Source organism: Hyla sarda, chromosome 8 (assembly GCF_029499605.1).
Source record: "Hyla sarda isolate aHylSar1 chromosome 8, aHylSar1.hap1, whole genome shotgun sequence".
NCBI classification, from domain to species: domain Eukaryota; kingdom Metazoa; phylum Chordata; class Amphibia; order Anura; family Hylidae; genus Hyla; species Hyla sarda.
Genome location: NC_079196.1, coordinates 228,870,729 through 228,942,817, shown reverse-complemented (window position 1 = coordinate 228,942,817; position 72,089 = coordinate 228,870,729). Strand labels below are relative to the sequence as shown.

The window sequence follows — 72,089 nt, the reverse complement described above, 5'->3', positions numbered from 1 at the left end:
GAGATCCGTCAGATGTCACAAGGTGGTCCGGAAGTCTAGCGGCCATCTTGATGAAGATCAGGCTGTCGCTTGGCTCCATGTTGACTCCATGTTATCTCCTCATCAGGTCGCGGTCTACATTTTGGACACAGAGGGGTCACTGGACATCGAGGGCGACCGGGAAAGCTGCATTAAGCTGTCGGCGTTGTCCATGCTCCTCAGCTCACATCTGGTGAGGAATCTCCCAAATTACAAAGATAAGGCAGGAGACTTATCAAGCTCTGTAGTAGATTCTTTTTGCGTAAATAAGTTGTAGGTAATTGCGCACGTGCGACTTTTCTCTACATGCTGCAACTTTTAGATTTTGGCTTATTACAAAGCCCATTTCTGAAATCTGCTCACAAAGTCATTTTATTTATTTTTTATTTTGCATAGGTCGTGTATTTGTGATAGCTTGGGGGTGTAGGGTAGGTAGGGTGTAGCTGTGCAGTGGTGAAAGGGTGTTGGATTAACCCTTAACTGTCATGATGCCAGGGTGCGGGTTCCTTTCTGTATATGTATCCTACCACCACCCGTTCCTGGAACGATAGAGAGGAATAAAGGATTGTCCACAACCGGAATTTTAGTAAACTGAAGATAACTTTACTGCAGATTTTATGCAGATTAACCCCTTAAGGACCAAGGACGTACCGGTACGTCTTTGGTCCTGCTCTCCTGATATAACGCGGAGTTACACAGTCATAGCACGGCGGTCCCGACGTTATAGTGAAGCCGGGACCCGCCTCTAATATTAACCCTTTAGCCGCGCGCTCAGAGCTGAGCCGCGCGGCTAAAAGCAAAAGCGAAAGTTGCCGGCTAGCTCAGTGGGCTGTTCGGGATAGCCGCGGTGAAATCGCGGCATCCCCAACAGCTTACAGAACAGCGGGAGGGCCCCTACCTGCCTCCTCGCTGTCCGATCGCCGAATGACTGCTCTGTGCATGAGATCCAGGCAGGAGCAGTCAAGCGGCAGAATCATCGATCACTGGTTTCCTATGAGAAACCAGTGATCAATGATAAAGATCAGTGTGTGCAGTGTTATAGTCTCCTATGGGATAACAATGATCAGTATAAGAGATCAGTGTGTGCAGTGTTATAGTCTCCTATGGGATAACAATGATCAGTATAAGAGATCAGTGTGTGCAGTGTTATAGGTCCCTATGGGATAACAATGATCAGTATAAGAGATCAGTGTGTGCAGTGTTATAGGTCCCTATGGGATAACAATGATCAGTATAAGAGATCAGTGTGTGCGGTGTTATAGGTCCCTATGGGATAACCATGATCAGTATAAGAGATCAGTGTGTGCAGTGTTATAGGTCCCTATGGGATAACAATGATCAGTGTAAGAGATCAGTGTGTGCAGTGTTATAGGTCCCTATGGGATAACAATGATCAGTGTGTGCAGTGTTATAGGTCCCTATGGGATAACAATGATCAGTATAAGAGATCAGTGTGTGCAGTGTTATAGGTCCCTATGGGATAACAATGATCAGTATAAGAGATCAGTGTGTGCAGTGTTATAGGTCCCTATGGGACCTATAACACTGCAAAAAAAAAGTGCAAAAAAAAAGTGAATAAAGATCATTTAACTCCTCCCCTATTAAAAGTTTGAATCACCCCCCTTTTCCAATAAAAAAAAAAAACACAGTGTAAATAAAAATAAACATATATGGTATCACCGCGTGCGGAAATGTCCAAATTATAAAAATATATCATTAATTAAACCGCTCGGTCAATGGCGTGCGCGCAAAAAAATTCCAAAGTCCAAAATAGTGCATTTTTGGTCACTTTTTATATAATTTCAAAATGAATAAAAATGATCAATAAGTCCTATCAATGCATAAATGGTACCGTTAAAAACTTCAGATCACGGCGCAAAAAATGAGCCCTCATACCGCCCCATACACGTAAAAATAAAAAAGTTATAGGGGTCAGAAGATGACAATTTTAAACGTATACATTTTCCTGCATGTAGTTATGATTTTTTCCAGAAGTCCGACAATATCCAACCTATATAAGTAGGTTATCATTTTAATCGTATGGACCTACAGAATAATGATTTTTGTCATTTTCTTTTTAAACGAAAAATGTACTACGTAGAAACGGAAGCCCCCAAAAGTTACAAAACTGCGTTTTTTTTTTTTTTTTCAATTTTGTCGCACAGTGATTTTTTTTCTGTTTCACCGTAGATTTTTGGGCAAAATGACTGACGTCATTACAAAGTAGAATTTGTGGCGCAAAAAATAAGCCATCATATGGATTTTTAGGTGCAAAATTGACAGTTATGATGTTTTAAAGGCAAGGAGCAAAAAACGAAAATGCAAAAACGGAGGGGGTCCTTAAGGGGTTAAACAGTCTTTACAGAGGACCGGACTTTAGGCTCCTCACAGGTTTGGTTGGGACCTTGTAGGGAATAAGCTTGAAGGATTTGCTTTATGCTGTTCCACTGGATTTAGGAGAATTGTTTAGGTCCAGTAGTCACGTAGATTTAGGATTGAGTTTAGTTGAACTCACGGTTTTGTATTGGGCTGAAGTCAGCGGCTCCAGACCTAGATGTGTCTTGAAGGTTTACATGGAGCTTCTCTCTCTCTGCTAGTCTGGAACCCAAGAGAGCAATGATTGGATAACAGCGCCCTTATATCTCAAGCTTATTGGTTCCCCAGACCTGTAAGTCCTAATACAAAGCATTGTGGTACATCACGTGACATGAGCACATGACCTGGAAGGTCCTTAACCTTAGCAGAATAATATAATTATTAATCATGTGACCTAAGGTCCTGGAAACAACAGTTACACTATACAATATATAAAATATATACATACAATTAAAGAAGGAAGAGGTGACAAGGGGTTATCCCACTAAGAGCATCCTATGCGTACGGAGGAACTCTGATTTTGGGGACTTATTACACAATGTACAGTACACGTACAGTACCGGGACACCACACATTTATCAAATGCGATAGTCGCTATTATGAAGAATAAGTCTCCTCTCCATTTAAAAGTTGCATATGTATTCCAGGTCCAACCTGGCTTACAGAAAGTGCATACGTCTGCAGAAAATGAAATTAAAGGGGTACTCCGGTGGAAAACTTATTATTTATTTATTTATTTTAATCAACTGGAACCAGAAAGTTAAACAGATTTGTAAATTACTTCTATTAAAAAATCTTAATCCTTCCAGTACTTATTAGCTGCTGAATACTACAGGGGAAATTATTTTCTTTTTGGAACACAGTGCTCTCTGCTGACATCACGAGCACAGTGCTCTCTGCTGTCCAGAGTAGGAGAAAATCCCAATAGAAAACATATGCTGCTCTGGACAGTACCTAAAATGGACAGAGATGTCAGCAGAGAGCACTGTGTTCCAAAAAGAAAAGAATTACCTCTGTTGTATTCAGCAGCTAATAAGTACTGGAAGGATTAAGATTGTTTTAATAGAAGTAATTTACAAATCTGAAAAAATAGAGTATTAGTCCTCAGCTCAATATCAGGAAAATGATTGATGGGGGATGTCTGGTATCAATAATAGAGAAAAGACACAATTAATGTATAAATGGTATTTAATAAATATTAAATAGTGCGTTCCCGCAGGGCCCTACGGTAGCGCACAATTGGTTAAAAAAGAGATATAAAATACAATGAGTTGTTATACTACAGAGCGAGTGTATCTATTATGGCTATCAGCCGTATAATGATACACTGGGTGATGATATGTTAAAGTGTTACTCTAATCAGAATGATAATGAATTCAGTGTGCACAAAAATGAGAATAAAAATAAAACGTTCCTCCTGGAAAGAAAATGGTTGGATAGAAAAAATGGATGATACAAGAAAAAGAAGTCCTGTAAATGAAAAGTGACAGTCCTGTAAATGATGGAATTATGACGTGTAGGATGGGTCCTGCAGAGCCCTCCACCATTGGATCAACATCTCTATCTGCATGCAGTATTACTACACAACATCATTTAGCACCAACTAACCTCCCGCACAAGCTCAGCTGACCTGCTACGTCAGACGCCAAGAGCCAACTCGCCGGTGAGAGCGGCTGGATATTCTGCGACCAACACTCCGCCCCGGCTAGAGTACATCTGACGCCAAGGGACAGCTCGCCGGTGAGAACGGCTGTATATACTGCGACCATCACGCCGCCCCGGCTAGAGCTTATGCGTTCATCATCCATCTGTCCACCAGCGGTGCGGTGAGTGGCACAATCGTGCCAGTGACTTTATTTCCATTTGTAGGCTGTGGAGTGGAGAAACCGGCAACAGCGATTCAATTGCAACATTCACTATTCAAACAATTCATATGGTATCACCATATACAGTATACGATTTTTTGCAGGACATTATTTTTTGCAGGACATTGTTTTAGGCCAATTATAGGACCCATCCTACACGTCATAATTCGATCATTTACAGGACTGTCACTTTTCATTTACAGAACTTATTTTTCTTGTATCATCCATTTTTTCTATCCAACCATTTTCTTTCCAGGAGGAACGTTTTATTTTTATTCTCATTTTTGTGCACACTGAATTCATTATCATTCTGATTAGAGTAACACTTTAACATATCATCACCCAGTGTATCATTATACGGCTGATAGCCATAATAGATACACTCGCTCTGTAGTATAACAACTCATTGTATTTTATATCTCTTTTTTAACCAATTGTGCGCTACCGTAGGGCCCTGCGGGAACGCACTATTTAATATTTATTAAATACCATTTATACATTAATTGTGTCTTTTCTCTATTATTGATACCAGACATCCCCCATCAATCATTTTCCTGATATTGAGCTGAGGACTAATACTCTATTTTTTTCACTTTTCTGTATCTCTCTGTGGGGGAGAGCTTTTAGTTAACCTCGCTCATTTTTTCTGTGGTTGAGCTACACATATCTACATTTCCCAATTTACAAATCTGTTTAACTTTCTGGCACCAGTTGATTTATTAAAAAAATTAAAATTAAAAAAATTAAAAAATTAAAAAAGGTTTACACCCCTTTTAACAACTGTTCTTGTTCTGCATCATGAAACAAAGCTGCAACATTAATGTTAATAATAGAAAAAATTAATTATATAACTAATAACTATTAATTTTAAGGTTGAGAATACACACTGCGCACCTTGTTAATTTTAGGACACGTACGTGCTGGCGGACCCACTGAATTTTAAAATTAATGTTGTGTTAAAATAGATTAAGGCACAAAATAATTGTGTAAGAATTTTTACACTACGTAAATAACCCAAATGTGGCACTAAGATTTTTCCTTAATAAAAAGAAACCTCCATAGTAATACGGCTTCATGCACATTTTGGGGTGGGTAACACACCGAGCCGTTGTTTTTTTTTTTGTTTTTGTTTTTGTGGCTTCACTATTGTTTGTGCCTGTTGGTGCTGTGCTGTCTTCCCTCCTGATGTAAACTCCGCCCTCAGCGCAGCGACGCAAGACTCCGCCCACAAACATCACAAAATGCGGGCTCAAAATTAAACAAAAAAGCCTCCAGAGTCCGGATATTCATGGTGCGGCATAGTATGTTTTTAATTTCTGAGGAGGGTGGATGGGTTGTTGCGGGATAGTTGGAGCGCAGCTATTTAGTGCCAGGCAGCCCGTCAGGGTGTCACTGATGCGGTGCACCCCTCCCCGTCACTCTCTAGCAACACTGCTGGTAATAAAGGGCAGATAATAGCCGAAGTTCTTTAACATAAGGGAAAACTTTTCTGCTTTAATAAATTCTTTTGTAAGTGGGTTTCCTGGGTTTTGCTTACGTGCGATTTATTTATCAAGGTCGTGCGACTATTTGACATATAAATCGCATCTAAGCAAAAGTAAGTAAAAAAAAAATTGTTATATAAAAGCCAAACGTCTGAAAAGAAAGATAAATCTCCTGTTTGTTGTATCTTTTAGGTTTTCAATGTGGCAGGAAGCTTAAAGGAGACAGAACTGGACTACATGGAGGTGAGTCCCGTACGGACCGACAGCTGGTCCCTGTAGGACTAACTCAGTGGAGAAGATGGGATCACGAATGGTTCCTACAGGGATTTAGTCCTGTCTGAGTCCTCTATAGCAGTGTTCCCCAACCAGGGTGCCTCCAGCTGTTGCAAAACTACAACTCCCAGCATGTTGGACTCTATAGTAGTATATAGTCTAGGTCAGTGTTTCCCAACCAGAGCGCCTCCAGCTGTTGCAAAACTACAACTCCCAGCATGTTGGACTCTATAGTAGTATATAGTCTAGGTCAGTGTTTCCCAACCAGAGCGCCTCCAGCTGTTGCACAACTACAACTCCCAGCATATTGGACTCTATAGTAGTATATAGTCTAGGTCAGTGTTTCCCAACCAGAGCGCCTCCAGCTGTTGCAAAACTACAAATCCCAGCATGCCCGGACAGCCGTTGGCTGTCCGGGCATGCTGGGATTTGTAGTTTTGCAACAGCTGGAGTTACCCCTGGTGGGGAAACACTGACCTAGACTATATACTACTATAGAGTCCAACATGCTGGGAGTTGTACTTTTGGCACAGCTGGAGGCGCTCTGGTTGGGAAACACTGACCTAGACTATATACTACTATAGAGTCCAAAATTCTGGGAGTTCTAGTTTTTGTTTGGGGCAGCTGCTGAGCCACAGGCTGTATAAGGGCATGCTGGGAGTTGTAGTTTTGCAACAGCTGGAGGCGCTCTGCTTGGGGAAACACTGACTTATACTATATACTACTATTATAGTCCAACATGTTTGGAGTTGTAGTTTTTGTTTGGGGCAGCTGCTGACTCACAGGCTGTATCAGGGCATGCTGGGAGTTGTAGTTTTGCAACAGCTGGAGGAACCCAGGTTGGGAAACACTGCTCTATAGGTTCTCCGAATACACAGAGAGGACTGACCAACCCTTCTGACGATGTCCGGATTCCAATGGATGCGTTCAGGTCGATGTCTGGAGAACATATTCTGGATTCTTTAAAGGGGTACTCCGCTACTATTTATTAAATTTTTTTTAAATCAACTGTTTCACGCCCCCTCCCATAGACTTGCATTGAGGGGGCGGGATGTGACATCATGGGGCGGGGCTATGACATCACGAGCTGCCGGCTCCAGTGTTCACAACAGTCTGCTCCAACCGCTGAGCAGCGGAGTACCCCTTTAATGCTTATGCAGAAATATAATCCCACCACACCCCTGCCCTTCAATTCCTTGGTTGAACTTGATGGACGTCTGTCTCTTTTTTTCGATCACACTATGTAACCAACACAACCCATGTCCTTCCAGATGTATCTCCACATGGGAGAAGAGTTCGGCCCCCAGCGACTACAGGTAGGTGACCCTGTCTGGTCTGGGCCAAGCGCATAATCTCCAGGGGCCACAGGGTTTGTGTACTTACTGTATATTTTCTATAATTTTATGTTTCAGTATCTCGATATTTTAATCAGAGACTGGCATGACTCCAGCAATTGTGGCAGGGACGCCGCTCGATTTTATATCAGTAGAGAAATTGAGGTAAGAACATTCAGGATCGTCTCCTGACCACCTCGATCATTCTGGTTTCCTTGGGGTGTAGCTGATGAGAATAGGTGGCCCCCCCTGAGCGGATTGGAACCCAATACTTCCCAATGGTCAAAGCTTCCACATGGCTCCTATCCCAATGCACCGTTAGGAAATCGGGTGTGGGGTGTGTGTGTGTGTGGGGGGGGGGTCAGAAGGTCCAGAAAACCTTCCACAAAACATAGACCATAAGCTCCAGGTCCTATCCCATGATAGTAGAGTAACACCAAATAGAAACCGTTCCGGTACTACATGGCTAGTATTCCTCCTTAACCCGTTCCTGACCGGTCTCACTCGGTGGTGCTGCACCTTCAGTAGACTATAGATCCTTCACATAACTCACAGGAGGTAGAAAAGAACAATGGAGGGAGCACTCACCACGTATAAGTCTTCAATGTTCGTTTATTCACGGTTCATAAGGCATACAAAGAAGGGAAGGGTTAATGCAGGGGAGCTGGTTGGAGTTCAGGCCGTGGGAGAACAAGACATACACAGGGGTAACAACTGTTTCACACCCAAACTGGTGCTTCCTCAGGCCCATGCACGGGCCTGAGGAAGCGTCAGTTTGGGTGTGAAACAGTTGTACAGGCCTAGGGAAGCGCCAGTTTGAGCGTGATACAGCTGTTCCCCCCCCCTGCACTTGCCTAAGGAAGTGCCAGTTTGGGCGTGAAACAGTTGTTGCATGGGTCTGAGGAAGAGTCAGTTCGGGCGCGATACTTTTGTTGTATGGATCTGAGGAAGCACCAGTTTGGGCATGAAACTGTTGTTGCACAGGCCTGAGAAAGGGCCCGTTTGGGCGTGAAACAGTTGTTGCAAGGGTCTGAGGAAGAGCCAGTTCGGGCGGGATACTGTTGTTGCATGGGTCTGAGGAAGCGCCAGGTTCGGCATGAAACAGTTGTTGCATGGGTCTGAGGAAGCACCAGTTTGGGCGTGAAACTGTTGTTGCACAGGCCTGAGAAAGGGCCAGTTTGGGTGTGAAACAATTGTTGCCCCTGTATATGTCTTGTTCTCCCACCGCCTGAATTCCAACCAGCTCTTTGAAGAAGGAACATTGAAGATTTATATGCGGTGAGTGCTCCATTGTTCTTTTCTGCCTCCTGTGAGAGTCCTGTCCCATGATAGAAGAATGTGACTCCCCTTATAGAAATCTATGATGTTGGGATTTGGCTTTTCATGTTCTTAATTTTTTTTATCTGTGCCAGAAACTCCAGAAGGGCCGAAGTTATCCCAAAGTTTTATGGGGTCTGAAGAGCAGTCACACTCGCTGCTTCCTTCTCCCCCACCCAGGCAAAGGCATCACAAGAGAGAGCTTGGGAAGACTCCAAGGTAAGACGTTGTGTGTGCACGGGGCCGGTTCTGCCTATAGGCAAAATAGGCAGCCGCCTAGAGCACCATCTTGATGGGGGTGCCGCTCTGCCCGCTGAAAGAAAATTAGTAGCCAGCCAACATCCAAAGCACTCGCCGCTCATCTGAAGCACCCACCCAGCCAGCACCTCCGTCACATCCCCCCCCCTCCCCAGTACGATGATAATCAGCATTCTTCAGTCTGATGGAGGAGCGAAGAGCCACCTCCGAGCCCCGACAGGCAGGTCCTGACACTGCATGCGCCTCCAAACATCCACCACATGAGGAGGAGGTCTGCTGCAGTGCATCACTCCAGTAGTAAGATGGGGCGTGTCAAAGGGTGGAGCCAATGGGCGGGGTCTAGGGGCAACAAAATTAACTTTGGCCTAGGGTGGCAAAAATCCTTGCACCAGCCCTGTGTGTGCAGCATGAGATGAGGAGGATGGCGTAGACTGTGTTAGGTTGGTATGATGGATGGAGGTCGGTGTTGGAGGAACGTAACGTTGGTGTTTATGATAATCTCTCCAGAATGTTGGACCATGATCATCCGGGCGAGGGGGAGGGGGTCTCCATTCTGTATGGGGGATGGGAGATGATGAGCGGCATGCTACTCTTCCCCCGAATAACTCCACATGTCACAATCTATGCTAAAGCCTATGTGAAGCTTTGGATATTGCCATAAGCCTCCAAGTGTCATGTCCTCCTGACAGATATGGACCAGGATTTCCAGGACAATCTGAGGTCGTACGTGGAGGATATAATGCGTGGAGTCTGGCACCGGACAAAGACCGACATAGCTGGACAAATGCTGACCTCCAGCCAAATCCCCACCATGTTACAGGTGAACTTGGGGAGGGGTGGTACTGTGATAAGAGGTGTCAGAAGGGTGGAGCTATGATGTCAGAAGGGTGGAGCTGTGATAAGAGGTGTCAGAAGGGTGGAGCTGAGATGAGGTGTCAGAAGGGTGGAGCTATGATGTCAGAAGGGTGGAGCTGTGATAAGAGGTGTCAGAAGGGTGGAGCTAAGATGAGGTGTCAGAAGGGTGGAGCTGTGATGTCAGAAGGGTGGAGCTGTGATGACAGAGGTGTCAGGGAGGGGTGGAGCTTTGACAGAGGTGTCAGGGGAGAAGCTGTATTGATATAGATTTCAAAGAGCGGTGGGTTTGTGATGTCAGAGGTGGAGCTGTGATGACAAACGTGTCACAGGGGTGGAGCTGTGATGTCAGAGGGGTGGAGCTGTGACATCAGAGGGGTGACCAGCAATGTTAAACAGTAGCCTCTACACCACTGGTGATGTGGCTGGTGCCATGAATCATGTGGTGAAGGCTATAATTTAGTGTTTTATAATCAAATCTTAAAGGGGTACTCCAGTGGAAAACATTTTTTTTTTCATATCAACTGGTTTCAGAAAGTTATACGGATTTGTAAATTACTCCTATATAACAATATTAACCCTTCCAGTACTTATCTGCTGCTGTATGCTCCAGAGGAAGTTGTGTAGTTCTTTCTGTCTGACCACAGAGCTCTCTGCTGACACCTCTGTCCGTGTCAGGAACTGTCCAGAGCAGGAACAAATCCCCATAGCAAACCTCTCCTGCTCTGGACAGTTCCTGACACGGACAAAGGTGTCAGCAGAGAGCACTGTGGTCAGACTGGAAAGAACTGCACAACTTCCTCTGTATTATACAGCAGCTGATAAGTACAGGAAGGATTTATATTTTCCAATAGAAGTAATTTACAAATCTGTATAACTTTCTGGAACCAGTTGATTTAATTTTTTTTTACCCCTTTAATGTCCTAATATAAGGGGGCACTGCAGACGATTGATTTGGTGTTTTAGAAAAGAACAAGTATTGGGAATTAGTGCACCACGACCTGAGTGTTTTAATCATTTATTTTGAGGAACTTTGTATTTTAAATAAGACAAGGTCCTCGTGGATCTACAGGAATTAATACAAACGTTTTTGGTTTATCCATATTTCCATTCTTTTAGACATTTTTTGAATAGATGGAGGGGTGGAGCCATGACAACAGACGTCATTGAGTTGTTGGGTGTAGGGGTGGAGCTAATACAGAGACGACCGAGGGGTGGAGCTAATAAAGAGGCAACCAAGTGGTGGAGCTAATACAGAGGTTACCAAGGGGTGGAGTTAATATAGAGATGACCGAGGGGTGGAGCTAATGTAGAAGTGACCGAAGGGTGGAGCTAATATAGAGGTGACTGTGGGGTGGAGCTAATATCTAGGTGACTGAGGGGTGGAGCTACTATGTAAGTGACTGAGGGGTGGAGCTCATACAGAGGTGACCGGGTGATAGAGCTAATCTAGAGGTGACAGAGGGGTGGAGCTAATCTAGAGGTGACCGTGGGGTGTAGCTAATGTAGAAGTGACCGAGGGGTGGAGCTAATATATAAGTGACTGAATGGGGGAGCTAATATATAGGTGACTGAGGGGTGGAGCTAATATATAGGTGACCGAGGGGTGGAGCTAATATATAGGTGACCCCGGGGAGATGGAGCCAATATATAGGTGACCAAGGGGTGGAGCTAATATATGTGACCAGGGGGTGGAGCTAATATATAGGTGACCAAGGGGTGGAGCTAATATCTAGGTGACCGGGGGGTGGAGCTAATATATAAGTGACCGGGGGTGGAGCTGTGATGTCACAGAGTGGTGGGGTCCTGATGACAGATGATGTAATGGAGCGGTGTGACAACTCGTCAGTTATATCTAATATTACTGTAGATGACAAAGTTTTCGGGAGGTTTCGTCTATAACTAACGATACAACGATCTCCTCCTCATCTAGGTTTTTGTTGGGGATCTGGAGCGGCAAAAATATGGTTTCTCAACCCCAATGGAGGTGAGTGATGTCGGGTTAGTAGTCCTGCACTATAAGGGACCGAAAATAACACAATAACACATATAATAGCACAGGACCCCGTCCTATAGAGAAGCTTCAGTCCAGACCTAAGGCCCTGACTGATGACTATTGGGGCCCCCGGGGGTCACTATTCAGACAGATCAGATTTACCTTACACTTCTTCACGCCCCTGGCTCGGGAATTTTCATGGTTACAGTTCCTACATGAGCCACAAAGCATTAATACAGTAGTTACACTCACACTAGGTGGCGCTGTTGTTTGAATACTTCTGGTATACTACCGGAGGTTACAGGGGCATTCCCATCCTATGTTTTGGGCTTCAGAAGGTTCTACAAACAGTAGATCGAGGGGCTCCGCCATTTTAACTAATCCCTTAAAGGGGTACTCCACCCCTAAACATCAATATCCCTTATCCAAAGGATAGGAGATGTCTGATGGCAGGGGTCCTGCCGCTGTGACCCCCGTGATCTCTGGCTTGGCACTAGAACACTCAGTGCAGGTGGCCGGGGTTGTGACGTCAAGGCCATGCCCCCTGGTGATGTCATGCCACACCCCCTCAATGCAAGTTTATGGGAGGGGGCGTGGTGGATGCCACGCCCCCTCCCATAGACTTGCATTGAGGGGGTGTGATGTGATGTCACGAGGGCACTTGTAAATAGTTTTATTCCTTATGCGCCCCAGTGCGCATTGGAGGCAGGGAGTCGGCTGGCCGAGCTCCCCTGTCTCTTCCATATTCCACCTTTGCCCTGCCCTCTTCATAATTTATGTTGTGCAGTCACCTGCAGCCTTCTTTACCATAATAATGAAGGGGCCTACAGGGAATAATGGGGAGACAGGACTTGGGCCAGCCAGCTCCCCACCTCCTGTGCGCCCTAGAGACTTTGTCCGTGGTCACCTAGACTAAGTCCATGTCAGATCTCCTCCTTTGTCACCGCTGTCTTGTCTTCTCACCCCTGCAGATGTTTTACGCCATCAAAAACCAAAAGATCCTTGAAGGCGCCAAAGAGGAGCTCCAGGATTTCCTGAAGAATCAGGTATGGGAAATTGTTTCAGTCTTCTGGATTTAAAGGGGTACTCCAGGGAACTAAACCCATAGCCCATCATTCTCCTCTGCTCAGCCTATTTGTGGGAATATCATTCATTAGCTATATAGAGCAGTTTCCTCTCTTTGGTTGTCATTTATGTGCATAAGATGAGGGGATTATATCATCCAGCCATTAACTCGCTCTCTGAAAGCAGCCCCCACCCTCCTGAGAGACACAGACCATGTGGTTTCTGCCCTGCTCTGATGAGTCATTCTCTCTTTAGTGCTTAGAGCTGGGTGGTGTGTGCAGCCTTAGCCAATCAGACACTGAATCTCTCTCTTGCTGCTCAGAGCAGAAGGGTGGGGTCTGGTAGAGCAGAGCTGCAATGATTGCTGAGAGATATAGGCAATGGAGGGAAGGATGTCAAAAAATATCAAGCAGCCAGAGAAGACAACAGGGGCCACAGGAGCCATGCATATCAGGTGGGATGGTATACAGTGAACATATCCAGGAAGCTTTGGAGCTTTTGTGTTATATACATATATACTTCCCTATAGTACCCCTGTTGTTTCACCATTTCCTTATCTCTCGTCTGTAGCCGTACCACCTCCTCCCGTCCACAATGAGGACCCTGGTCTCCGATAAGACAGCGGAACTCTCTGCAAAGTTCAAAGACTCTCTCCTGGGTCCGAACCTTTCTCACCACTCGGAGATGCAGAAAGAGCTGGAGTCTCATCTACTGGAGGAGCAGGAGAAGTTCTGCTCTGGTTACACCACACGTTTCACGTGCAACGCGGTCACAATAGGAGTCACCGCGGGTCTGGGGATCTATGGAGTGGTCGGGGCTGCTGCGGCTCGAGGGACCGTAGTTTTGGCAACACAGCCGGTGGTGGCGGTTGCTGAGAAGACAGCTGTGGAGACGGGTTTAGCGGTAGCAACGAGCACGATTGGATTGCTGAAAACGGGGGCGTCTGCCATTATGGGGCGATTCTTCCGCCTTTAATTCACCACCCTGGCAATGACTCTCTACAATACATCTTCATGGGTGAATCCCACAATGCACCTTGCTTTGTATGTGCTCATAAAACAGCATTGACCAGATGTCTTAAACTGTGGTCCTCCCAGCATACCCGGACAGCCATTGAGGGGGGGGGGGGGGGGCCTCTTTGAACCCTTTTTAGCTTCCACACATAATTTAGGTGGGGGGCATGTCAAAGGGCGGGCCAATGGGTGGAGTCAAGGGGGCGGTAACATTAGCTTGCAAAGCTACAGAGCTACAGATCACATGTAGGCTTCAGGCCTTAAAGGGGTACTCCTCCCCTAGACATCTGATCCTCTATCAAAAGAATGGGTGATAAGATGTTTTGGGGCGGAGTACCCCTTTAAGATATCGGGGGCTTACATTAGAGGCTGACGAAGCAGGGAGCCAATGGCTGTCTTCTCCATCCCATGAAAGCTGCTGTCACCAGGGGGATTATGGGTATGTCCCCTGGATCTCTGGGCTAACAACACCATTGGGGGCCTCTAAGCCTGTGGTCACGTGGTCTACGACAGAGAATGGGCAGATCAGATGGTGATTGGCCCCGAATGTCCACACAAACCTCCCATATCATAATCTACCCCTGCCTAGCTGTATATAAAAGAAAACGGTGGAGCCCCTCATAGGGAGACTCTATGGTAAGGATATGGGTGGGATAAGGGAGGTGCTCACCTTGTTGCGATGGGTGGAGACAACACCTGCATAAGCCGTATAGACCCACTAGGCCACTGTGGTTCCAAAAGAGGGAGCAGCAGTTTCAACAGCTCCAGCTGCCAACCCCAATAGGTGTAGGTACAGGTAAAGTCCTGCAGTTCTATATTTTGTCTTTACAACGTGTTTCCAGGACATAATTCCCCTTCCTCAGGTAACTGACAAGACTTTCTTGTCTGTCACCTGAGGAAGGGGAATTATGTCCTAGAAACACGTTGTAATGGCAAATAAATAAATAAATAAAGAGTCCATGAGAACTTAACATTGACATTTGCGGAACTTTATGCTTTGAGGGTCCCAGCAGAGAATCGGGGGGGAATTGTTTTTTTCTTCCTTTTACGAATGCAGCTCTGGCTGTGAGTGGAGTAAAAGTCCCAAATAAAACTCCAGAAAAGGGTTTACAGAATTTTCCTGTGTATATAAAGGGGGAAGGGTGGAGTTTTATTAGCTTTGGGGTAAATTCTGTTGTTATAGATTATAAAATACATAGGAGGTCTGAAATACAAGGAACGTCCCCTGATGATTCTTACTGAGAACATTTTGATTTGGTGCCCCCCCCCCCCCCCCCCATGACTTAATGTACAAGATCAGCAATGACCTAAGTGAGGATTAGTGATATATCAGCCATGACCGCCCCCCACCCACGACATTCCCCACCCGCAGAGAAAATATTCCTGAAAAGGAACCTTCTGTAGCCAAATCTCCTGGAATGGAATCAGGACTGAGAAACCTCCGTGTTTCCCAACCAGTGTGGCTCCAGCTGATGCAAAACTACAACTCCCAGCATGCCCGGACAGCCAAAGGCTGTCCGGGCATGCTGGGAGTTGAAGTTTTGCAACATCGGGAGCCACAAAGCTTTTATTTGACACTATTAAAAGGCATCGACAATACAAAAACGAAAATAAATAAAAAAATGTATTAATAATTAATAAAAAAAAGTTTTTTTTAAATAAAATCCTATCCAATGAGAAAAAGATAACTTGTAGAGCCACAATTATATGTAATAGACACTATCAAGTAAAGACAGATATTGTTGGTTATACAAAACTTTCTATAAGGTAAAACAAAAACAAAAAAACGAATTCCGACGTGTTTCACCCTACATTAACAAGGTTCATCAGGGGACAAGGCCGAAAGACATCATGAATCCTAAAACGTATCGTGCTGTAAGATAGGGAACCATGTGCAAAAAGGAAATGGGACCACAGGTCATAGAAGGGACTATGAAGAACAGCAATGATGGCCCATGCACACTGGAATTTCTATAAGATTCTGGTGCAGCAGCCTCCCATTGTATCCTCCTGTGCACACTGCAGAATTTCAATATTCCGGATTCCGTTTTGGCATCAATGGGAATGGCGCTGGTCCGAGTGGTCTCAGCACCGATTCATTACATCAGCATATGGAGTGCAGAACCAGCACAAGAGATGACTACGTTTAACCCCTTAAAGGGGTACTCCACTGCCCAGGTGCATACAGCGGGGGTTGTGATATCATGACCACGCCCCCTCCCATAGACTTGCATTGAGGGGGCGTGGTGTGATGTCATGAGGGGGCATGGCCATGACATCACAACCCCCTCAGCCCGCACCCAGGGTTCGGAACAAAATGTTACAAACGCTGGGGCAGTGGAGTACCCCTTTAATGGCATTGGACGTAAGTGTATGTCCTGGTGTTATGGTACTTTTACAGACCAGGTTGTACATTTACGTCCTGTACATGAAGTGACCACAGGAGCGGCGCTATCAGAAGCCGGGGACCCGCCAGTAGTTATCCTGCTGATGTCCGCTATTAACCCTTCAGATGCCGTGATCAATACCGATTACAATATATATTGATTACAATCAATACAGGGGACGTAGAGTTGTGTCAGTGTCGGTGCAGAGCTGTGTCAGTGCAGAGCTGTGTCAGTGTGGGTGCAGAGCTGTGTCAGTGTGGGTGCAGAGCTGTGTCGGTGCAGAGCTGTGTCAATGTGGGTGCAGAGCTGTGTCAGTGCAGAGCTGTGTCAGTGTCAGTGCAGAGCTGTGTCAGTGTCAGTGCAGAGCTGTGTCAGTGTCAGTGCAGAGCTGTGTCAGTGTCAGTGCAGAGCTGTGTCAGTGTCAGTGCAGAGCTGTGTCAGTGTCAGTGCAGAGCTGTGTCAGTGTGGGTGCAGAGCTGTGTCAGTGTGGGTGCAGAGCTGTGTCAGTGCAGAGCTGTGTCAGTGCAGAGTTGTGTCAGTGTCGGTGCAGAGCTGTGTCAGTGTGGGTGCAGAGCTGTGTCGGTTTCGGTGCAGAGCTGTGTCGGTATCAGTGCAGAGCTGTGTCGGTGTCGGTGCAGACATGTGTCAGTGTCGGTGCAGAGCTGTGTCGGTGTGGGTGCAGAGCTGTGTCAGTGTCGGTGCAGAGCTGTGTCGGTGTGGGTGCAGAGCTGTGTCGGTGTGGGTGCAGAGCTGTGTCGGTGTGGGTGCAGAGCTGTGTCAGTGTGGGTGCAGAGCTGTGTCAGTGCAGAGCTGTGTCAGTGTGGGTGCAGAGCTGTGTCAGTGTGGGTGCAGAGCTGTGTCAGTGTGGGTGAAGAGCTGTGTCAGTGCAGAGCTGTGTCAGTGTCGGTGCAGAGCTGTGTCGGTGTGGGTGCAGAGCTGTGTCAGTGCAGAGCTGTGTCGGTGTGGGTGCAGAGCTGTGTCGGTGTGGGTGCAGAGCTGTGTCGGTGTGGGTGCAGAGCTGTGTCAGTGTCAGTGTAGAGCTGTGTCAGTGTCAGTGCAGAGCTGTGTCAGTGTCGGTGCAGAGCTGTGTCAGTGTCGGTGCAGAGCTGTGTCAGTGTGGGTGCAGAGCTGTGTCAGTGTGGGTGCAGAGCTGTGTCAGTGTGGGTGCAGAGCTGTGTCAGTGTGGGTGCAGAGCTGTGTCAGTGTGGGTGCAGAGCTGTGTCAGTGCAGAGCTGTGTCAGTGCAGAGCTGTGTCAGTGTCGGTGCAGAGCTGTGTCTGTGTGGGTGCAGAGCTGTGTCGGTTTCGGTGCAGAGCTGTGTCGGTGTGGGTGCAGAGCTGTGTCGGTGTCGGTGCAGAGCTGTGTCGGTGTCGGTGCAGAGCTGTGTCGGTGTGGGTGCAGAGCTGTGTCAGTGTGGGTGCAGAGCTGTGTCAGTGTGGGTGCAGAGCTGTGTCAGTGTCGGTGCAGAGCTGTGTCGGTGTGGGTGCAGAGCTGTGTGGGTGCAGAGCTGTGTCGGTGTGGGTGCAGAGCTGTGTCGGTGTCGGTGTGGGTGCAGATCTGTGTCGGTGTGGGTGCAGAGCTGTGTCGGTGTCGGTGTGGGTGCAGAGCTGTGTCGGTGTGGGTGCAGAGCTGTGTCGGTGTGGGTGCAGAGCTGTGTCGGTGTGGGTGCAGAGCTGTGTTGGTATCGGTGCAGAGCTGTGTCGGTGTGGGTGCAGAGCTGTGTCAGTGTCGGTGCAGAGCTGTGTCAGTGTGGGTGCAGAGCTGTGTCGGTATCGGTGCAGAGCTGTGTCAGTGTCGGTGCAGAGCTGTGTCAGTGCAGAGCTGTGTCGGTGTGGGTGCAGAGCTGTGTCGGTGTGGGTGCAGAGCTGTGTCGGTGTGGGTGCAGAGCTGTGTCAGTGTGGGTGCAGAGCTGTGTCGGTATCAGTGCAGAGCTGTGTCGGTATCAGTGCAGAGCTGTGTCAGTGTGGGTGCAGAGCTGTGTCAGTGTCGGTGCAGAGCTGTGTCAGTGTCGGTGCAGAGCTGTGTCGGTATCGGTGCAGAGCAGTGTCGGTGTGGGTGCAGAGCTGTGTCAGTGTGGGTGCAGAGCTGTGTCAGTGTGGGTGCAGAGCTGTGTCAGTGTGGGTGCAGAGCTGTGTCAGTGTCGGTGCAGAGCTGTGTTGGTATCGGTGCAGAGCTGTGTCGGTGTGGGTGCAGAGCTGTGTCAGTGTCGGTGCAGAGCTGTGTCAGTGTGGGTGCAGAGCTGTGTCGGTATCGGTGCAGAGCTGTGTCAGTGTCGGTGCAGAGCTGTGTCAGTGCAGAGCTGTGTCGGTGTGGGTGCAGAGCTGTGTCGGTGTGGGTGCAGAGCTGTGTCGGTGTGGGTGCAGAGCTGTGTCAGTGTGGGTGCAGAGCTGTGTCAGTGTCGGTGCAGAGCTGTGTCGGTGTGGGTGCAGAGCTGTGTCGGTATCAGTGCAGAGCTGTGTCGGTGTGGGTGCAGAGCTGTGTCGGTATCAGTGCAGAGCTGTGTCAGTGTGGGTGCAGAGCTGTGTCAGTGTCGGTGCAGAGCTGTGTCGGTGTGGGTGCAGAGCTGTGTCAGTGTCGGTGCAGAGCTGTGTCGGTGTGGGTGCAGAGCTGTGTCGGTGTGGGTGCAGAGCTGTGTCGGTGTGGGTGCAGAGCTGTGTCGGTGTGGGTGCAGAGCTGTGTCGGTGTGGGTGCAGAGCTGTGTCGGTGTGGGTGCAGAGCTGTGTCGGTGTGGGTGCAGAGCTGTGTCGGTGTGGGTGCAGAGCTGTGTCGGTATCGGTGCAGAGCTGTGTCGGTGTGGGTGCAGAGCTGTGTCGGTGTCGGTGCAGAGCTGTGTCAGTGCAGAGCTGTGTCGGTGTGGGTGCAGAGCTGTGTCGGTGTGGGTGCAGAGCTGTGTCGGTGTGGGTGCAGAGCTGTGTCAGTGTGGGTGCAGAGCTGTGTCGGTATCAGTGCAGAGCTGTGTCAGTGTGGGTGCAGAGCTGTGTCGGTGTGGGTGCAGAGCTGTGTCGGTGTCGGTGCAGAGCTGTGTCAGTGCAGAGCTGTGTCGGTGTGGGTGCAGAGCTGTGTCGGTGTGGGTGCAGAGCTGTGTCGGTGTGGGTGCAGAGCTGTGTCGGTGTGGGTGCAGAGCTGTGTCAGTGTGGGTGCAGAGCTGTGTCGGTATCAGTGCAGAGCTGTGTCAGTGTGGGTGCAGAGCTGTGTCAGTGTGGGTGCAGAGCTGTGTCAGTGTCGGTGCAGAGCTGTGTCGGTGTGGGTGCAGAGCTGTGTCGGTGTGGGTGCAGAGCTGTGTCGGTATCGGTGCAGAGCTGTGTCAGTGTCGGTGCAGTCACTTAGTTCTCTCACACTTGGCCCCGATGTTTAGTCTGTGGATTTCGGGCCGAGTTCCCAGACACTTGGACACCAAACTCTGATGACATCATATTCTGCAGAACATTGTCCCCGCACCCCCGGCCTGCAGCACATTATCCGCTTAACTGTGTGTGTGCCAGAGCACCCCCACCCTGAGCAAGCGTGAGACCGGCAGCACTGTATATCTAAGCCTATTATGTGTGATACCGAGCTGAGAGCCGGTGGATTCACTCCTATTATGTTTAATACTACATACAGAACTGTTGTATCTAAGCCTATTGTGTGATACTGTATTCGCTTTTTATCTAAGCTTATGATTGTGTGTAGTGTTGTGAGCATCTACATCTAATCCTATCAACGTGATACTGTCTGCTGAGCCACTGTATCTAATCTTATCTTGTATGATGTGAGCTGCTGTATCTAATCCTATCCTGTGTGATACTGTCTGCTGAGCTGCTGTATCTAATCCTATCCTGTGTGATACTGTCTGCTGAGCTGCTGTATCTAATCTTATCTTGTGTGATGTGATTTGCTGTATCTAATCCTTTCTTGTGTGACACAGTTTGATGTGAAATACAGTGTATTATGCCTCTGTATCTTATCCTATCATGTGCGGTACAGTCTGCTGAGCCACTATATCTAATCCTGATATTTGTAACACTGTCCGATGAGTTGTGTATCTAAGCCTATCATGTGTGATACTGTATGTTGAGCTGCTGTATCTAATCCTATCATGTGTGATACTGTATGTTGAGCTGCTGTATCTAATCCTATCATGGGGGATACTGTCTGCTGTGTTGCTGTATCTTGTCAACTTTCCAATCCCCTCTTGTGTGATACTCTCTGTTGTATCTAACCCCCCCCCCCTGTGTGATACTCTTTGTTGTATCTAATCCCCTCCTGTGTGATACTCTCTGTTGTATCTAATCCCCTCCTGTGTGATACTCTCTGTTGTATCTAATCCCCTCCTGTGTGATACCCTCTGTTGTATCTACCCCCCTCCTCTGTGATACTCTGTTGTATCTAATCCCCTCCTCTGTGATACTCTCTGCTGTATCTAACCCCCTCCTGTGTGATACTCTCTGTTGTATCTAACCCACTCCTGTGTGATACTCTATGTTGTATCTAATCCTCTTCTGTGTGATACTCTCTGTTGTACCTAATCCCCACTAGTGTGATATCCTCTGTTGTATCTAATCCCCTCCTGTGTGATACCCTCTGTTGTAGCTAATCCTCTCTAGTGTGATACTCTCTATTGTATCTAATCCCCTCCTGTGTGATACCCTCTGTTGTATCTAATCCCCTCTAGTGTTATACCCTCTGTTGTATTTTATCCCCTGCTGTGTGATACCCTCTGTTGTATCTAATCCCCTCTGTTGTATCTAATCCCCTCCTGTGTGATAACCTCTGTTGTATCTAATCCCCTCTAGTGTTATACCCTCTATTGTATCTTATCCCCTGCTGTGTGTTACTCTCTGTTGTATCTAATCCCCTCCTGTGTGATACCCTCTGTTGTATCTAATCCCCTCCTGTGTGATACCCTCTGTTGTATCTAATCCCCTGCTGTGTGATACCCTCTGTTGTATCTAATCCCCTGCTGTGTGATACCCTCTGTTGTATCCCCTCCTCTGAGCTCTCATCGCTGTGTCCAGACTTGGCGGTCACATTCAGCAGGTGTCTTTGTGCTGAGGATGAGATGGGTCCGGACCCCGGGGCCCCTCATCTGAGCAGGAAACAGGTGAGGAAGGAAAGACAGGAAATCCAGAGCAGAGACCAGAACCGACCAGAATCCTCCACAGTCCTGTGTAACAGATAACACAAGGTAACATCACTAAACCAGGGCAGGAGCTCCCATAAGGCTATTGAGGCGGTCGCCTATGGCGTGCTGCTGTAAGGGGGCACATCAGCTAAGGATGTCCGGCACAGGGAGTCCAGCGCACTTTACACTTGGCAGTGATTCCCAACCAGGGTGACAGGACACTCCAGTGGGAAAGATGACACAAAAATGTTGAATTTTCCATCCCGGCCTGCAGCACGGTGAGCGAGTCAAAGGCGCGCAGGCCGGGTGGAAGAGACGTCTGTGCGCACTGTCGGGACGGGATGCTGCAGCTCTGATCCCCGTGTATCCTCCCTCTCCTGGGAAGCAGCTGTGGACTCTGGATTCTCCCTGGTCCCTCAGCAGAATGATGGGGATGGAGGGAAGGAGCAGGGGCGGCACTGCCAGAGGCCTACTCAGCTTCAGGTAGTGCACTCCTACCCTTCACTCACTCCTCTACACCTCTCTGTCCCCCTCCACACCCTTCTGTCACCCCCGTACACCCCCCTGTCACCCCTGTATGCCCCTCTCTCACCCATGTACACCCCTCTGTCACTGTGTGGGTGAGGCTGGAGGTATTGTGTGTCGGGTGAGGCTGGAGGCATTGTGTGTGGGTGAGGCTGGAGGCATTGTGTGTGGGTGAGGCTGGAGGCATTGTGTGTGGGTGAGGCTGGAGGCATTGTGTGTCGGGAAGGCTGGAGGCATTGTGTGTGGGTGAGGCTGGAGGCATTGTGTGTCGGGTGAGGCTGGAGGCATTGTGTGTGGGTGAGGCTGGAGGCATTGTGTGTGGGTGAGGCTGGAGGCATTGTGTGTGGGTGAGGCTGGAGGCATTGTGTGTGGGTGAGGCTGGAGGAATACGAGTAAGGCAGGAGGCATTGTGTGTGGGTGAGGCTGGAGGCATTGTGTGTGGGTGAGGCTGAAGGCATTGTGTGTCGCGAAGGCTGGAGGCATTGTGTGTGGGTGAGGCTGGAGGCATTGTGTGTGGGTGAGGCTGGAGGCATTGTGTGTCGCGAAGGCTGGAGGCATTGTGTGTGGGTGAGGCTGGAGGCATTGTGTGTGGGTGAGGCTGGAGGCATTGTGTGTGGGTGAGGCTGGAGGAATACGAGTAAGGCAGGAGGCATTGTGTGTGCTTGGGGGGGTCTGCAGGCATTTGAGCGAGGCTAAAAACAATGTGCGTTGTAGGAAGGCCGGTGGCATTGTGTTTGGGGGAGGCTGGAGGCATTTGTGGGGAAAAGGGGAGGATAATGCTGGTAAAGGGCAGAGCCTAATATGTTTGTATTGCAGTTTCTGTCCTAAGGAGTTTAGTCTGGACGAGATCGTCATGATGTCCTGGGCGAGGTAGGAAAGAAAAGAAAAGAGAATGACCCTGATCAGTGAATATGTCATTTGTGAGTCGCTGCGTATAGCAGTACTGTAATCTACATAAGAAACAGATGGTAGGGGTGGCCCGCAAAGAAAAAAAGATTCTGAGGGGTACCCTGAGCCCAAAAGGAGGAGGGGACGCAATCTTCTGTTCTTGCCTCAGGCGCAAAAGAAATAAACAACACACTCCACTCTGCTACATCTCACAATGACTATCCTATATGTATGTATAGAGGTCAGTGATCAGAATCATCCACAGTCCTATGTAACAACACACTCAGCTCTGCTACATCTCACAATGACTATCCTATATGTATGTATAGAGGTCAGGGATCAGAATCATCCACAGTCCTATGTAACAACACACTCAGCTCTGCTACATCTCACAATGACTATCCTATATGTATGTATAGAGGTCAGGGATCAGAATCATCCACAGTCCTATGTAACAACACACTCAGCTCTGCTACATCTCACAATGACTGTCCTATATGTATGTATATAGGTCAGGGATCAGAATCATCCACAGTCCTATGTAACAACACACTCAGCTCTGCTACATCTCACAATGACTATCCTATATGTATGTATATAGGTCAGGGATCAGAATCATCCACAGTCCTATGTAACAACACACTCAGCTCTGCTACATCTCACAATGACTATCCTATATGTATGTATAGAGGTCAGTGATCAGAATCCTCCACAGTCCTATGTAACAACACACTCAGCTCTCCTACATCTCACAATGACTGTCCTATATGTATGTATATAGGTCAGGGATCAGAATCATCCACAGTCCTATGTAACAACACACTCAGCTCTGCTACATCTCACAATGACTATCCTATATGTATGTATATAGGTCAGGGATCAGAATCATCCACAGTCCTATGTAACAACACACTCAGCTCTGCTACATCTCACAATGACTGTCCTATATGTATGTATATAGGTCAGGGATCAGAATCATCCACAGTCCTATGTAACAACACACTCAGCTCTGCTACATCTCACAATGACTATCCTATATGTATGTATAGAGGTCAGGGATCAGAATCCTCCACAGTCCTATGTAACAACACACTCAGCTCTGCTACATCTCACAATGACTGTCCTATATGTATATATAGAGGTCAGGGATCAGAATCATCCACAGTCCTATGTAACAACACACTCAGCTCTGCTACATCTCACAATGACTGTCCTATATGTATGTATATAGGTCAGGGATCAGAATCATCCACAGTCCTATGTAACAACACACTCAGCTCTGCTACATCTCACAATGACTATCCTATATGTATGTATAGAGGTCAGGGATCAGAATCCTCCACAGTCCTATGTAACAACACACTCAGCTCTGCTACATCTCACAATGACTGTCCTATATGTATGTATAGAGGTCAGGGATCAGAATCATCCACAGTCCTATGTAACAACACACTCAGCTCTGCTACATCTCACAATGACTATCCTATACGTTGTATAGAGGTCAGGGATCAGAATCCTCCACAGTCCTATGTAACAACACACTCAGCTCTGCTACATCTCACAATGACTGTCCTATATGTATGTATAGAGGTCAGGGATCAGAATCCTCCACAGTCCTATGTAACAACACACTCCACTCTGCTACATCTCACAATGACTGTCCTATACGTTGTATAGAGGTCAGGGATCAGAATCATCCACAGTCCTATGTAACATCACACTCGGCTCTGCTACATCTCACAATGACTGTCCTATACGTTGTATAGAGGTCAGGGATCAGATCAGACTGCTGATACAAGTTGTGCAGACAGAATCCCCTGCAGCAGATTATCCTTCAGCCCCATGAGGAGATCCCGACACGCTCTGTGCACCATACAGGGTGTGAACACGGCTCCATGAGGAGATGACGAGTCCACCACATGAAAACCTGGCTCATTGACACCAGTCACAAAGAAGCTTCTAAGAGGGACCCCGGGGCCCTGTATGGAGGGAGGCGTCTCCCAAATTACACATTTCCCCAGTTTGTCTTACTTGTAATCCTTCCTAAGGACCCATAAAAACTTATTCATTTGTACTTTTTGAGGAGGAGGTTCAGGTAAGACGCATACATGAGGAGGAGGATCGGGTAAGACACATACATGAGGAGGAGGATCGGGTAAGACACATACATGAGGAGGAGGATCGGGTAAGACACATACATGAGGAGGAGGAGGATCGGGTAAGACACATACATGAGGAGGAGGATCTGGTAAGACACATACATGAGGAGGAGGATCAGGTAAGACACATGCATGAGGAGGAGGATCTGGTAAGACACACACATGAGGAGGAGGATCTGGTAAGACACATACATGAGGAGGAGGATCAGGTAAGACACATACATGAGGAGGGGAATCAGGTAAGACGCATACATGAGGAGGAGGATCAGGTAAGACACACACATGAGGAGGAGAATCAGGTAAGACGCATACATGAGGTGGAGGATCGGGTAAGACACATACATGAGGAGGAGGATCGGGTAAGACACATGCATGAGGAGGAGGATCGGGTAAGACACATACATGAGGAGGAGGATCGGGTAAGACACATACATGAGGAGGAGGAGGATCGGGTAAGACACATACATGAGGAGGAGGATCTGGTAAGACACATACATGAGGAGGAGGATCAGGTAAGACACATGCATGAGGAGGAGGATCTGGTAAGACACACACATGAGGAGGAGGATCTGGTAAGACACATACATGAGGAGGAGGATCAGGTAAGACACATACATGAGGAGGGGAATCAGGTAAGACGCATACATGAGGAGGAGGATCAGGTAAGACACATACATGAGGAGGAGAATCAGGTAAGACGCATACATGAGGTGGAGGATCGGGTAAGACACATACATGAGGAGGAGGATCGGGTAAGACGCATACATGAGGAGGAGGATCGGGTAAGACACATACATGAGGAGGAGGATCTGGTAAGACACATACATGAGGAGGAGGATCGGGTAAGACACATACATGAGGAGGAGGATCGGGTAAGACACATACATGAGGAGGAGGATCGGGTAAGACACATACATGAGGAGGAGGATCGGGTAAGACACATACATGAGGAGGAGGATCTGGTAAGACACATACATGAGGAGGAGGATCGGGTAAGACACATACATGAGGAGGAGGATCTGGTAAGACACATACATGAGGAGGAGGATCGGGTAATACACATACATGAGGAGGAGGATCGGGTAAGACACATACATGAGGAGGAGGATCGGGTAAGACACATACATGAGGAGGAGGATCGGGTAAGACACATACATGAGGAGGAGGATCGGGTAAGACACATACATGAGGAGGAGGATCGGGTAAGACACATACATGAGGAGGAGGATCGGGTAAGACACATACATGAGGAGGAGGATCGGGTAAGACACATACATGAGGAGGAGGATCTGGTAAGACACATACATGAGGAGGAGGATCGGGTAAGACACATACATGAGGAGGAGGATCGGGTAAGACACATACATGAGGAGGAGGATCGGGTAAGACACATACATGAGGAGGAGGATCTGGTAAGACACATACATGAGGAGGTGGATCTGGTAAGACACATACATGAGGAGGAGGATCGGGTAAGACACATACATGAGGAGGAGGATCGGGTAAGACACATACATGAGGAGGAGGATCTGGTAAGACACATACATGAGGAGGAGGATCTGGTAAGACACATACATGAGGAGGAGGATCTGGTAAGACACACACATGAGGAGGAGGATCTGGTAAGACACATATATGAGGAGGAGGAACAGGTAAGACACATACATGAGGAGGGGAATCAGGTAAGACGCATACATGAGGAGGAGGATCAGGTAAGACGCATACATGAGGAGGAGAATCGGGTAAGACGCATACATGAGGTGGAGGATCGGGTAAGACACATACATGAGGAGGAGGATCGGGTAAGACACATACGTGAGGAGGAGGATCGGGTAAGACACATACGTGAGGAGGAGGATCGGGTAAGACACATACATGAGGAGGAGGATCGGGTAAGACACATACATGAGGAGGAGGATCGGCTAAGACACATACATGAGGAGGAGAATCGGGTAAGACACATACATGAGGAGGAGGATCGGGTAAGACACATACATGAGGAGGAGGATCGGGTAAGACACATACATGAGGAGGAGGATCTGGTAAGACACATACATGAGGAGGAGGATCGGGTAAGACACATACATGAGGAGGAGGATCGGGTAAGACACATACATGAGGAGGAGGATCGGGTAAGACACATACATGAGGAGGAGGATCTGGTAAGACACATACATGAGGAGGAGGATCTGGTAAGACACACACATGAGGAGGAGGATCGAGTAAGACACATACATGAGGAGGAGGATCTGGTAAGACACATACATGAGGAGGAGGATCAGGTAAGACGCATACATGAGGAGGGGAATCAGGTAAGACGCATACATGAGGAGGAGGATCAGGTAAGACACATACATGAGGAGGGGAATCAGGTAAGACGCATACATGAGGAGGAGGATCAGGTAAGACACATACATGAGGAGGAGAATCAGGTAAGACGCATACATGAGGTGGAGGATCGGCTAAGACACATACATGAGGAAGAGAATCAGGTAAGACACATACATGAGGAGGAGGATCGGGTAAGACACATACATGAGGAGGAGGATCAGGTAAGACACATACATGAGGAGGAGGATCGGGTAAGACACATACATGAGGAGGAGGATCGGCTAAGACACATACGTGAGGAGGAGGATCGGGTAAGACACATACGTGAGGAGGAGGATCGGGTAAGACACATACGTGAGGAGGAGGATCGGGTAAGACACATACGTGAGGAGGAGGATCGGGTAAGACACATACATGAGGAGGAGGATCTGGTAAGACACATACATGAGGAGGGGAATCAGTTAAGACACATACATGAGGTGAAGGATCGGGTAAGACACATACATGAGGAGGAGGATCGGCTAAGACACATACGTGAGGAGGAGGATCGGGTAAGAAACATACGTGAGGAGGAGGATCGGGTAAGACACATACGTGAGGAGGAGGATCAGGTAAGACACATACGTGAGGAGGAGGATCGGGTAAGACACATACATGAGGAGGAGGATCGGGTAAGACACATACATGAGGAGGAGGATCAGGTAAGACGCATACATGAGGAGAAGGATCGGGTAAGACGCATACATGAGGAGGAGGATCGGGTTAGACACGTACATGAGGAGGAAGATCAGGTAAGACACATACATGAGGAGGAAGATCAGGTAAGACACATACATGAGGAGGAGGATCAGGAAAGACACATACATGAGGAGGAGGATCAGGTAAGACACATACATGAGGAGGAGGATCAGGTAAGACACATACGTGAGGAGGAGGATCGGGTAAGACGCATACGTGAGGAGGAGGATCAGGTAAGACACATACGTGAGAAGGAGGATCAGGTAAGACACATACATGAGGAGGAGGATCAGGTAAGACACATACATGAGGAGGAAGATCAGGAAAGACGCATACATGAGGAGGAGGATCGGGTAAGACGCATACATGAGGAGGAGCATCAGGTAAGACGCATACATGAGGAGGAGGATCGGGTAAGACGCATACATGAGGAGGAGGATCGGGTAAGACGCATACATGAGGAGGAGGATCGGGTAAGACACATACATGAGGAGGAGGATCGGGTAAGACGCATACATGAGTAGGAAGATCGGGAAAGACGCATACATGAGGAGGAGGATCAGGTAAGACACATACATGAGGAGGAGGATCGGGTAAGACACATATGTGAGGAGGAGGATCGGGTAAGACACATACATGAGGAGGAGGATCGGGTAAGACACATACATGAGGAGGAGGATCGGGTAAGACACATACATGAGGTGGAGGATCGGGTAAGACCCATACATGAGGTGGAGGATCAGGTAAGACACATACATGAGGAGGGGAATCAGTTAAGACACATACATGAGGAGGAGGATCGGCTAAGACACATACGTGAGGAGGAGGATCGGGTAAGAAACATACGTGAGGAGGAGGATCGGGTAAGACACATACGTGAGGAGGAGGATCGGGTAAGACACATACGTGAGGAGGAGGATCGGGTAAGACACATACATGAGGAGGAGGATCGGGTAAGACACATACATGAGGAGGAGGATCAGGTAAGACGCATACATGAGGAGAAGGATCGGGTAAGACGCATACATGAGGAGGAGGATCGGGTAAGACACGTACATGAGGAGGAAGATCAGGTAAGACACATACATGAGGAGGAAGATCAGGTAAGACACATACATGAGGAGGAGGATCAGGAAAGACACATACATGAGGAGGAGGATCAGGTAAGACACATACATGAGGAGGAGGATCAGGTAAGACACATACGTGAGGAGGAGGATCAGGTAAGACACATACGTGAGGAGGAGAATCGGGTAAGACGCATACGTGAGGAGGAGGATCGGGTAAGACGCATACGTGAGGAGGAGGATCAGGTAAGACACATACGTGAGAAGGAGGATCAGGTAAGACACATACATGAGGAGGAGGATCAGGTAAGACACATACATGAGGAGGAAGATCAGGAAAGACGCATACATGAGGAGGAGGATCGGGTAAGACGCATACATGAGGAGGGGGATCGGGTAAGACGCATACATGAGGAGGAGGATCGGGTAAGACGCATACATGAGGAGGAGGATCGGGTAAGACGCATACATGAGGAGGAGGATCGGGTAAGACACATACATGAGGAGGAGGATCGGGTAAGACGCATACATGAGTAGGAAGATCGGGAAAGACGCATACATGAGGAGGAGGATCGGGTAAGACGCATACATGAGGAGAAGGATCGGGTAAGACGCATACATGAGGAGGAGGATCAGGTAAGACACATACATGAGGAGGAGGATCGGGTAAGACACATACATGAGGAGGAGGATCGGGTAAGACGCATACATGAGGAGGAGGATCGCGTAAGACACATACATGAGGAGGAGGATCGGGTAAGACACATACATGAGGAGGAGGATCGGGTAAGACACATACATGAGGAGGAGGATCAGGTAAGACACATACATGAGGAGGAGGATCGGGTAAGACACATACATGAGGAGGAGGATCGGGTAAGACACATACGTGAGGAGGAGGATCGCGTAAGACACAAACATGAGGAGGAGGATCGGGTAAGAAACATACATGAGGAGGAGGATCGGGTAAGGCGCATACATGAGGAGGAGGATCGCGTAAGACACATACATGAGGAGGAGGATCGGGTAAGACACATACATGAGGAGGAGGATCGGGTAAGACACATACATGAGGAGGAGGATCAGGTAAGACACATACATGAGGAGGAGGATCGGGTAAGACGCATACATGAGGAGGAGGATCTGGTAAGACACATACGTGAGGAGGAGGATCGGCTAAGACACATACGTGAGGAGGAGGATCGGGTAAGACACATACGTGAGGAGGAGGATCGGGTAAGACACATATGTGAGGAGGAGGATCAGGTAAGACACATACATGAGGAGGAGGATCGGGTAAGACACATACGTGAGGAGGAGGATCGGGTAAGACACATACGTGAGGAGGAGGATCGGGTAAGACACATACGTGAGGAGGAGGATCAGGTAAGACACATACATGAGGAGGAGGATCAGGTAAGACACATACATGAGGAGGAGGATCGCGTAAGACACATACATAAGGAGGAGGATCGGGTAAGACACATACATGAGGAGGAGGATCGGGTAAGACACATACATGAGGAGGAGGATCTGATAAGACACACACATGAGGAGGAGGATCGGGTAAGACACACACATGAGGAGGAGGATCGGGTAAGACACACACATGAGGAGGAGGATCGGGTAAGACACATACATGAGGAAGAGGATCGGGTAAGACACATACATGAGGAGGAGGATCGGGTAAGACACATACATGAGGAGGAGGATCGGGTAAGACACATACATGAGGAGGAGGAACGGGTAAGACACATACATGAGGATGATATACGGTACTATATATGAGGTATCCTGAGGATGAGGATCAGGTAAGTTATATACTGTATATGAAGTGTTCTGGGGATGAGGATCAGGTAAGGTATATACTGTATATGAAGAGTCCTGAGGAAGAGGATCAGGTAAGGTATATACTATATATGAGGTGTCCTGAGGATTAGGTCAGGTAAGGTATATACTGTATATGAAGAATCCAGAGGATGAGGATCAGGTAAGGTATATACTGTATATGAAGTGTCCTGAGGATGAGGAGCAGGTAAGGTATATACTATATAGGAGGTGTCCTGAGGATGAGGATCAGGTAAGGTATATACTGTATATGAAGTGTCCTGAGAATGAGGACCAGGTAAGGTATATACTGTATATGAAGAGTCCTGAGGAAGAGAATCAGGTACGGTATATACTATATATGAAGTGTCTTGAGGGTTAGGTCAGGTAAGGTATATACTCTATATGAAGAATCCAGACGATGAGGATCAGGTAAGGTATATACTGTATATGAAGTGTCCTGAGGATGAGGATCAGGTAAGGTATATACTATATATGAGGTGTTCTGAGGATGAGGATCAGGTATATACTGTATATGAAGTGTCCTGAGGATGAGGATCAGGTAAGGTATATACGGTATATGAAGAGTCCTAAGGATGAGGATCAGGTAAGGTATATACTGTATATGAAGAGTTACATGGTGCAGATACAACAGCTGATGGGGGATGGAAACAATTCTAATTTTATATGGGACCTCTTGGCTCCATCTCTTATCAAAAGAAAACACTATAAATCATCTATGACAGACCTGGCAGGAGCCCAGAACCTTCTAGATACGAAACCCCCAGAGATCCAGGACATTGATGTCACAGTGAAAGATCAGAAGCCGGACAGGAAGATGGGAAAAGCCAGAAAGAATCTTCTGAAGACGTTCTGATCATTTAGTGATGGACATCAGGACGTAATCCTCAATATAGAATTCATCAAACCGGTCACATGACAGCTAATCCCACCAGTCCGCTAGAGACCAGAGGCTCAGCCAATCCGCATACACCGTTCAATGTTTTAAGAGTTTTCCATTAATTTGATCCAGGTGACTTATTTTATGTTTTATCAGGTTGGTCCAAACTCTTGGAGATCATGTGACCTGTGTTCTCCAGATTACCTTCCCTTGTGTACCTTCTTCCCGATTTCTGATGTTGATGGTGGTCGTCTTCTTCTTCCTCCTTTCTTTTCTCCATGGAGCAGCATCTCCTCACAGGGGCCAAGGACGGGACAAGATAGGACAAGATAGGACAGGATAGGACAAGGCTTCATCTACTCGTTTTAGTTTTATCTGGTGATATTCGAGCTGTTGACTGTTTCTGTCCCAATGTTCCACCCATAATAAATCGATCATATGACCATCTTTTCTATCCATCACCAATCTGTATCTCTCCCCATCATGTGACCATCTTGTCCATCCATCACCAATCTGTATCTCTCCCCATCATGTGACCATCTTGTCCATCCATCACCAATCTGTATTGGATGTCCCCATCATGTGACCATCTTATCTATCCATCACCAATCTGAATCGGATGTCCCCATCATGTGACCATCTTGTCTATCCATAACCAATCTGTATCTGTCCCCATCATGTCCCCATCTTGTCCATCCATCACCAATCTGTATCGGATGTCCCCATCATGTGACCATCTTGTCTATCCATCACCAAACTGTATTGGATGTCTCCATCATGTGACCATCTTGTCTATCCATCACCAATCTGTATCGTTTGTCCCCATCATGTGACCATCTTGTCTAGCCATCACCAATCTGTATCGTTTGTCCCCATCATGTGACCATCTTGTCTATCCATCACCAATCTGTATCTTTCCCCATCATGTCCCCATCTTGTCTATCCCTCACCAATCTGTATCGTTTGTCCCCATCATGTGACCATCTTGTCTATCCATAACCAATCTGTATCTGTCCCCATCATGTGACCATCTTGTCTCTCCATAACCAATCTGTATCTGTCCCCATCATGTCCCCATCTTGTCTATCCATCACCAATCTGTATTGGATGTCCCCATCATGTGACCATCTTGTCTATCCATCACCAATCTGTATCGTTTGTCCCCATCATGTCACCTTCTTGTCTAGCCATCACCAATCTGTATCGTTTGTCCCCATCATGTGACCATCTTGTCTAGCCATCACCAATCTGTATCTGTCCCCATCATGTCCCCATCTTGTCTATCCATCACCAATCTGTATCGTTTGTCCCCATCATGTGACCATCTTGTCTATCCATAACCAATCTGTATCTGTCCCCATCATGTGACCATCTTGTCCATCCATCACCAATCTGTATCGTTTGTCCCCATCATGTGACCATCTTGTCTATCCATAACCAATCTGAATCAGTTGTCCCCATCATGTGACCATCTTGTCTATCCATAACCAATCTGTATCTGTCCCCATCATGTGACCATCTTGTCTATCCATAACCAATCTGTATCGGATGTCCCCATCATGTGACCATCTTGTCTATCCATCACCAATCTGTATCTGTCCCCATCATGTGACCATCTTGTCCATCCATCACCAATCTGTATCGTTTGTCCCCATCATGTGACCATCTTGTCTATCCATAACCAATCTGTATCGGATGTCCCCATCATGTGACCATCTTGTCCATCCATCACCAATCTATATTGGATGTCCCCATCATGTGACCATCTTGTCTATCCATCACCAATCTGTATTGGATGTCCCCATCATGTGACCATCTTGTCTATCCATCACCAATCTGTATCGGATGTCCCCATCATGTGACCATCTTGTCTATCCATCACCAATCTGTATCGGATGTCCCCATCATGTGACCATCTTGTCTATCCATAACCAATCTGTATCGGATGTCCCCATCATGTGACCATCTTGTCCATCCATCACCAATCTGTATTGGATGTCCCCATCATGTGACCATCTTGTCTATCCATCACCAATCTGTATTGGATGTCCCCATCATGTGACCATCTTGTCTATCCATCACCAATCTGTATCGGATGTCCCCATCATGTGACCATCTTGTCTATCCATCACCAATCTGTATTGGATGTCCCCATCATGTGACCATCTTGTCCATCCATCACCAATCTGTATTGGATGTCCCCATCATGTGACCATCTTGTCTATCCATCACCAATCTGTATCGGATGTCCCCATCATGTGACCATCTTGTCTATCCATCACCAATCTGTATCGGATGTCCCCATCATGTGACCATCTTGTCTATCCATCACCAATCTGTATCGGATGTCCCCATCATGTGACCATCTTGTCTATCCATAACCAATCTGTATCGGATGTCCCCATCATGTGACCATCTTGTCCATCCATCACCAATCTGTATTGGATGTCCCCATCATGTGACCATCTTGTCTATCCATCACCAATCTGTATTGGATGTCCCCATCATGTCCCCATCTTGTCTATCCATAACCAATCTGTATCGGATGTCCCCATCATGTGACCATCTTGTCTATCCATCACCAATCTGTATTGGATGTCCCCATCATGTGACCATCTTGTCTATCCATCACCAATCTGTATCGGATGCATCTCACTCTCTTAATCTTCCTTCTTTCTAGTTCTTTTCTCCACCATCTTTCCTATTAATCATTTTTTATTTATCTAACATTTTGGACCCTGGTGAACCCTCTATATTAGGGTCATAAAGTACATCATGCCCCCTGTCTATAATGACTCCACATTACAGTTGGTGCCGAGCGCCCAAAGTCAGACGTTGGGTAAGATGTCTATTGGCCCCCACCCATTGAGGAATATGTGGTTCTCTGTAGGGTAGCGGTGAAGGTATCAGAGTTCACAGGGGACAATTGTACTAGGGGATCTGAATGTCATGTGACCCATCAGATGACACCGGTGATATTTATTGGGGGAGGGGGTTCTGTTACAAATGTTGGATTATAGTGCTGAGTTCTTCTGTATGTAGCCCTATGACTAGAGATGAACAAATATCGTGAGATTTGTTTTGAGTCCGACATTTTGGGTCCTTGTATGTTTCAGCACATTGGTCCCCACACCTGGAGGTCACGTGACCTGCGTTTCTTTAGATTGTCTCCCCTATTGGGTCCTCAGACTTCTTTACGATTTCTGATTGCCTGAATCCATCTTGTAGCCCTATCTTTAAAATGGCGCAAGCTTCCTGAGATTTGTTTCAGATTGAGACATTGATTCAAATTTAGAAGTGCCCCGATAGCCCTGTAATTGCCACTGAAAAGTATGTACAGGTGCAAGGCCTCCTGTCAAAGGAAGGAGTCCCTGCTCCTGTACAGTACACTGAGAGTCTGGGCCACGTACAGAGCGAATGTTGTGAAAAAAACGGCAGATTCTGACAAATGTAAAAATTATTTTTAAAAATTCGGACAGAATCCGATTTGTGCTGAATTAATTCGTCAATCTCATGGCCGGCTGGTGGTCCGAGGTGTTTGGCCGAGGGTATTGACCTTTGGTAGTGGGCAGTGGTGCAGGATTTTATTCAGGCATGGCCGGCTGGTGGTCCGAGGTGTTTGGCCGAGGGTATTGACCTTTGGTAGTGGGCAGTGGTGCAGGATTTTATTCAGGCATGGCCGGCTGGTGGTCCGAGGAGTTTGGCCGAGGGTATTGACGTTTGGTGGTGGGCAGTGGTGCAGGATTTTATTCAGGCATGTCCGGCGGATGGTCCGAGGTGTTTGGCCGAGGGTATTGACCTTTGGTAGTGGGCAGTGGTGCAGGATTTTATTCAGGCATGGCCGGCTGGTGGTCCGAGGTGTTTGGCCGAGGGTATTGACCTTTGGTGGTGGGCAGTGGTGCGGGATTTTATTCAGGCATGTCCGGCGGATGGTCCGAGGTGTTTGGCCGAGGGTATTGACCTTTGGTGGTGGGCAGTGGTGCGGTATTTTATTCAGGCATGGCCGGCTGGTGGTCCGAGGTGTTTGGCCGAGGGTATTGACCTTTGGTGGTGGGCAGTGGTGCGGGATTTTATTCAGGCATGTCCGGCGGGTGGTCCGAGGTGTTTGGCCGAGGGTATTGACCTTTGGTGGTGGGCAGTGGTGCGGGATTTTATTCAGGCATGTCCGGCGGGTGGTCCGAGGTGTTTGGCCGAGGCTATAGACGTTTGGTGGTGGGCAGTGGTGCGGGATTTCATTCACGTGTAGACGGCTGGTGGTCCGAGGTGATTGGCCGAGGCTATAGACCTTTGGTGTGGAGGGGGGATTTTATTTCCCGCCATCAAAACCTTCACCTTTCTCACTGATCTCCACCTCTGGTCCCCAGTGGGATTTTTTCCTATTATTTTCCGTCTCTTCGTGTTTCGCCTTCCCCACCTTTCCTCGCTGGCAGCCTGAACCATCCTGTTATGTGCTGTGGAGGATACACGTGTGGACAGGACTGGAAGGTAGCGGCACAACCCCTGTATCCTGTGCACAGACCATACACATCCCCCCTTCTCGTTCCTCCGCTCACAGGGGAGGCTTTAATAGGAGGGGGCCCAGGACCAGACGCGCCATATAAATACAAGACCTTAAATAGCAACCTCACACTAGACGGGACCCAGCAGACATGGAGGTAAGGGGGAGCGCGGAGCCTCAAATCGTCTGTCTGAGGGGGTCACCTCAGGACTGGCTGGGGATATTATGGGGGTTCCGTGTTGACCAGGACTTTGTGTTTCAGGCTGCGAGGCGACTACACTACATCCTCATCCTCCTGCTGGTGGCCCTCAGCTCCGTGGGGAGTCAGAACTCCATAAAGCAGAATGGGGACACTTGTAAGTTTGCCCAACTTCTCATCAGATTCTCCGCCAAGAACTATTCTAAAGCACACAGAACCAAGGGACGGGTCGTGTACTGGTGCCGCTGATGTAGCAGAGCTGAGCTTGTCACTTAACTCCTTAGAGTTATTGTTTATCCATTGTGAGAACCATCACATCATTCCATCACTATGATGGGTCCGCAGCTCTGCTACATCTGACCAACCAAACATTCCTAGATGTCTAATGATTCCGACCCAGCTCTGCTACATCCTAAATATTCAACTCTGCTTAGTCAGCTCAATGTAACAGCAGAAGAGTGAGTGCAGCTCTGGAGGATAAGACATGATGTAACAGCAGAATAGTGAGTGCAGCTCTGGAGGATAAGACATGATGTAACAGCAGAATAGTGAGTGCAGCTCTGGAGGATAAGACATGATGTAACAGCAGAATAGTGAGTGCAGCTCTGGAGGATAAGACATGATGTAACAGCAGAATAGTGAGTGCAGCTCTGGAGGATAAGACATGATGTAACAGCAGAATAGTGAGTGCAGCTCTGGAGGATAAGACATGATGTTACAGCAGAATAGTGAGTGCAGCTCTGGAGGATAAGACATGATATAACAGCAGGATATTGAGTGCAGCTCTGGAGGATAATACATGATGTAACAGCAGAATAGTGAGTGCAGCTCTGGAGGATAAGACATGATGTAACAGCAGAATAGTGAGTGCAGCTCTGGAGGATAAGACATGATGTAACAGCAGAATAGTGAGTGCAGCTCTGGAGGATAAAACATGATGTAACAGCAGAATAGTGAGTGCAGCTCTGGAGGATAAGACATGATGTAACAGCAGAATAGTGATTGCAGCTCTGGAGGATAAAACATGATGTAACAGCAGAATAGTGAGTGCAGCTCTGGAGGATAAGACATGATGTAACAGCAGAATAGTTAGTGCAGCTCTGGAAATAAATGGAGGATAGCACATGAAGTAACCGCAGAATAGTAAGTGCAGCTCTGAAGGTGACTGGTGTAAAAGACAAGATGTAACAGCAGAATAGTGAGTGCAGCTCTGGAGGTGACTGGAGGATAAGGCATGATGTGACAGCAGAATAGTGAGTGCAGCTCTGTATGTGACTGGAGTATAAGACATGATGTAACAGCAGAATAGTGAGTGCAGCTCTGTATGTGACCAAAGTATAAGAAAAGATGCCACAGCAGAATAGTGAGTGCAGCTCTGTATGTGACCAAAGTATAAGAAAAGATGTAACAGCAGAATAGTGAGTGCAGCTCTGTATGTGACTGGAGTATAAGACATGATCTAACAGCAGAATAGTGAGTGCATTTTTATAAATAACTCTACAACATCTGAAATTCCATACTACAGCTGGCAAACTTGTCTCTTCTTAATGACACTCAACTCTGTCCCCTCATTGTTCCTTCTTTCTCCAATGATGGGAGTAGTGGTCGGTAGGGGGTAGTCCTGGATGTGATGTAGCGCAGGGATTAGTGAGGGGTAATGTGATCTCACTATGACCTCATAGTCCTCCTCACATCTGCTCAGGATCAGGATGCAGTGGGCGCTGACACGACACGTTCCCTACCTGAGCCCCCGTCTACCCCCCCCCCCACCCCGCCCCCCGGGGGACACAATCCTTCCAGCTGTTTTCCTGGCCCGCAGAGCTCGCACCTGTTCACATGGACGTTCTCCATCACAGACTGTTCACCAGATGAGGTCATGGCTGGATTTCAGGGGATTCTCCATCTTGCTCTATAGAAGTCTTTCCCAAGCAGTGTGCCTCCAGCTGTTACAAAACTATAACTCCCAGCATGCCTGGGCAGTCAAATACTGTGTGGGCATGCTGGTAGTTGTAGTTTTGCAGTGACTGGAGATCCACTGGTTGGGAAACACTGCTCTATAGTGACCTATTCCCTGTCTCTGACACTAATGTATAACCCAGTCGTCTGCTTAGATACAGTCAGGGCTCAAGTCCTGCAAGAACGCATGGGAACTGAGTTCCTGCACTTTTTCCACAGCAGGAACACTCTTCCCATTAGCAGGAACAGCCCCTGAGTGGAAATCTTGGATGAGTTCCCAGACCTTTGTTCCCAGGACTTGACCCCTGGATTCATTGGCCGCCATTAATCATTGTGTTTACCCTTTTTTCTGTCTATATTTGGCGCTATTTTGGCACAAGTGTCCTTTTTTTATTTCTTTTTTTGTGTGCCTATTGGTTTACACATTTCTGCAGATTTTGAGCTGCAATCCACTGGTTTTGGCAATGCACATGATATGGACGGGTTTAATGAACTGCGCCTTTTTGTGAAAAGGCACAAAAAAACAAAAAAAAAGGGGCAAAACTGCCAAAACCCTTCACCAGCCCAGACTTAGCTTTTTGGTGTATGTGAAGAGAGACATTTCAGAAAATGTGGCCTGCACAAAATTTAACAAATGCCCAGCTTCACTTACACTACAATGATAAATGCTTCACTTACACCTACAATGATAAATGCTTCACTTACACCTATAATGATAAATGCTTCACTTACACCTACAATGATAAATGCTTCACTTACGCTACAATGATAAATGCTTCACTTACGCTACAATGATAAATGCTTCACTTACACTGCAATGATAAATGCTTCACTTACACTACAATGATAAATGCTTCACTTACACCTACAATGATAAATGCTTCACTTACACTGCAATGATAAATGCTTCACTTACACTACAATGATAAATGCTTCACTTACACCTACAATGATAAATGCTTCACTTACACCTACATTGATAAATGCTTCACATACACTACAATGATAAATGCTTCACTTACACCTACAATGATAAATACTTCACTTACAATACAATGATAAATGCTTCACTTACACCCACAATGATAAATGCTTCACTTACACTACAATGATAAATGCTTCACTTACACCTACAATGATAAATGCTTCACTTACACCTACAATGATAAATGCTTCACTTACAATACAATGATAAATGCTTCACTTACACCTACAATGATAAATGCTTCACTTACACTACTATGATAAATGCTTCACTTACACCTACAATGATAAATGCTTCACTTACAATACAATGATAAATGCTTCACTTACACCTACAATGATAAATGCTTCACTTACACCTACAATGATAAATGCTTCACTTACACCTACAATGATAAATGCTTCACTTACACTACAATGATAAATGCTTCACTTACACCTACAATGATAAATGCTTCACTTACACCTACAATGATAAATGCTTCACTTACACAACAATGATAAATGCTTCACTTACAATACAATGATAAATGCTTCGCTTACACCTACAATGATAAATGCTTCACTTACGCTACAATGATAAATGCTTCACTTACACTGCAATGATAAATGCTTCACTTACACTACAATGATAAATGCTTCACTTACACCTACAATGATAAATGCTTCACTTACACTGCAATGATAAATGCTTCACTTACACTACAATGATAAATGCTTCACTTACACCTACAATGATAAATGCTTCACTTACACCTACATTGATAAATGCTTCACATACACTACAATGATAAATGCTTCACTTACACCTACAATGATAAATACTTCACTTACAATACAATGATAAATGCTTCACTTACACCCACAATGATAAATGCTTCACTTACACTACAATGATAAATGCTTCACTTACACCTACAATGATAAATGCTTCACTTACACCTACAATGATAAATGCTTCACTTACGCTACAATGATAAATGCTTCACTTACACTGCAATGATAAATGCTTCACTTACACTACAATGATAAATGCTTCACTTACACCTACAATGATAAATGCTTCACTTACACTGCAATGATAAATGCTTCACTTACACTACAATGATAAATGCTTCACTTACACCTACAATGATAAATGCTTCACTTACACCTACATTGATAAATGCTTCACATACACTACAATGATAAATGCTTCACTTACACCTACAATGATAAATACTTCACTTACAATACAATGATAAATGCTTCACTTACACCCACAATGATAAATGCTTCACTTACACTACAATGATAAATGCTTCACCTACACCTACAATGATAAATGCTTCACTTACGCTACAATGATAAATGCTTCACTTACACTGCAATGATAAATGCTTCACTTACACCTACAATGATAAATGCTTCACTTACGCTACAATGATAAATGCTTCACTTACGCTACAATGATAAATGCTTCACTTACACTGCAATGATAAATGCTTCACTTACACTACAATGATAAATGCTTCACTTACACCTACAATGATAAATGCTTCACTTACACTGCAATGATAAATGCTTCACTTACACTACAATGATAAATGCTTCACTTACACCTACAATGATAAATGCTTCACTTACACCTACATTGATAAATGCTTCACATACACTACAATGATAAATGCTTCACTTACACCTACAATGATAAATACTTCACTTACAATACAATGATAAATGCTTCACTTACACCCACAATGATAAATGCTTCACTTACACTACAATGATAAATGCTTCACTTACACCTACAATGATAAATGCTTCACTTACACCTACAATGATAAATGCTTCACTTACAATACAATGATAAATGCTTCACTTACACCTACAATGATAAATGCTTCACTTACACTACTATGATAAATGCTTCACTTACACCTACAATGATAAATGCTTCACTTACAATACAATGATAAATGCTTCACTTACACCTACAATGATAAATGCTTCACTTACACCTACAATGATAAATGCTTCACTTACACCTACAATGATAAATGCTTCACTTACACTACAATGATAAATGCTTCACTTACACCTACAATGATAAATGCTTCACTTACACCTACAATGATAAATGCTTCACTTACACAACAATGATAAATGCTTCACTTACAATACAATGATAAATGCTTCACTTACACCTACAATGATAAATGCTTCACTTACGCTACAATGATAAATGCTTCACTTACACTGCAATGATAAATGCTTCACTTACACTACAATGATAAATGCTTCACTTACACCTACAATGATAAATGCTTCACTTACACTGCAATGATAAATGCTTCACTTACACTACAATGATAAATGCTTCACTTACACCTACAATGATAAATGCTTCACTTACACCTACATTGATAAATGCTTCACATACACTACAATGATAAATGCTTCACTTACACCTACAATGATAAATACTTCACTTACAATACAATGATAAATGCTTCACTTACACCCACAATGATAAATGCTTCACTTACTCTACAATGATAAATGCTTCACTTACACCTACAATGATAAATGCTTCACTTACACCTACAATGATAAATGCTTCACTTACACCTACAATGATAAATGCTTCACTTACGCTACAATGATAAATGCTTCACTTACACTGCAATGATAAATGCTTCACTTACACTACAATGATAAATGCTTCACTTACACCTACAATGATAAATGCTTCACTTACACTGCAATGATAAATGCTTCACTTACACTACAATGATAAATGCTTCACTTACACCTACAATGATAAATGCTTCACTTACACCTACATTGATAAATGCTTCACATACACTACAATGATAAATGCTTCACTTACACCTACAATGATAAATACTTCACTTACACTACAATGATAAATGCTTCACTTACACCTACAATGATAAATGCTTCACTTACACCTACAATGATAAATGCTTCACTTACAATACAATGATAAATGCTTCACTTACACCTACAATGATAAATGCTTCACTTACACTACTATGATAAATGCTTCACTTACACCTACAATGATAAATGCTTCACTTACAATACAATGATAAATGCTTCACTTACACCTACAATGATAAATGCTTCACTTACACCTACAATGATAAATGCTTCACTTACACCTACAATGATAAATGCTTCACTTACACTACAATGATAAATGCTTCACTTACACCTACAATGATAAATGCTTCACTTACACCTACAATGATAAATGCTTCACTTACACAACAATGATAAATGCTTCACTTACAATACAATGATAAATGCTTCACTTACACCTACAATGATAAATGCTTCACTTACGCTACAATGATAAATGCTTCACTTACACCTACAATGATAAATGCTTCACTTACACTGCAATGATAAATGCTTCACTTACACTACAATGATAAATGCTTCACTTACACCTACAATGATAAATGCTTCACTTACACTGCAATGATAAATGCTTCACTTACACTACAATGATAAATGCTTCACTTACACCTACAATGATAAATGCTTCACTTACACCTACATTGATAAATGCTTCACATACACTACAATGATAAATGCTTCACTTACACCTACAATGATAAATACTTCACTTACAAAACAATGATAAATGCTTCACTTACACCCACAATGATAAATGCTTCACTTACACTACAATGATAAATGCTTCACTTACACCTACAATGATAAATGCTTCACTTACACCTACAATGATAAATGCTTCACTTACACCTACAATGATAAATGCTTCACTTACGCTACAATGATAAATGCTTCACTTACACTGCAATGATAAATGCTTCACTTACACTACAATGATAAATGCTTCACTTACACCTACAATGATAAATGCTTCACTTACACTGCAATGATAAATGCTTCACTTACACTACAATGATAAATGCTTCACTTACACCTACAATGATAAATGCTTCACTTACACCTACATTGATAAATGCTTCACATACACTACAATGATAAATGCTTCACTTACACCTACAATGATAAATACTTCACTTACAATACAATGATAAATGCTTCACTTACACCCACAATGATAAATGCTTCACTTACACTACAATGATAAATGCTTCACTTACACCTACAATGATAAATGCTTCACTTACACCTACAATGATAAATGCTTCACTTACAATACAATGATAAATGCTTCACTTACACCTACAATGATAAATGCTTCACTTACACTACTATGATAAATGCTTCACTTACACCTACAATGATAAATGCTTCACTTACAATACAATGATAAATGCTTCACTTACACCTACAATGATAAATGCTTCACTTACACCTACAATGATAAATGCTTCACTTACACCTACAATGATAAATGCTTCACTTACACTACAATGATAAATGCTTCACTTACACCTACAATGATAAATGCTTCACTTACACCTACAATGATAAATGCTTCACTTACACAACAATGATAAATGCTTCACTTACAATACAATGATAAATGCTTCACTTACACCTACAATGATAAATGCTTCACTTACGCTACAATGATAAATGCTTCACTTACACTGCAATGATAAATGCTTCACTTACACTACAATGATAAATGCTTCACTTACACCTACAATGATAAATGCTTCACTTACACCCACAATGATAAATGCTTCACTTACACCCACAATGATAAATGCTTCACTTACACTACAATGATAAATGCTTCACTTACACCTACAATGATAAATGCTTCACTTACACCTACAATGATAAATGCTTCACTTACACCTACAATGATAAATGCTTCACTTACAATACAATGATAAATGCTTCACTTACACCTACAATGATAAATGCTTCACTTACACTACTATGATAAATGCTTCACTTACACCTACAATGATAAATGCTTCACTTACAATACAATGATAAATGCTTCACTTACACCTACAATGATAAATGCTTCACTTACACCTACAATGATAAATGCTTCACTTACACCTACAATGATAAATGCTTCACTTACACTACAATGATAAATGCTTCACTTACACCTACAATGATAAATGCTTCACTTACACCTACAATGATAAATGCTTCACTTACACAACAATGATAAATGCTTCACTTACAATACAATGATAAATGCTTCACTTACACCTACAATGATAAATGCTTCACTTACACTACAATGATAAATGCTTCACTTACACCTACAATGATAAATGATTCACTTACAATACAATGATAAATGCTTCACTTACACCTACAATGATAAAAGCTTCACTTACACCTACAATGATAAATGCTTCACTTACACTACAATGATAAATGCTTCACTTACAATACAATGATAAATGCTTCACTTACACCTACAATGATAAATGCTTCACTTACAATACAATGATAAATGCTTCACTTACACTACAATGATAAATGCTTCACTTACACCTACAATGATAAATGCTTCACTTACAATACAATGATAAATGCTTCACTTACACCTACAATGATAAATGCTTCACTTACACCTACAATGATAAATGCTTCACTTACACCTACAATGATAAATGCTTCACTTACACTACAATGATAAATGCTTCACTTAAACCTACAATGATAAATGCTTCACTTACACCTACAATGATAAATGCTTCACTTACACAACAATGATAAATGCTTCACTTACAATACAATGATAAATGCTTCACTAACACCTACAATGATAAATGCTTCACTTACACCTACAATGATAAATGCTTCACTTACACCTACAATGATAAATGCTTCACTTACACCTACAATGATAAATGCTTCACTTACACTACAATGATAAATGCTTCACTTACACCTACAATGATAAATGCTTCACTTACACCTACAATGATAAATGCTTCACGTACACAACAGTGATAAATGCTTCACTTACAATACAATGATAAATGCTTCACTTACACCTACAATGATAAATGCTTCACTTACACAACAGTGATAAATGCTTCACTTACAATACAATGATAAATGCTTCACTTACACCTACAATGATAAATGCTTCACTTACACCTACAATGATAAATGCTTCACTTACACCTACAATGATAAATGCTTCACTTACATTACAATGATAAATGCTTCACTTACACCTACAATGATAAATGCTTCACGTACACAACAGTGATAAATGCTTCACTTACAATACAATGATAAATGCTTCACTTACACCTACAATGATAAATGCTTCACTTACACCTACAATGATAAATGCTTCACTTACATTACAATGATAAATGCTTCACTTACACCTACAATGATAAATGCTTCACGTACACAACAGTGATAAATGCTTCACTTACAATACAATGATAAATGTTTCACTTACACCTACAATGATAAATGCTTCACTTACACAACAGTGATAAATGCTTCACTTACAATACAATGATAAATGCTTCACTTACACCTACAATGATAAATGCTTCACTTACACCTACAATGATAAATGCTTCACTTACACCTACAATGATAAATGCTTCACTTACACCTACAATGATAAATGCTTCACTTACACCTACAATGATAAATGCTTCACTTACACTACAATGATAAATGCTTCACTTACACCTACAATGATAAATGCTTCACTTACACTACAATGATAAATGCTTCACTTACACCTACAATGATAAATGCTTCACTTACACTACAATGATAAATGCTTCACTTACACCTACAATGATAAATGCTTCACTTACACTACAATGATAAATGCTTCACTTACACCTACAATGATAAATGCTTCACATACACCTACAATGATAAATGCTTCACTTACACTACAATAATAAATGCTTCACTTACACCTACAATGATAAATGCTTCACTTACACTACAATTAAAAATGCTTCACTTACACCTATAATGATAAATGCTTCACATACACCTACAATGATAAATGCTTCACTTACACCTACAATGATAAATGCTTCACTTACACCTACAATGATAAATGCTTCACTTACACTACAATGATAAATGCTTCACTTACACCTACAATGATAAATGCTTCACTTACACCTACAATGATAAATGCTTCACGTACACAACAGTGATAAATGCTTCACTTACAATACAATGATAAATGCTTCACTTACACCTACAATGATAAATGCTTCACTTACACAACAGTGATAAATGCTTCACTTACAATACAATGATAAATGCTTCACTTACACCTACAATGATAAATGCTTCACTTACACCTACAATGATAAATGCTTCACTTACACCTACAATGATAAATGCTTCACTTACACCTACAATGATAAATGCTTCACTTACACCTACAATGATAAATGCTTCACTTACACTACAATGATAAATGCTTCACTTACACCTACAATGATAAATGCTTCACTTACACTACAATGATAAATGCTTCACTTACACCTACAATGATAAATGCTTCACTTACACCTACAATGATAAATGCTTCACTTACACCTACAATGATAAATGCTTCACTTACACTACAATGATAGATGCTTCACTTACACCTAGATTGAAAAATGCTTCACATACACCTACAATGATAAATGCTTCACTTTCACTACAATGATAAATGCTTCACTTACACTACAATGATAAATGCTTCATTTACACCTACAATGATAAATGCTTCACTTACACCTACTATGATAAATGCTTCACTTACACCTACAATGATAAATGCTTCACTTACACTACAATGATAAATGCTTCACTTACACCTACAATGATAAATGCTTCACTTACACTACAATGATAAATGCTTCACTTACACCTACAATGATAAATGCTTCACTTACACTACAATGATAAATGCTTCACTTACACCTACAATGATAAATGCTTCACATACACCTACAATGATAAATGCTTCACTTACACTACAATAATAAATGCTTCACTTACACCTACAATGATAAATGCTTCACTTACACTACAATTAAAAATGCTTCACTTACACCTATAATGATAAATGCTTCACATACACCTACAATGATAAATGCTTCACTTACACCTACAATGATAAATGCTTCACTTACACCTACAATGATAAATGCTTCACTTACACTACAATGATAAATGCTTCACTTACACCTACAATGATAAATGCTTCACTTACACCTACAATGATAAATGCTTCACGTACACAACAGTGATAAATGCTTCACTTACAATACAATGATAAATGCTTCACTTACACCTACAATGATAAATGCTTCACTTACACAACAGTGATAAATGCTTCACTTACAATACAATGATAAATGCTTCACTTACACCTACAATGATAAATGCTTCACTTACACCTACAATGATAAATGCTTCACTTACACCTACAATGATAAATGCTTCACTTACACTACAATGATAAATGCTTCATTTACACCTACAATGATAAATGCTTCACTTACACCTACAATGATAAATGCTTCACGTACACAACAGTGATAAATGCTTCACTTACAATACAATGATAAATGCTTCACTTACACCTACAATGATAAATGCTTCACTTACAAAACAGTGATAAATGCTTCACTTACACCTACAATGATAAATGCTTCACTTACACCTACAATGATAAATGCTTCACTTACACCTACAATGATAAATGCTTCACTTACACCTACAATGATAAATGCTTCACTTACACTACAATGATAAATGCTTCACTTACACCTACAATGATAAATGCTTCACTTACATAGTTACATAGTTAGTATGGTTGAAAAAAGACATACGTCCATCAAGTCCAACCAGGGGATTGAAGGGAAGGATGTAAGGGGATAAGGGAAAGGGATGTAGTTTTATAATTCTGCATAAGCATTAATGTTATTTTGTTCCAGGAATGTATCTAACCCTGCTTTAAAGCTGTTAATTGTTCCTGCTGTGACCAGTTCCTGAGGTAGACCGTTCCATAAATTCACAGTCCTCACGGTAAAGAAGGCGTGCCGCCCCTTTAGACTAAACCTTTTCTTCTCCAGACGGAGGGAGTGCCCCCTCGTCCTTTGGGGGGGTTTAACCTGGAACAGTTTTTCTCCATATTTTTTGTATGGGCCATTTATATACTTATATACGTTTATCATATCCCCCCTTAAACGTCTCTTCTCAAGACTAAACAATTGTAACTCCTTTAATCGCTCCTTATAGCTAAGATGTTCCATGCCCCATATTAGTTTAGTCGCGCGTCTCTGCACCCTTTCCAACTCCGCAGTGTCCCTTTTATGAACAGGCGACCAAAACTGAACAGCATATTCCAGGTGAGGCCGTACCAATGCTTTATAAAGGGGGAGTATTATGTCCCTGCCCCTCGAGTCCATGCCTCTTTTTATACATGACAATATCCTGCCGGCTTTGGAAGCAGCAGCCTGACATTGCATGCTATTTTGTAGTCTGTGATCTACAAGTACACCCAGATCCTTCTCTACCAGTGACTCTGCCAGTTTAATCCCCCCTAAGACATACGACGCATGCAGGTTATTAGTACCCAGATGCATAACTTTACATTTATCCACATTGAACCTCATTTGCCAAGTGGATGCCCAGACACTTAGTCTATCCAAGTCATCTTGTAACTTATGCACATCCTCTATAGACTGTACTGTGCTACAAAGCTTGGTGTCATCTGCAAAGATAGAAACAGAGCTGTTAATACCATCCTCTATATCATTGATAAATAAATTAAACAGCAGCGGGCCCAGTACTGAACCTTGGGGTACACCACTAATAACCGGGGACCAATCAGAGTACGAATCATTTACCACCACTCTCTGGGTACGATCTATGAGCCAGTGTTCAATCCAGTTACAAACTAAAGTTTCCAAGCCCAAGGACCTTAACTTACCTGTCAGACATCTATGAGGGACAGTATCAAACGCTTTGGCAAAATCCAGAAACACTATATCCACAGCCATTCCTCTATATACAGAGCTCCCCTCCATATACACAGCCCCCCCTCTATATACACAGCCCCCCTCTATATCCACAGCCATTCCTCTGTCATGGCTTCTACTCACCTCTTCATAAAAGCAAATTAGATTGGTTTGACAACTTCTATCCTTAGTAAACCCATGCTGGCTATCACTTATAATACTATTATCCCCTATGTATTCCTGTATGTAATCCCTTATAAGTCCTTCAAACGATTTACCCACAATGCACGTTAGACTTACCGGTCTATAATTGCCTGGCGAAGACCTAGAGCCCTTCTTGAAGATTGGTACCACATTAGCCTTGCGCCAGTCCCTTGGCACAATACCAGACACCAGAGAATCTCTAAATATCATGAACAAGGGTACAGATATTACTGAACTTACCTCTCTAAGAACTCTTGGGTGTAGTCCATCCGGCCCTGGAGATTTGCTTACATTTGCTTTACTTAACTTACCTTGTACCATCTCTACATTAAGCCAGTTCAATACATTATATGATGTGTTACCAGCACTGACCTGTACATGATGTGTTACCAGCACTGACCTGTACATGATGTGTTACCAGCACTGACCTGTACATGATGTGTTACCAGCACTGACCTGGCCAATGTCAGCTCCTTCTTCCATAGTATATACAGAACTAAAGAACCCATTCAGTAGCTCCGCCTTCTCTTGATCGCCCGTGACAACCTCCCCATTATCATTATTAAGGGGTCCTACATGCTCTGTCCTTGGTTTTTTTGTATTTATATATCTAAAAAAATATTTAGGATTAGTTTTGCTTTCTTTGGCCACCTGTCTCTCATTTTGAATTTTTGCTGTTTTTATTACATTTTTGCAGATTTTATTAAGCTCCTTGTACTGTTTAAATGTTATCGCTGACCCATCAGATTAAAATTTTTTGAAGGCTATTTTTTTGTTGTTTATTGCTCTTTTAACCTCATTTGTCAGCCATGTAGGATTTAGTTTTAATCGTTTATATTTGTTCCCCTTTGGTATATATTTAGCTGTATAGTTATTTAGAGTTGATTTAAAGATGTCCCATTTACCTTCTGTATCAGTATTTGAGAACACCTCCCCCCAGTCTATGTCCTGTAGTGCAGCCCTCAGCCCAGGGAAATTTGCCTTTTTAAAGTTATATGTTTTTGCTTTCCCCGTCTGTCTTTGTTTTCTACATTTTAAGTCAAAAGTAACTATATTGTGGTCGCTATTACCAAGGTTTTCCCGCACAGTTACATTACCAACCAGCTCTGCGTTGTTGGAAATGATCAGATCCCACAAGGCATCACTTCTTGTTGGGTCCTCCACAAACTGGCCCATAAAATTATCCTGCAATAAATTTAGGAATTTTCTCCCCTTTGTAGTTTTAGCCAACCCCGGACCCCAATCTATATCTGGATAGTTAAAATCTCCCATTATTACCACTGTACCTGCCCGGGCGGCCCTCTCTATTTGTTTATACAGCCGACCTTCTATCTCTTCAGTGATATTAGGGGGTCTGTAAATTACACCAAATATTATTTTTTCAGTATTTCCCTCCTTTTGTAATTCTACCCACAGTGATTCCACCTCCTCAGAATCATCACACACTATGGCATCGTTCACATTGACTTTCATACCACTTCTTACATACAGACAGACTCCACCACCTTTTCTGTTCATTCTATCCTTGCGAAACAATGTAAACCCCTGCAGATTAACAGCCCAGTCATGTGAGGAGTCCAGCCATGTCTCAGTGACCCCAACTATATCACTAGCCATGTCTCAGTGACCCCAACTATATCAATATGTTCCTCCAGTATCAAGGCCTCAAGCTCCCCCATTTTATTTGCTAGGCTTCTGGCATTTGTGAACATTCACTTTACATTTCCATTAAGTTTTACACATATAGTTTCACTAATGGGATTTTCAGAGTTATTGGGGTTAATGTCATTTTTTGAGTTATAAGGGCTAATTGTACTATTTAAGTTATTGGGGCTAATGGGATTTTTTGAGTTATTGGGTCTAACGTTATTATTTAAGTTATTGGGGCTAATGGGATTTTTTGCGTTATTGCGTCTAACGTTGTTATTTAAGTTATTGGGGCTAATGGATTTTTTTGAGTTAATGGGGCTTATTGTAGTTATTGAGTTATTGGGGCTAATGGAATTTTTTGAATTATTGGGATTACAATTTTTCGGGCTACATTTATTTTTACAGCTGGTTTGTAACGCATGGATCTCCTTATCCACTGTTCTTAACCTCCCCCCACAGGACTCCTCTCCACCCGCCATTATGTCCTGACCCCTCTCTAACCTATCCATCCCACTGTCTGCTTTCTTTGCTTTATTATCCTCCCCCCACTCACCTAGTTTAAATACTCAGCCACCCCTTCCAGGATTCTCTCCCCCAGCACAGCAGACCCCCTTCCATTCAGGTGCAAATTATCCGTAGAATAGAGTTTGTACCCCAATGAAAAGTCAGCCCAGTGCTCTAAAAACCCAAACCCTTCCCCCTCACACCACGACTTAAGCCATGCATTTAACTCCCTAAGCTCCCGCTGTCTTTCCTGCGATGCGCATGGCACAGGAAGTATTCCAGAGAACACAACCTTAGAGGTCCTTCCCTTCAGCTTGGCACCTAGTTCCTTGTAATTATTCTTCAAGGACCTCCACCTACCATGTATTCTGTCGTTGGTTCCCACATGGACCACGACAGCTGGGTCATCCCCAGCCCCCCCTAGTAATTTGTCCACCCTTTCCACCACATGCCGAACCCTGGCACCAGGGAGACAGCAAACCATTCGGTTGAGGTGGTCTTGGCGACAAATTATTCTATCCGTCTTCCTGATTATAGAATCCCCTACCGCAACTAGCTGTCTTGGCCTACCTGCGTTACCATCCCCCACACTACTAGTTGAGCTGTTCCCCCGGCTGTTAGGGAGACCAGTATCCACTAGGGTTGCCATCTCTGATACTGAGGCCCTCGCATCATCGCCCAACTTGGCAATTTTACTTGGGAGATCAGAAGCAGAAGTGACCTTCCTTTTCCTTGCCCCCTTTCCAGTCCCTCTAACTACATTAACCCAGCTCCCTACTTGGGCCTCCTGGCTAGTTTCTCCAACCTCCATTTCTACCCCACTAACTGCTCTGTAAGATTGTCAATCGCCCTCAATGTTGCATTTTGCTCCTCTAGATCTCTAATACGAGCTTCCAGGTGGGCGACATGCTGACATTTGTCACAGCGGTATTCACCCTGAAGCTGCAGAGATGTATACATGTGGCACAATGTGCACTGAAGAAAACATCCAATCCTGCTGTCCATATCCTTGGTGACAAACAGCTGTTATTAACTATTAAGAAAAACTACTTTTATCAAGGGAGTGTAATACTTACAGTTACAGTGGGTCCTGCTTACAACTCCTGCTTTCTAAACTTCTGCTTATAAAACTTCTCAAATGTAACACTTAATAATACCACACTTTAGAATACAGACCCAGCTTCAGCTAGACTCAGTCAGAGCAGGGCTCACAGAGTTTCCCAGTTAGTTTTATACACCTGAGAGCAGTTAATCAATTAACCCCTCCCCCAGGTGTGCTACAGACAGGAGGGAAAAAAAAAAAAAATGCAAGGGCTATGCAACCGCTGGAGACACCCTGTTTGGAAAACAATGATCCACAGTATACTTAGCACATGAACTTCTGCTTATAAAACTTCTCAAATGTAACACTTAATAATACCACACTTTAGAATACAGACCCAGCTTCAGCTAGACTAAGTCAGAGCAGACTTACATTACACTACAATGCCATTACACTACAATGATAAATGCTTCACTTACACCTACAATGATAAATGCTTCACTTACACCTACAATGATAAATGCTTCACTTACACCTACAATGATAAATGCTTCACTTACACTACAATGATAGATGCTTCACTTACACCTAGATTGAAAAATGCTTCACTTACACCTACAATGATAAATGCTTCACATACACCTACAATGATAAATGCTTCACTTTCACTACAATGATAAATGCTTCACTTACACTACAATGATAAATGCTTCATTTACACCTACAATGATAAATGCTTCACTTACACCTACAATGATAAATGCTTCACTTACACCTACAATGATAAATGCTTCACTTACACTACAATGATAAATGCTTCACTTACACCTACAATGATAAATGCTTCACTTACACTACAATGATAAATGCTTCACTTACACCTACAATGATAAATGCTTCACTTACACTACAATGATAAATGCTTCACTTACACCTACAATGATAAATGCTTCACATACACCTACAATGATAAATGCTTCACTTACACTACAATAATAAATGCTTCACTTACACCTACAATGATAAATGCTTCACTTACACTACAATTAAAAATGCTTCACTTACACCTATAATGATAAATGCTTCACATACACCTACAATGATAAATGCTTCACTTAAACAACAATGATAAATGCTTCACTTACACCTACAATGATAAATGCTTCACTTACACCTACAACGATAAATGCTTCACTTACACCTACACTGATAAATGCTTCACATACACCTACAATGATAAATGCTTCACTTACACCTACAATGATAAATGCTTCACTTACACTACAATGATAAATGCTTCACATACACCTACAATGATAAATGCTTCACTTACACTACAATGATACATGCTTCACTTACACCTACACTGATAAATGCTTCACATACACCTACAATGATAAATGCTTCACTTACACCTACAATGATAAATGCTTCACTTACACTACAATGATAAATGCTTCACATACACCTACAATGATAAATGCTTCACTTACACTACAATGATACATGCTTCACTTACACCTACAATGATAAATGCTTCACTTACACCTACAATGATAAATGCTTCACACACACCTACAATGATAAATGCTTCACTTACACCTACAATGATAAATGCTTCACTTATACCTACAATGATAAATGCTTCACTTACACCTACAATGATAAATGCTTCACTTACACCTATAATGATAAATGCTTCACTTACACCTACAATGATAAATGCTTCACTTACACCTACAATGACAAATGCTTCACTTACACCTATAATGATAAATGCTTCACATACACCTACAATGATAAATGCTTCACATACACCTACAATGATAAATGCTTCACACACACACCTACAATGATAAATGCTTCACTTACACCCACAATGATAAATGTTTCACTTACACCTACAATGATAAATGCTTCACTTATACCTACAATGATAAATTCTTCACTTACACCTACAATGATAAATGCTTCACTTACACCTACAATGATAAATGTTTCACTTACACTACAATTATAAATGCTTCACATACACCTACAATGATACATGCTTCACTTACACCTACAATGATAAATGCTTCACATACACCTACAATGATAAATGCTTCACTTACACCTACAATGATGAATGCTTAACACACACCTACAATGAAAAATTCTTCACTTACACTACAATGATAAATGCTTCACTTACACTACAATGATAAATGCTTCACATACACTACAATGATAAATGCTTCACATACACCTACAATGATAAATGCTTCACTTACACTACAATGATACATGCTTCACTTACACCTACAATGATAAATGCTTCACTTACACCTACAATGATAAATGCTTCACACACACCTACAATGATAAATGCTTCACTTACACCTACAATGATAAATGCTTCACTTATACCTACAATGATAAATGCTTCACTTACACCTACAATGATAAATGCTTCACTTACACCTATAATGATAAATGCTTCACTTACACCTACAATGATAAATGCTTCACTTACACCTACAATGACAAATGCTTCACTTACACCTATAATGATAAATGCTTCACATACACCTACAATGATAAATGCTTCACATACACCTACAATGATAAATGCTTCACACACACACCTACAATGATAAATGCTTCACTTACACAACAATGATAAATGCTTCACTTACACCTACAATGATAAATGCTTCACTTACACCTACAACGATAAATGCTTCACTTACACCTACACTGATAAATGCTTCACATACACCTACAATGATAAATGCTTCACTTACACCTACAATGATAAATGCTTCACTTACACTACAATGATAAATGCTTCACATACACCTACAATGATAAATGCTTCACTTACACTACAATGATACATGCTTCACTTACACCTACAATGATAAATGCTTCACTTACACCTACAATGATAAATGCTTCACACACACCTACAATGATAAATGCTTCACTTACACCTACAATGATAAATGCTTCACTTATACCTACAATGATAAATGCTTCACTTACACCTACAATGATAAATGCTTTACTTACACCTATAATGATAAATGCTTCACTTACACCTACAATGATAAATGCTTCACTTACACCTACAATGACAAATGCTTCACTTACACCTATAATGATAAATGCTTCACATACACCTACAATGATAAATGCTTCACATACACCTACAATGATAAATGCTTCACACACACACCTACAATGATAAATGCTTCACTTACACCCACAATGATAAATGTTTCACTTACACCTACAATGATAAATGCTTCACTTATACCTACAATGATAAATTCTTCACTTACACCTACAATGATAAATGCTTCACTTACACCTACAATGATAAATGTTTCACTTACACTACAATTATAAATGCTTCACATACACCTACAATGATACATGCTTCACTTACACCTACAATGATAAATGCTTCACTTACACTACAATGATAAATGCTTCATTTACACCTACAATGATAAATGCTTCACTTACACCTACAATGATAAATGCTTCACTTACACCTACAATGATAAATGCTTCACTTACACTACAATGATAAATGCTTCACTTACACCTACAATGATAAATGCTTCACTTACACTACAATGATAAATGCTTCACTTACACCTACAATGATAAATGCTTCACTTACACTACAATGATAAATGCTTCACTTACACCTACAATGATAAATGCTTCACATACACCTACAATGATAAATGCTTCACTTACACTACAATAATAAATGCTTCACTTACACCTACAATGATAAATGCTTCACTTACACTACAATTAAAAATGCTTCACTTACACCTATAATGATAAATGCTTCACATACACCTACAATGATAAATGCTTCACTTACACAACAATGATAAATGCTTCACTTACACCTACAATGATAAATGCTTCACTTACACCTACAACGATAAATGCTTCACTTACACCTACATTGATAAATGCTTCACATACACCTACAATGATAAATGCTTCACTTACACCTACAATGATAAATGCTTCACTTACACTACAATGATAAATGCTTCACATACACCTACAATGATAAATGCTTCACTTACACTACAATGATACATGCTTCACTTACACCTACAATGATAAATGCTTCACTTACACCTACAATGATAAATGCTTCACACACACCTACAATGATAAATGCTTCACTTACACCTACAATGATAAATGCTTCACTTATACCTACAATGATAAATGCTTCACTTACACCTACAATGATAAATGCTTCACTTACACCTATAATGATAAATGCTTCACTTACACCTACAATGATAAATGCTTCACTTACACCTACAATGACAAATGCTTCACTTACACCTATAATGATAAATGCTTCACATACACCTACAGTGATAAATGCTTCACATACACCTACAATGATAAATGCTTCACACACACACCTACAATGATAAATGCTTCACTTACACCCACAATGATAAATGTTTCACTTACACCTACAATGATAAATGCTTCACTTATACCTACAATGATAAATTCTTCACTTACACCTACAATGATAAATGCTTCACTTACACCTACAATGATAAATGTTTCACTTACACTACAATTCTAAATGCTTCACATACACCTACAATGATACATGCTTCACTTACACCTACAATATTAAATGCTTCACATACACCTACAATGATAAATGCTTCACTTACACCTACAATGATGAATGCTTAACACACACCTACAATGAAAAATTCTTCACTTACACTACAATGATAAATGCTTCACTTACACTACAATGATAAATGCTTCACATACACTACAATGATAAATGCTTCACATACACCTACAATGATAAATGCTTCACTTACACTACAATGATACATGCTTCACTTACACCTACAATGATAAATGCTTCACTTACACCTACAATGATAAATGCTTCACACACACCTACAATGATAAATGATTCACTTACACCTACAATGATAAATGCTTCACTTATACCTACAATGATAAATGCTTCACTTACACCTACAATGGTAAATGCTTCACTTACACCTATAATGATAAATGCTTCACTTACACCTACAATGATAAATGCTTCACTTACACCTACAATGACAAATGCTTCACTTACACCTATAATGATAAATGCTTCACATACACCTACAATGATAAATGCTTCACATACACCTACAATGATAAATGCTTCACACACACACCTACAATGATAAATGCTTCACTTACACAACAATGATAAATGCTTCACTTACACCTACAATGATAAATGCTTCACTTACACCTACAACGATAAATGCTTCACTTACACCTACACTGATAAATGCTTCACATACACCTACAATGATAAATGCTTCACTTACACCTACAATGATAAATGCTTCACTTACACTACAATGATAAATGCTTCACATACACCTACAATGATAAATGCTTCACTTACACTACAATGATACATGCTTCACTTACACCTACAATGATAAATGCTTCACTTACACCTACAATGATAAATGCTTCACACACACCTACAATGATAAATGCTTCACTTACACCTACAATGATAAATGCTTCACTTATACCTACAATGATAAATGCTTCACTTACACCTACAATGATAAATGCTTCACTTACACCTATAATGATAAATGCTTCACTTACACCTACAATGATAAATGCTTCACTTACACCTACAATGACAAATGCTTCACTTACACCTATAATGATAAATGCTTCACATACACCTACAATGATAAATGCTTCACATACACCTACAATGATAAATGCTTCACACACACACACCTACAATGATAAATGCTTCACTTACACCCACAATGATAAATGTTTCACTTACACCTACAATGATAAATGCTTCACTTATACCTACAATGATAAATTCTTCACTTACACCTACAATGATAAATGCTTCACTTACACCTACAATGATAAATGTTTCACTTACACTACAATTATAAATGCTTCACATACACCTACAATGATACATGCTTCACTTACACCTACAATGATAAATGCTTCACATACACCTACAATGATAAATGCTTCACTTACACCTACAATGATGAATGCTTAACACACACCTACAATGAAAAATTCTTCACTTACACTACAATGATAAATGCTTCACTTACACTACAATGATAAATTCTTCACTTACACCTACAATGATAAATGCTTCACTTACACTACAATGATAAATGCTTCACATACACCTACAATGATAAATGCTTCACTTACACTACAATGATACATGCTTCACTTACACCTACAATGATAAATGCTTCACTTACACCTACAATGATAAATGCTTCACACACACCTACAATGATAAATGCTTCACTTACACCTACAATGATAAATGCTTCACTTATACCTACAATGATAAATGCTTCACTTACACCTACAATGATAAATGCTTCACTTACACCTATAATGATAAATGCTTCACTTACACCTACAATGATAAATGCTTCACTTACACCTACAATGACAAATGCTTCACTTACACCTATAATGATAAATGCTTCACATACACCTACAATGATAAATGCTTCACATACACCTACAATGATAAATGCTTCACACACACACCTACAATGATAAATGCTTCACTTACACCTACAATGATAAATGTTTCACTTACACCTACAATGATAAATGCTTCACTCATACCTACAATGATAAATTCTTCACTTACACCTACAATGATAAATGCTTCACTTACACCTACAATGATAAATGTTTCACTTACACTACAATTATAAATGCTTCACATACACCTACAATGATACATGCTTCACTTACACCTACAATGATAAATGCTTCACATACACCTACAATGATAAATGCTTCACTGTCACGATGCCGGCTGGCAGGAGGGATGTCTCTCAGAATGCCGGCTGGCAGGAGGATGCCGGCTGGCTGGAGGTGGATCCTCTGTGCCAGAGAGGGATTGGCGTGGACCGTGCTAGTGGACCGGTTCTAAGTCACTACTGGTTTTCACCAGAGCCCGCCGCAAAGCGGGATGGTCTTGCTGCGGCGGTAGTGACCAGGTCGTATCCACTAGCAACGGCTCAACCTCTCTGGCTGCTGAAGATAGGCGCGGTACAAGGGAGTAGACAGAAGCAAGGTCGGACGTAGCAGAAGGTCGGGGCAGGCAGCAAGAATCGTAGTCAGGGGCAACGGCAGGAGGTCAGGAACACGGGCTAGGAACAAACAAGGGAACGCTTTCACTAGGCACAAGGGCAACAAGATCCGGCCAGGGAGTGCAGGGGAAGTGAGGTATAAGTAGGGAGTGCACAGGTGGAAACTAATCAAGGTAATTGGGAAGATTGGACCAGGCACCATCATTGGTGCACTGGCCCTTTAAATCGCAGAGACCCGGCGCGCGCGCGCCCTAGGGAGCGGGGCCGCGCGCGCCGGGACAGGACCGACGGAGAGCGAGTCAGGTACGGGAGCCGGGGTGCGCATCGCGAGCGGGCGCCACCCGCATCGCGAATCGCATCCCGGCTGGAGGCGGTACCGCAGCGCACCCGGTCAGTGGATCTGACCGGGGCGCTGCAGCAACGAGGATGAGGCGAGCGCTCCGGGGAGGAACGGGGACCCGGAGTGCTCGGCGTAACAGTACCCCCCCCCCTTGGGTCTCCCCCTCTTCTTGGGTCCAAAGAACCTGAGGATCAAAAACACAATTCTTTCGTGATGAGGTCCGATGCACATTAGGAGGGGTTCCGTGCGGTAACGCACGGCACAGTCCAATCTTTCATTGTTAACACAATTGATGTAGAGGGGTCTGGCGAGACTGGTCACAGGGATGTTGAACCTGTTGATAAGAGAGGCCAAAAAAAAATTTCCTGCAGATCCGGAATCCAAGAAGGCCATAGTAGAGAAGGAGAAGGTAGAGGCAGATATCCGCACAGGCACAGTAAGGCGTGGAGAAGCAGAGTTGACATCAAGAACTGTGTCACCTTTGTGCGGAGTCAGCGTACGTCTTTCCAGGCGGGGAGGACGGATAGGACAATCCTTCAGGAAGTGTTCGGTACTGGCACAGTACAGGCAAAGATTCTCCATGCGGCGTCGTGTCCTCTCTTGAGGTGTCAAGCGAGACCGGTCAACTTGCATAGCCTCCACGGCGGGAGGCACAGGAACGGATTGCAGAGGACCAGAGGAGAGAGGAGCCGGGGAGAAAAAACGCCTCGTGCGAACAAAGTCCATATCCAGGCGGAGCTCCAGACGCCATCCGGAAAAACGCATGTCAATGCGAGTGGCAAGATGAATGAGTTCATGTAGGTTAGCAGGAGTTTCTCGTGCGGCCAGAACATCTTTAATGTTGCTGGATAGGCCTTTTTTAAAGGTCGCGCAGAGAGCCTCACTATTCCAGGACAACTCGGAAGCAAGAGCACGGAACTGAATTGCGTACTCGCCAACGGAAGAAACACCCTGGGCCAGGTTCAGCAGGGCAGTCTCGGCAGAAGAAGCTCGGGCAGGCTCCACGAAGACACCACGGACCTCAGCGAAGAAGGACTGGACTGTGGCTGTGGCAGGATCATTGCGGTCCCAGAGCGGTGTGGCCCCAGACAAGGCCTTTCCAGAAAGGAGACCATGGCAGAGTCTAGAATCCTCATCAAATTTGTCCGGCAGGGACAAGCAGGGGTTAGGAGCGGCCGGTTGCTGCGGAGGAGTTGCAGGAGCTGGCGGAGGAGATGGTTGTTGCAGCTGTAGCTGTGACTGAAATTGTGACTGAAGCTGCTGTATCTGTGACTGAAGTTGCAGTGTCACGGTGGTCAAGTAAGCCAGCTGGTGATTTCGTTGGGCAATCTGTCGGGCTTGCTGGGCGACCAGTGTGGGGAGGTCGGCGACAACTGGCAGAGGAACTTCAGCGGGATCCATGGCCGGATCTACTGTCACGATGCCGGCTGGCAGGAGGGATGTCTCTCAGAATGCCGGCTGGCAGGAGGATGCCGGCTGGCTGGAGGTGGATCCTCTGTGCCAGAGAGGGATTGGCGTGGACCGTGCTAGTGGACCGGTTCTAAGTCACTACTGGTTTTCACCAGAGCCCGCCGCAAAGCGGGATGGTCTTGCTGCGGCGGTAGTGACCAGGTCGTATCCACTAGCAACGGCTCAACCTCTCTGGCTGCTGAAGATAGGCGCGGTACAAGGGAGTAGACAGAAGCAAGGTCGGACGTAGCAGAAGGTCGGGGCAGGCAGCAAGAATCGTAGTCAGGGGCAACGGCAGGAGGTCAGGAACACGGGCTAGGAACAAACAAGGGAACGCTTTCACTAGGCACAAGGGCAACAAGATCCGGCCAGGGAGTGCAGGGGAAGTGAGGTATAAGCAGGGAGTGCACAGGTGGAAACTAATCAAGGTAATTGGGAAGATTGGACCAGGCACCATCATTGGTGCACTGGCCCTTTAAATCGCAGAGACCCGGCGCGCGCGCGCGCCCTAGGGAGCGGGGCCGCGCGCGCCGGGACAGGACCGACGGAGAGCGAGTCAGGTACGGGAGCCGGGGTGCGCATCGCGAGCGGGCGCCACCCGCATCGCGAATCGCATCCCGGCTGGAGGCGGTACCGCAGCGCACCCGGTCAGTGGATCTGACCGGGGCGCTGCAGCAACGAGGATGAGGCGAGCGCTCCGGGGAGGAACGGGGACCCGGAGTGCTCGGCGTAACATTCACTTACACCTACAATGATGAATGCTTAACACACACCTACAATGAAAAATTCTTCACTTACACTACAATGATAAATGCTTCACTTACACTACAATGATAAATTCTTCACTTACACCTACAATGATAAATGCTTCACTTACACCCACAATGATAAATGTTTCACTTACTCTACAATGATAAATGCTTCACCTACACCTACAATGATAAATGCTTCACTTACACCTACAATGATAAATGCTTCACTTACACCTACAATGATAAATATCCCCAGTGTATCAGAAATGGATCCAGTTTTCCTTTTAGAACCATCAGAAGAATTTATTTTGCTTAGCAAGACATAATGCAACAGCAGAATAGTGAGTACAGCTCTGGAGGTGAATGGAGGATAGGACATAATGTAACTCAGGTGACCTCTGACCCCTGTAATATGATGGATTTCCTTCCAGTATGTTCCACCACTGACCAGTATCCTGTAGACTGTGAGGACGTGTGTGAGAACGGGGAGGAGGAGAGCGGCCCATATGTCATCTACCCGGCTGGACCAGGCATCGCGGTGCCCGTATACTGCGACATGATTACTGAGGGCGGCAAGTGGACGGTGGGTGCCCGATGTGTGACATTACTGCTGGTGTTGTCTCCATGTTCTGATAACATTCATCTGTTTGGGGGGTCCGGGGTAGGTCATCCAGAAGAGGTTCAATGGTTCCCTGAGCTTCTTCAGGGGATGGAGCGACTATAAGTCCGGCTTTGGTAGAGCGGACGGAGAGTACTGGCTGGGTAAGTCATTGTATTCTTACTTATATCCACTTCAGGAAAAGCTGGGTGACAGCCAATATGGCTACCATTATAGTCCTCACACAGCTTTCTCAAGAAATTATTATTGTAAATCCGATGTCTGGGAAAGCTGGGTGACAGCCAATACGGTATGGCTACCATTATAGTCCTCACACAGCTTTCTCAAGAAATTATTATTGTAAATCCGATGTCTGGGAAAGCTGGGTGACAGCCAATATGACTACCATTATAGTCCTCACACAGCTTTCTTGAGAAATAATTCCTGTAAATCCGATGTCTGGGAAAGCTGGGTGGTCTACAGGTGGGTCAAGGCATTATATTCTTCAAGGGGGTAAACCAGTGTTTCCCAACCAGGGTGCCTCCAGCTGTTGCAAAAGGCTGTCCGGACATGCTGGGAGTTGTAGTTTTGCAACAGCTGGAGGCACCCTGGTTGGGAAACACTGGGGTATACAATAAACCAATAATGGAGCAGTCCTATTCCAGGGTGGGTGATCAGTGGACCTTTCATGTTCCAGGCTGCACTGCAGAGCTTCGCTCCCCTGCAGAACATCACTCATGGCCTCATGTCTCTTCCCATAGGGTTACACTATATCTATCTCCTCACGCTCCGCAACAAGTACGAGCTGAGGGTCGACCTGGGAGACTTCGAAAACAACATGACCTTCGCTAAATACTCCGAGTTTGCCATCTCCCCGTACAACATCAACCCCGAGGACGATGGCTACACGCTGCACGTGGAAGGCTTCACTGACGGGGGAGCAGGTAACCCCCTACATGGACTTGTGGGTAATAGGTCATAATAAGGCTTCAGAGATCTGAACCCCACTGCACAGTCTGTACCTGGGCCCCCACCTACCAGGTGCCATTTATAATACTTATCTTCTTCTTTGGCCTTTGAACCCCTTCAGGCACTGGGGGCCCTGTTGCAACTGCAACCTCTGCAGCCCCTTCAGTCTATAAATATGGCGGACATGACTTAGTGTCTCAGGTTGTAGGATACATCTGACCCACTGGCCTAAGGATAGACCTACTAACACTTTTTGGTACACTTAAAGGGTTACACCGGTGCAAGACATCTTATCCCCTATCCAATCGGGGATAAGATGTCTGATTGTGGGGGTCCCGGGGCTGGAACCCCTGCGATCTCCGTGCAGCACCCAACGTTTTGAATGAACCTTGGGTTCCAGCAGCTGTGATTGTGACATCATGCCACGCCCCCTCGTTATGTCATGACACGCCCCCTCCATGCATGTCTATGGGAGGGGGCGTGGCGTGACATCAAAGGTGCTGTGCGAAGATCATGGGGGCTCCAGCAGCATCCTATCCTTTTCCTTTGGGGATAAGATGTCTAGCGGCAGAGTGACCCTTTAAGTGTGCAGCAGGACATCTTAACGCTCCCTTGTCAAGTTAAAGGGGTACTTCCGTGGAAAACTTTTTTTTTTTTTAATCATCTTGTGCCAGAAAGTTAATCACTTCTATTAAAAAATCTTAATCCTTCCAGTACTTTTTAGGGGCTGTATACTAAAGAGAAATCCAAAAAAGAAATGCATTTCCTGTGATGTCATGACCACAGTGCTCTCTGCTGAACTCTGCTGTCCATTTTAGGAACTGTCCAGAGAAGGAGAAAATCCCCATAGCAAACATATGCTGCTCTGGACAGTTCCTAAAATGGACAGCAGAGGTCAGCAGAGAGCACCGTGGTCATGACATCAGAGGAAATGCATTTCTTTTTTGGATTTCTCTTTAGTATACAGCCCCTAAAAAGTACTGGAAGGATTAAGATTTTTAATAGAAGTGATTTACAAATCTGTTTAACTTTCTGGCACAAGATGATTAAAAAAAAAAAAAAGTTTTCCACGGTAGTACCCCTTTAAGTGCATCTTACTATTTTCATATGCCAAAATGATGGCCCAGCAGCCATAGCAAATCTTAACCACTATATAACATTAATATATACATTGGGAAAAAACGATAAAAATCTGCACAGAGAAAAAGATGACGAGTTTTCCGATCGCTTGTTTTATTTTTCATAGGCTTTAAAAACAAACAAACATATATATATATATATATATATATATATATATATATATATATGAAATATATACCTACTCCCAGAATTTTGGACTATATAGTAGTATATAGTATAGGTCAGTGTTTCCCAACCAGGGGTACCTCCAGCTGTTGCGAAACTACAACTCCCAGCATGCCCGGACAGCCGTTGGCTGTCCGGGCATGCTGGGAGTTGTAGTTTTGCAACAGCTGGAGGCACTCTGGTTGGGAAACACTGACCTATACTATATACTACTATATAGTCCAATATGCTGGGAGTTGTAGTTTGGCAACAGCTGGAGGCGCTCTGGTAGGAAAACACTGACCTATACTATATACTACTATATAGTCCAACATGCTGGGAGTTGTAGTTTTGCAACAGCTGGAGGTGCTCTGGTTGGGAAACACTGACCTATACTATATACTACTATATAGTCCAACATGCTGGGAGTTGTAGTTTTGCAACAGCTGGAGGCTCCCCTAGTTGGGAAACACTGACCTATACTATATACTACTATATAGTCCAACATGCTGGGAGTTGTAGTTTTGCAACAGCTGGAGGCCCCCCTGGTTGGGAAACACTGACCTATACTATACACTATTATATAGTCCAACATGCAGGGAGTTGTAGTTTTGCAACAGCTGGAGGTGCTCTGGTTGGAAAACACTGACCTATACTATATACTACTATATAGTCCAACATGCTGGGAGTTGTACTTTTGGCACAGCTGGAGGCACCCCTGGTTGGGAAACACTGACCTATACTATATACTACTATATAGTCCAACATGCAGGGAGTTGTAGTTTTGGCACAGCTGGAGGCACTCCTGGTTTGGAAACACTGGTACAGCGTATGGTGATATAGTTGGAGGATTGGTTAGATAAATAACAACCATTGCATGGCCGGTATTTTTTTTGGGGGGGGGGAAATACCGGCAGGGTGGCCAAAATACCGGCTGTGCTGGAAAAATAGTGTCCAGGTGCCAACCCTACCCCCTTGTATTATATTTGGGGGTCGCTAGGAGTAGTCCGCACCACCTCACGTCTAACCTCATTACTCCTCATCACCTACAGGAGATGCCCTGTCCTACCACAATGGAATGAAGTTCTCTACATACGACAGAGACCGCGATGTCTACCTACAGAACTGCGCCGCCCTCTCCTCTGGTGGCTTCTGGTACAGGGCGTGTCACCTGGCCAACTTGAATGGTCCTTACCTCCGTGGCGCTCACCTATCCTATGGTAGTGGTGTCATTTGGTCTCAGTGGAGAGGTCTCTACTATTCTCTGAAGACCACGGAAATTAAGATCAGACGACAGTGATGTCCCTCCCCCCCACATTGGCGTAGACTCGTAGAATTTCGAGTGCACATGAAAATGCCAGGATGTTCATGTATATCATGTATTCTACCTGTAGCCTGAATCTTGAAGCTTCCCATGACTTGATCCTTACCCATGTCTGGATGCTGTAGACCCTCTGCTGACCCCTCTGCTGACCCCTCTGCTGACCCCTCTGCATGTCCCCGGCTCCTCAGACCTTGGTTTTGCCGTCACTGTTCATGTTACATAAAGGTTGTTGTATCCCCTGAACTTATAGTAAATTCTCCCCAATATCAATAAACAGTAATGCCATAAAACCTGCCTCATTCTATGAGACTTTTTTCTCAGATTATCGAAAAAGAAAACCATTGGGTATAGTGGGGATCTCCCAAATGAGGGGTCGGTATATAGACGACGTATTTAACCTTGACTTTGAAAGGGTACTCCACTGCCCCAGTGTTCGGAACATTTAGTTCCAAATGCTAGGTGGGGGCTGTGCGGGTTGTGAAGTAATGACCACGCCCCTTATAACATCATTGCCACGCCCCCTCGATGAAAGTCTATGGGAGAGGGGGCATGGCAGTTGCTACATCCCTCCCATAGACTTGCATTGAGGGGGAGTGGCGTGACATCACAAGGGGCGTGGCCATCATGACCCCACACAGCCCACACCCAGCATTCTGAGCTAAATGTTCCGAACACTAGGGCAGTGGAGTACCCCTTTAAAGGGGTTCTCCACTATAAGGTGATTGATTAGGAAGGATCTGCGCTTGTCTTGGAGCTAAATGGCTATGTTGTGAGATTACCATAACACTGAGGCTATCTTTTTGTGAACTGGCTATTTCCGGTTTGAAAACAAAAGATATCTCAGTCCTCTAGGTTATATAAGTGAAATTAGTGGAGAAAGAAAAGTGTAAAAATAAAAATATAAAAAAATATGTGATATTAAAGGGGTACTCCCCTGGAAAACTTTTTTTTAATCAACTGGAGCCAGAAAGTTAAACAGATTTGTAAAGATTTGTAAATTACTTAATCTTAATCCTCCTAGTACTTATCAGCTTCTATTTGCTTCACAGGAAGTTATTTTCTTTTGTAAATTCCTTTTCAGTCTGACCACAGTGCTCTCTGCTGACACCTCTGTCCATTTTAGGAACTGTCTGGAGCAGGAGAGATTTAGTATGGGGATTTGCTCCTGTTCTGGACAGTTCCTGACATGGACAGAAGTGTCAGCAGAGAGCACTGTGGTCAGACAGAAAGGGAATTTCAAAAAGAAAATAACTTCCTGTGGAGCAAATAGAAGCTGATAAGTACTGGAAGGATTAAGATTTTTAAATAGAATTCATTTACAAATCTGTTTAACTTTCTGGCACCAATTGATAAAAAAAAAAAAAAAAAAATGTTTTCCAGGGGAGTACCCCTTTAAGGACCAGGTATACAGGTAATGGTATTGGAAAATAGTAAGTAAATTAGATAATATTCTATGCAAATTAGTAACATAAATGGATACAATATAGATACATTTATTATTGGTGATCTGGGCGGAGTTATCACAGGGCCCTTGTGACTCACAACCAATACACAATAATTAGTATAAAATACAATCATAAAACAATAAATATATAAAATGCTGCTTGTATATATATAATTAGTTCAGAATGAGCTGAGATGTAGAATATAGCAGCCCTGGAACGGTAACGGCCTTTTGTGTGATACGCTTGTACAGTACTTTTTAGGGCATGCTGGGATTTGTAGTCTCCATGGGTAAAGTCGTTAGCAAATATCCATATATAACATATACCCATTTAATATAATCCTTGGTGGTGTAGTAGATAACAAACATGGGTGGTGACTGTTATTGCCGGTATTTGTAGGGCATGCTGGGATTTATAGTCTCCGCAAGTGAGATCGTTGATGATATAGTGCATATATATATATATAAATTGGCTCCAGAAACTTAAACAGATTTGTAAATTACTTCTATTAAAAAAATCTTAATCCTTCCAATAATTATCAGCTGCTGAAGTTGAGTTGTTGTTTTCTGACTGGCAACAGTGCTCTCTGCTGACATCTCTGCTTGTCTCGGGTACTGCACAGAGTAGAAGAGGTTTGCCATGTGGATTTGCTTCTACTCTGGACAGTTCCCGAGACAGGTGTCCTCAGAGAGCACTTAGACAGAAAAGAACGACTCAACTTCAGCAGCTCATAAGTACCGAAAGGATTAAGATTTTTTCATAGAAGTCATTTACAAGCCTGGAGTGCTGAGGGGGGTGTGTGTCCAACCAACAGTATATGGCAGTTAAGTGTGAGAGGAGCTATGATTGGATGAGGCTGGACACACCCCCCTCAGCACTCCAGGCTGCACTTCCTGTGTTTGGACTTCGGTCCTAAGTCTGTGTATGAGATGGGGGAAATGTGCTCTTGAGCTTTTTTAAGCACAAATAAAACATTTTTTTTAAACAAAGGATATTAGAAATATTTTTTATTTACCATTAGGAGTGCAATAGCAGAAATACATTTTAATGAGAGTTACCCTTTAAAGGGGTTATCCAGGAAAAAACTTTTTTACATATATCAATTGGCTCCAGAAAGTTAAACAGATTTGTAAATGATTTCTATTAAAAAATCTTAATCCTTTCAGTACTTATGAGCTTCTGAAGTTGAGTTGTTCTTTTCTGTCTAAGTGCTCTCTGATGACACGTGTCTCGGGAACCGCCCAGTTTAGAAGCAAATCCCCATAGCAAACCTCTTCTAAACTGTGCAGTTCCCTAGACAAGCAGAGATGTCAGCAGAGAGCACTATTGCCAGACAGAAAACAACAACTCAACTTCAGCAGCTGATAATTATTGAAAGGATTAAGATTTTTTTAATAGAAGTAATTTACAAATCTGTTTAACTTCTGGAGCTAGTTGATATATATAAAAAAGTTTTTTTTTTCCAGGAATACCCCTTTAATGCCCATTGTGCACCACTGGCAGGATCCTCTGTTAGCTGCCGAACCAATAGACCAGTGTTTCCCAACCAGGGTGCCCCCAGCTGTTGCAAAACTACAATTCCCAGCATGCCCGGACAGCCGAAGGCTGTCCGGGCATGCTGGGAGTTGTAGTTTTGCAACAGCTGGAGGCACCCTGGTTGGGAAACACTGCAATAGACTGATAATCCAAAGGTAGAAAACAAGATAGATCTTCCCCGCTCCTGTGTGAGTTCTCTCCCTGCAATGTGACTGTCCGATGGGGATTCGCTGGTTCGCGCATGCGGCACTAGCTGGTAGCAGGTACAGGGAGATCTGGAAGGTAGGAATGATTTGCGGAGTTTTCTCTGTTTTATTGGTATTTAAAAAAAATAATAATTAAGCCACTAGGTGTCTCCCAACTTGTCCAGAGAACATTCCCCCCCCATCTCTTGCACAGACTTTGGACTCCTGCTGGCCTGTTAGAAGTCCCAAATCAGTAAAAATGCTGAGGGGTGTGTATGCAGCCTTAGCCAATCATAGATAATCTCATACTGAGAACAGATATGTGTAGCTCAACCACAATAAATGAGCGAGGTTTACTGTGCCAGCCATTATACTTCTTTTGCAGACAACTTGAATGTGGAGTGGGAAAACCGGTAACAGCGATCCAAACTATTTATTTTACAGGATACAATTCTACCATCTACAGGACGGCCATTTCTATCATTTACAGGATATTTTGTACATTTATTGCACAGAAGGTTTCCTTGATATAAAGCAGATTTTCTTTCCAGGAGGAACGTTCCTATTTTTCATTGTGAATACCAGATACACTATCACTCTGATAAGTGTAGCACTATATACCACAGTTATATCTAGTGTATCACTATATATTGCTTTTTCATATTTTATTGTATCTTTTAACCATTTGTGTGCCACCGTAGGGCCCTGCGGGAACGCATTATTTAATATCTTATAATAAATAACATATTTTTATCATATCCTTCTTTTTCTCTATTATTGTTACCAGACATCCACCATTTAATCTTTTTGATATTGAGCTGAGGACTAAGACCCTATTTTTGTCACTAATCTCACACTGAACTGTTCTGGGCTGTGTGTAGCAGAGTGAGGGAGGAAGTTCTCCCCTGTATGGCTTCAGATGATGTCACGCCTGCTGGGGAACGCCCCCTTCCCAGTCTGTGAATCTGACTGAGACTGAGCAGAAAATACAGAGGAATATCAAGGTAGAAAACTAAAAAATAATAAAAAATAAAGGCCGGGGGTGGTTTATCATGATTGGGGCGGTGACCTGGGGGGATTATAAAATATAACAAGATCATGACAGGTTCTCTTTAAACCTTTAACGACACAGACAATTTCTAATGAAATCCTTTATATTACTATTACCATAAACTGACATGCTGTCTTTATTCTGTGGGGCAGTGGGATTGCAAAGGTGTTACATTTATATAGCTTTTATTTTATTTTTTTTAATTTTTAATTTCATTTTTTTTAAACTTTATTTAAAAACAAAATTCTAGAAACGTCTTTATTATGCCCCTATAATCAATTTATTTTACAGTTGACGGGGCTGTAAAGGGACTCATTTTTTGTGTTGTGATCTTTAGTTTTCATTGGTACCATTCTTGTGTACATTACCTTTCAACATCTGGTAGTCCTCAACCACCGTGTACTTTCTGTGGGATTAGGTATCAGTGCAGTCGTCTCGGTCTCTTTCAGGTCCAAAGAAAGGACCAGAACCTTTGTCTCCAGGATTAAAGAAATGAGCCTTGTAATTCCATAGGAATCATTCATGGGACCTAAACATTGGAAGACACTATATTTGTTTGGAACAGATCTTCCTTTCAATCTGTGATAGCTTGGGGGTGTAGGGTAGGTAGGGTGTTGCTGTGCAGTGGTGAAAGGGTGTTGGATTAACCCTTAACTGTCGTGACGCCAGGGTGCAGGTTCCTTTCTGTATATGTATCCTACCACCACCCGTCCCAGGAACGATAGGGAGGAATAAAGGATTGTCCACAACCGGAATTTTAGTAAACTGAAGATAACTTTACTGCAGATTTTATGCAGATTAAACAGTCTTTACAGAGGACCGGACTTTAGGCTCCTCACAGGTTTGGTTGGGACCTTGTAGCGAATAAGCTTGAAGGATTTGCTTTATGCTGTTCCACTGGATTTAAGGGTGTTGTTTAGGTCCAGTAGTCACGTAGGATTAACAGAGTTTGGATTGAGCAGACGCACGGTTTAGTAAGGATCTGGATTGGTAGGCTTCAGGCCTAATTTTTCTTGTAGGTAAGTACAGAGCTCCGCTCGCTGTCATATCCCAAGGGAAAGAACCGGACAAGAGAGCAAGGATTGGATAACAGCGCCCATATATCTAAACGGTTCCCCAGACCTGTCAGTCCTAATACAAAGCATTGTGGTACATCACGTGACATGAGCACATGACCTGGAAGGTCCTTAACCTTAGCAGAAGAACACAGTTAC

At 43.7% G+C, this 72,089-nt stretch overlaps 2 protein-coding genes across 4 annotated transcripts in view; both read left to right on the top strand.

Annotated features, from left to right (window-relative positions):
- The window catches only part of LOC130284585 (RING finger protein 112-like), a 22,815-nt gene extending 7,037 nt beyond the window's left edge, over positions 1 to 15,778 (top strand). The window contains exons 5-13 of one of the 3 annotated variants that reach the window (XM_056535059.1): positions 107 to 211; positions 5,936 to 5,986; positions 7,288 to 7,332; positions 7,429 to 7,515; positions 8,772 to 8,886; positions 9,615 to 9,745; positions 11,711 to 11,764; positions 12,745 to 12,819; positions 13,409 to 15,778. In XM_056535059.1, the coding sequence (XP_056391034.1) occupies positions 107 to 211; positions 5,936 to 5,986; positions 7,288 to 7,332; positions 7,429 to 7,515; positions 8,772 to 8,886; positions 9,615 to 9,745; positions 11,711 to 11,764; positions 12,745 to 12,819; positions 13,409 to 13,813 (1,068 nt within the window). In that variant the 3' untranslated portion in view covers positions 13,814 to 15,778. Of the gene's footprint in view, positions 1 to 106; positions 212 to 5,935; positions 5,987 to 7,287; positions 7,333 to 7,428; positions 7,516 to 8,762; positions 8,887 to 9,614; positions 9,746 to 11,710; positions 11,765 to 12,744; positions 12,820 to 13,408 lie in introns of all 3 variants that reach the window. The other 2 variants (XM_056535057.1, XM_056535060.1) reach the window with 2 other exon arrangements.
- Positions 15,779 to 36,295: 20,517 nt separating this feature from the next.
- On the top strand, positions 36,296 to 66,964 carry LOC130284203 (microfibril-associated glycoprotein 4-like). The gene is made up of 6 exons (XM_056534316.1): positions 36,296 to 36,429; positions 36,535 to 36,628; positions 62,915 to 63,066; positions 63,149 to 63,245; positions 63,843 to 64,025; positions 66,387 to 66,964. The coding sequence occupies exons 1-6, from the start codon at positions 36,424 to 36,426 to the stop codon at positions 66,632 to 66,634; spliced, it is 780 nt and encodes a 259-aa protein (XP_056390291.1). The 5' UTR covers positions 36,296 to 36,423; the 3' UTR covers positions 66,635 to 66,964.
- Positions 66,965 to 72,089: the final 5,125 nt, after the last annotated feature.

Excerpts from the sequence above, each read along its gene's own strand:
- LOC130284203 (XM_056534316.1), top strand. Across the intron at positions 63,067-63,148 it reads CTGAGGGCGGCAAGTGGACG|GTCATCCAGAAGAGGTTCAA; the intron begins GTGGGTGCCCGA and ends GGTCCGGGGTAG. Across the intron at positions 64,026-66,386 it reads CTTCACTGACGGGGGAGCAG|GAGATGCCCTGTCCTACCAC; the intron begins GTAACCCCCTAC and ends CATCACCTACAG.